The sequence below is a fragment of the Phodopus roborovskii genome, unplaced genomic scaffold (assembly GCF_943737965.1).
Source record: "Phodopus roborovskii unplaced genomic scaffold, PHOROB, whole genome shotgun sequence".
NCBI classification, from domain to species: Eukaryota; Metazoa; Chordata; class Mammalia; order Rodentia; family Cricetidae; genus Phodopus; species Phodopus roborovskii.
In genome coordinates this window covers 2610529-2665654 of record NW_026125264.1, presented here as the reverse complement: position 1 = coordinate 2665654, position 55126 = coordinate 2610529, and the positions used below count along the sequence as shown (strand labels likewise).

General features: G+C 49.5%; 2 protein-coding genes across 2 annotated transcripts; both read left to right on the top strand.

Moving 5' to 3' along the window:
- Positions 1–1552: 1552 nt before the first annotated feature.
- Positions 1553–25370, top strand: Xkr7 (XK related 7). Its single transcript, XM_051193175.1, has 3 exons — positions 1553–2737; positions 22815–23017; positions 24048–25370. The coding sequence occupies exons 1-3, from the start codon at positions 2163–2165 to the stop codon at positions 25001–25003; spliced, it is 1734 nt and encodes a 577-aa protein (XP_051049132.1). The 5' UTR covers positions 1553–2162; the 3' UTR covers positions 25004–25370.
- An 11658-nt stretch (positions 25371–37028) lies between these two features.
- Ccm2l (CCM2 like scaffold protein) lies at positions 37029–54642 on the top strand. Its single transcript, XM_051193187.1, has 10 exons — positions 37029–37088; positions 40168–40335; positions 43699–43782; positions 43883–44066; positions 44779–45233; positions 47668–47803; positions 49690–49753; positions 52190–52319; positions 53178–53316; positions 53810–54642. Exons 1-10 carry the CDS (start codon positions 37059–37061, stop codon positions 54109–54111), a joined length of 1692 nt encoding a protein of 563 aa, XP_051049144.1. The 5' UTR covers positions 37029–37058; the 3' UTR covers positions 54112–54642.
- The last annotated feature ends 484 nt before the right edge of the window (positions 54643–55126 follow it).

The window sequence follows — 55126 nt, the reverse complement described above, 5'->3', positions numbered from 1 at the left end:
AACAGACAAACATGAAAAGATAAGCTGCTGGCGTGTCAATGTGGAGAAGGAAAAGGCCAGGGTGCTGTGGCACTCATAACCAAAGTACCGGGGAGACATCTCTGAAGGACCAAGAACAGGCCACCACTGGATGTTGAACGGAGTTCCTGTGGGAAGCATTATCCCTACTAAAATTTCCCAATTATTATCCCCACTATAGTCCTAGCTGGAAAGCATGTGACATCCTCTACTTTGTTATTCTACAAAGCAAAGAAAAACCAAAAGCCATGGAATCCTGAAGGGACTGTGGGTCTCGAACCCAGATTTTCTGACATCAGATTATCAGAGCTTAACCCTGACTTCTGCTGCTGATTTGATTAAGCCATTTACGGGCTATATAGAGGCTTCCATTTAGCTGGGCCCAAAGGTGGGATCCTATCTTTGCCAGGCATATCCAAGCACCTGTGGTGGTGGTGACACAGACCACTAAGAACTGACGAGAGAGTGGCTGGAGCCAGACTCACTCTTCTGACCCCACTTAAGGTTCTGTATATTCAACTGGTTTCTAGGTCTGGGGTTGTAGGAGACAAACAGGCAGAGATGGCTTCCAGCCTCTTGCCAGTCTAAACGTGGGCTGCTGGCTTGGCATCCAGCCTTGAAAACTCCCTTAGCCTTTAACACTTCCCCTCTGCTTTTAGCTTTAGGCAACAGCTGGTACCCCAACCTCCCGAGCATCTCTGAGACCAAAACAGTCCCTGGACACGAAAGGGAAGCCAGGCTGCAGGGCAGCAGATGGCTGCTCCACCCAGCCCAGGGCAGCTGTCTCCTCTCTCCTCCCTGTCACTCTGAAGCAGGGTGGTCTTTCCACCTCACTTCCTCCCCTCCTCCCCCTTCTTCATGCCCTTGAGCTTTTCAAAGCCACATATGAATGCGTTTCTAGCACTTATTATGTAATTCTAAGCCACTGAATGAAATTCTTTGACTGTTTTCTCATCTATAAAATGGGTGAATGAACATATAAACCACATAAACTGTGAGACTGAAATGATTAGTGATTCCACATTGCTTAGAATAATGACAAAGAAACAGTTCCAGTGTTTGATAAAAAGATGTCCTAGGACATCTGACCCAAGCCAAGGCGGGTGGTGGCATGGGAGTACCCAGGCACATGAGGGACTCCCTCCCCCACCTCCTTTCATGGACCATGTTTATGTCTCTCTGGTCTCTCCAGTTCCAGGCTGCGGTAATCCTTGTTCCGCTTTGGCAGACAACTCTGTTGCTAAGTCCTGACCTAGCCACATAACTCCTCAACTGACATTCTGTAGTGGCTGTCCCATTGCCACCTCCTGGCACCTTCAGGGTCCTCTCCATCAGAAATCACTAGTTCTATCTTTCTGCCCCCCTCCCACCCTCACCCGGACATCCTAGAAAATGTGGACTCCAGTGGTGGCGGGGTAGCAACTTGCATTTGTTCTTTCTCCCGGAGGGGTTCCTTCCCCTCCCTCCCCTCTGCCTTCCCTAACCGGGCTAGTGGCCAGATGAACGCGGTTCCTGAAAGGAAGAGTGGGCAAGAGACTGCGACTCAGAACTGCAGTTTCTCTCTTGAAAAAAAGACAATGAAAAAAGAGACCTCTCAAGATCAAAGGAGGGGATGAAACAATAAGTGAACACCAGGGAACTAAGAAGTGACATTGGAATGGACTGCTGCTAAAGGTTAAAGCAAGTACCCAAACAGCTGCTCCCACATCTGCCTTTTTATTCGCAGACCCTGGCCTTTCATCCTCCAGAGGCATCGCAAGACCCTAATCACCGGAGGTACCGCAGAAGATCAATGGAAAAGGAGAAGATAGGGCGGGGACAATCAAAAAGAAATAGGGTCCAGGGGGAGACCAGAGGCAGAAAGCATGTGGTTGGGCCCCACGCCTCCAAGGAAGCCATGCTAGGGTGACCCGAGATGCTCTCCCCGCCTCGGGCCCCTCCTTTCCCAAGGGGCGGCCCACATCCAGGCCGCAGTCCGGGTGGGGCGGCGCCGGCAAGGATGAATAATTGAGGTAGAGGGGAGGAGGAAGAGGAGCGGCGGAGGAAGAGCGGGAGGCGGGAGTCGCCCGCGCAGGGTCCTCCCCACTCCGCACCCCACCCGCTCCGCCGCCCGGAAGTCGCTCCCCGCCTCCTGCTCCGCCAACATGGCCGCGAAGTCGGATGGAGCGGCGGCCGCGGCCGGCCCGGGGCCCGAGGGGCCGGCGGGAGCAGCCCGGGGCGGGGCGGGAGGGCGCGGGGAGGTGGTGGCGGAGATCGCGGGCCCGGGACTGGCGGCGGCGGGGGGCCCGGGGCCACGCTATGAGCTGCGGGACTGCTGCTGGGTGCTGTGCGCGCTGCTCGTGTTCTTCTCCGACGGCGCCACCGACCTGTGGCTGGCGGCCTCCTACTACCTGCAGGGTCAGAGCACCTACTTTGGCCTCACCTTGCTCTTCGTGCTGCTGCCCTCCCTGGTTGTGCAGTTGCTCAGCTTCCGCTGGTTCGTCTACGACTACTCGGAGCCCGCGGGGACCCCAGGACCCTCCGTCAGCACCAAGGACAGCGACATCGGCGGATCCGCCATCAGCACCAAGGACAGCGCTGTCGCCTTCAGGACCAAAGAAGGCAGCCCGGAGCTCGTACCCCGGCCCTCGGCCAGCTCCTACCGCCGTCGCTGCTGCCGCCTCTGCGTCTGGCTACTGCAGACCCTCGTTCACCTCCTGCAGCTCGGCCAGGTCTGGAGGTAGGAAAAGAGCAGGTGAAGGAAGCTTGAGTCCTGGGAATGGGATGCCGCCCCAGTTCTGCTCTGGCCTTTCTAGCCCGTCCTGGTCCTGCCCTGACCCTCACCCAGACCCACTCCATTGCAGCTCTGATTTCTTCTCAGTCAGCTCCTCACCTCTGCCAAGCTCTGTTGGACCCCAGATCCATAGCTTTGATCTGGCTAATGGGGCAAGAAGGGGCTAGAGATCTTTAGTGATGTGTGAGCAAAGAGAAGTTGGGGAGCATGAGGACAGTGTTATGCTTGAAACAGGGCTACTGGGATCCTTCCGGTCCTGACCCCTCCTCCATGTCCAGGTACTAAGCCTAGACTTGGGGAAGCATTCAGAAGTCTTTCCCAGCCCTCAGAGACACTCAGTTCAGAATTGCAGCTCACCACCAACATCCTAGGAGAGGCAGAGTATGAGGCAGCTAAATAACTATCCCATCTAAACTTCCTGGTTTTGTTGAGAAAGGGCGTGGTGAAACCAGTCCATCACTCTTTGGCTCCTACTTCCTAAGGAGCTCCACAGAGCCTTACTCCCCGCCCCCAGCAAAAGGGTTCAAGGAGATTTGGAATCTTGACTCTGACACTAGATAACTATTGGCTGCCCCTTAGTCCTCAGACCGGAAAACAACACTGGGGCTTCATTCAAACTGTTTGCTTCCAGGCTTCTTCCTTTGCCAGCAAGCAGGGTGCCTGCTGGGCTGCGTTAATTGGAGAGAGGGGAAATTCTAAACCACAGCTCCTCTCGAATCAGAATCACTCTAGTTCCTTGGTCTGTACCTGCAGTGACAAAAAGAATTTTCTTACTATGTGATCTTATCACACCTTCTCCTCCCCCAGGTCTGTTTCCTCACCTGTGAAGTGAGAGAAAATCTCTACACTTTCCATCTCACTGACTTACTCTCTACACTTCCTGTCTCACTGACTTACTCTCCACACTTCCCATCTCACTGACGTACTCTCTACACTTCCCGTCTCAATGACTTACTGTTTCAGATTTTAACCTGTTGGGATGACTAGGCGAGAGGAGGTCTGTGTGAGGATTCTGCAGATTGGAACGTCCTTGGGGGATGTAAGGGATTATCATAACAGATGTGTGGCGAGTCTGGGGTTAAGTTCCTTTACAGATATAGAGGATAGTTATTTACTCTGTTACTTTTTAATGTATTCTGCCTAACTCAGAAGATACAGTTGGACTGAGTATTGGAAACTGGACCCCTAGTGTTTGACCCAGCTGCTCACTTGCCATGTGTCACCCTTGCTATGTTGTTGATCCTCTCTCTGCCTTGGTTTCCCTATTTTCATCTGCAAAGATGTTGTGAATATTCTACTTTACTCACCCTGGAGTCAGGGGAGGGGGAAACACTATCCATGCTCTTATTATTATTAGCCTGACACACAAAAATATTTATGTCTACATCCAGGAACTAATCTGCATTTATCATTTTGTGCCCAAGTGGACAGATGGTGGGTTATTTTTAGATTCTGAAATGGTAACTTCCTATTCTGGGTAGCCAAAGCTCCATTCCCCTTTCCCTTCAGCCTAAAGTGGGCCAGCTGCCCCACAACTCATAGGCTACCCTCCTCCTCCCCATTCAGAACCCACTTACACGAAGTTACTAGGACTCTTCTTTCTTGAACAGAAACTGAGTTTCCCTCAAATATAGGGAAAATGACCGTAGATAGGCATCCTGGGGGAGTGGCTGGAAGTGGCTAAAAGTCCAATAACTCCATGGTCCTGAAAATAGAAGAACTCTCTCTCTCTCTCTCTCTCTCTCTCTCTCTCTCTCTCTCTCTTCATTATTTCCACTGTTCTACACTGAGAAAGTGAGAGTTGGGATGAGATGACTGGACAGAGTAACAATCAAATGAGCATGGGGGAACCCAACCTATTGAAGTGGTTTGTGTCCATAGTGAGGTATTTTTAAAAGTCAGAATCTCTCTGGGGGAGGGGGAAAGAAATTGGCTGTAGTAGTATCAGGCCTGTAAAAAATTTAGACAGGGTTTGCATGGTCCTGGTTTGTGAATTCTTTCTCTTGATTGCATTTTATTTTAAACATTCACTTAGGCACTCAAACCCTAATTTACAATGCCATTGCAATTATTTTATTAAGCACTCACTTTCTGCCAAGCCCACTGGTTGCCTCCGTTCTCTCCTATGTCTTTTCTAATGATCCTGTCATGTGGTTAGTATTGTAATTTTCACTTGGCGGATGAGGGAATGGAGGCTGCGAGAGGGGGGCACCCTTGCCCAAGGTCACACAGTGAGCAACTGGGAGCTTTGGAACTCAAGAGTCTGTGTCTTCGAAAACCAAATGTGGTTCATCCACCTTGCAATTCTGCCACCAAAGTGTCCCCTAAAGCTTGAAGAATTATGGGTCTGAGATTGCGAGATTGCATGATGACAGAACCTCCAGCTTCTGTTGTATAGAGATAAGAATGAAAAGGGGAGGAGGCAGTTGAACCGTATGGGTGATGAGGAAACTGTGTACTGTGGGAAGATGCTGAATTTGGGAGGGCGTGCTTTTAGAGGATTTACATTTTCATCTTGGTTTGAAAGTGACCTTGGGCCAGGTTCTTTCTACTCCTGAGCCTCAGTTTCCCTATGTGTGAAATGATATGATTAGATGTGGTGATCTTAAGATGTGGCATCTTTCTCATGACCCATAACGATGTGGTACAGTGCCATATGATCACCTCCTGCCCAGAACAGTTTAAGGTCATCAAGGTCAGTTTAGGGCCCTCCCCCAGTACCCTTTCTACATCTAGGTTACAACTCTGTGTCCTCTGCCTCCTAATACACCTGCCCTTTGGAGAGATTCTGAAATAAGTTGGTCACCTGCTGAGTACTTCGTTCCCTGCATAGAATAGAGATCACTTAAAGGAAGGAGTGAGGCTGGGGTCTACAGAGAGCTGGAAAGCAATTACTGACAGCTTGACTGTTCACTAACTTCAGACTCTCCGGTAAATTAGGAGAGATCTCAATAGAAATGGCTACTGGGGGCGAGAAGAGCACACCAGGCCACATTAACCAGGCTATGGTTCTGACTCTGAGTCTGTTGTCACTGAATACTCTGGACCCTTGTTCCCCAATCTTTGAACTCTGAAACTGCCAATGGCCTGGATAAACAGGAACATTCAGAGGAGCCATCCAGTTTGGCATGCCTAGAAATTAAGAGGTGTTGGCATAACATGTTACCCCATGAGCTGTTGCAGCAGATGTTCTGAGTGGTGACAAGGAGAGAGCTCAGTGGATAAAGGTGCTTGCTACTAAGCCTGCCTGACAACCTGAGTTCACTCTCCAGGACTCCCAAAACAGAAAGAGGAACTGACCCCTACAAGCTGTACTCTGGCACAGGCACACACACACACACACACACACACACACACACACACACACACACAGGGGCGGGTGTTAAAAATAGTATCAGCCAAAGGAAACATTGGAGTGGGGGGTGTCTTCGTTTTATAACCCCAGGCAAACACCACATGCGATAAGGTCCCTCCACACAGATGTCATTCGTTAAAACACAAAAGGAAGGAACTCATAGATACTACACACCTGCCATGTTGCAGCAAGGTTTGTGTGACATGTTCCAGGCATCTTGCATTAAAACCTTCCCTCAGTGCTTATTGATACATTCATTCATCCAACAAGGTAGCAAAGCCCAGAGAAATCAAGCAACTTGGCTGAGGTCACAGGAGTAAGTGCAGGAAGGGAAAGCGCCTGCCCCTTTGTCTCATTCCCAAACCCAGCTCCATCCCTAGCATGACACACTTGGTGTGTTGTCTGGGGCATCAGGGAGGAGGGGTGAGGGGGCATCACAGGGAAATGCCTTGAGGCAGTAGCAAACTGAGTCCCTGGGAGGAGAGATCCCTTGTTGGGGCATGAAACTGTCTATGGGATGGTTACCAGGCTGCTCTTATCTACCTCCCACCCCCAGCCCTCTGAGCTCTTAAGCCACTGAGGGCTATTAAGCCAATTAAAGTCCCAACTCTGCCTCCTCCGACCCTGTGGGCAGCAAAGCAGTAAGCCATGAATCCCACTCTCCCTAATCTTGGGCCCCGGCTTTACCCAGATAAGCATGGCTTCCTAAGCCAATTAGTGTGAGGAGACCTGGCATAGGATTCCTTCTGGCTGTCAAAGTCTGAGCCCTTTGAGGTGGGGAGGAGGGTAGGTGGCAGTGAGCGAGCCTCTGGGTCCCTCTACCAGCTCACTGAGTCCAGCTGTCCCATCTCTGCCTGTGTGTCCCATCCAGCCCTACACTCCCGAGAGTTTCTGCAGTGAGTCATGCTGCTGTAAATCAGGTTATGGGTTCCCCTCTGGGAAGCTGGATCATTGGTGTAACTCGAAGAGCAGGAACTCTGGATTCACGGCCTCCATTCAGATCCTGAACCATTACCTTGTCAAGCCACATGCCTCCATCCCTTCTAAAGTAGACCCTATAACTGTCTTTCTGCTTCTTGTGTTGTTTGTGTTTAAGGAGGTGACTTGTACCAAGGACTTAGCAAGGGCTGGTCTCATCATTTAAGTATTCAAAACCTGGTGGCAGATCAGGTGAGACATCTTGGCAGGGTCCTCCCAGTGCCATGAAGCCTGACAACCTGAGTTTAATCCCAGGGATTCACATGGTTGAAGTAGCCCCATATGTGAGCTGTGTGTCACACACATACCACTCCTATACAGGTGCACACAATTTAAATCAGATTTTAAAAAACCTGGTAGTACCATTGTTGTTCTGTGAGCCAGCGATTCAGGGAGGGGGCTGTGAGCCACAATGGCATGTCACTCGTGTATTTAACCTGAAGTCACTCATTCAGATATTTATGGAGCACTTGCTGTATACCTGGAACTGTTTAAATGCCAAGGATAAAGAAGTGATTAAGATGGCTTTGTGAACTACAGTGGGCCACATGATAGTCATGTTATTCCTGGAAAAGACGAGCTAGGGGCTGGGGAGACGGTTCAGCAGGGGAAATCCCTTGCTTGCCAGTCATGAGGAGCTGAATTCTGATGCCTGATACCCACATAAAAAGCCATGGGTGCCTGTAACCCAAGTTCTGGGGCTGTGGAGACAGGAGGATGGCTGAGACTTGTTGGCTAATAGTCTCACCGCACAGTCAGTGAAAGACTAAGCCTCAAGGGAATTAGGCAGAGAAGGAAATAACAGGACACCCTTCTGTGGCCTCTGTGTGCACACCTGCACGTGAACACAGGTACACGCACCACACACACACATACACAGCTGAAACAGTGTAAGGAACCAGTGAGTGGCAGGGGCGATGATCTGGGGAGGGAAGCCTGACTAAAGAGCTGGCATGGGGATGGACGGCTGGGCTAGTCAGGGAGAGGTATGGGAGGTCTCAGGAAGGGCAAGGGTGTTGCCGGCAATGGGAAACACCAGCCAGAAGTGCTGAGAGGAGTGTCAGTGAGGGGAGTGTGAAGTGAGGCTAGTCATGCAGAGCCTTTAGTCCCTAAAAAGGGAGCCAAGAGAGTCTGACCAGAGAAGGCATGGACTCCTTTTTTCAATGTCCACTCTGGCTGGGCAAGTCTGGGTCCATAGGAGTCTCCATAAGACCTAGGGGAGCAAGGATGGGGCTGGACCAGAGCTGCAGCAGCGGGGGTAGGTCTCCACATCAGGCTGGGTCCACAGGATCGCTCTCGTTCTCTGGCCCTTCCTCCGTCTCCTCATTCATGTGGGCAATGTCACAACCCATTCTCCAGAGCCAGCAATATCCTTGCATCAGCCACTTTTGTGTGACTTTGGGCAAAGGCCATAACTGACCTGGGTCTTGGAAACAATAATACCATCATTCGGCTTGGGGTGTCCTAAAGCTAAATAACACACGTATCATGTTTAGCACCTCTTGCCTAGAACAGAGAAGCACTCAACTATAATTAGCCCTTGCTGTTTTCATAATTATTTGTAACAGTGGCTGCAAGGTAGGGTCTGTAGTCTTTCCAAACTGTGTCACGGTCCTCTCAACGTCATTTCAACCCTGGTACCCATTCTCTTTGTGTTGGTTATGAGTCTAGCATTTTGAATCATCACACCCACATCTGAAACATATTTACAGTTGCTTGGACTTGGCTGCGGCCCCTTCACAAATGTTCCTCCCTGTGCTGAATTGCCAGCGTTGTTCCAGTGTGGCCTCCCCACCCACCTCTAGGGAGACCCTAGCCAGTGAGCTCCCCACCCCACCCTTCCTTCCCCCCGCCATCAGGGCAGCAACAGTCCGCTAGAGCCTCTCCTAACAGACACAGAGGCGGCAGTTAGGCCCTGTCCTCTGTTTGATCTATAAAGACCACACAGGCAAGAAACCCTGGGGAGCCAGGCAAGGGAGGACTGCAAGGAAATGGCTTTGAACCCAGCAGCTGGGGCAAAGGTCCCTAGGGAGAGGAGGAGGCAGTTTGAGATCTACTCTGGCCTTTCCATTCACCACCCTGTCTTTGTGAAGGTGTCCAAATTCTTGCCCTGGGAAATGCAATCAGCTTCCTCCACCATGTCCCTCCCACTTCACCCCACCCCACTCTACCCCACCCAACTCTACCCACAGCCAGAGGCAGTTGGGGATCTTGGTTCTGATATCCAGGAGCTCCAGGGTGTCCCAGCTCCCCTCTCTCCACATCCTGCATCAGAGGTCTTGGCTTCATCCTCTGTCTTCAGGCCATCGAAGCAAATCGCTGGTCCCTAGTGCCCAGCGGCTGCTTTCTCCATCAGATTCTTTCTCAGTCTCCACCAGGGAATTTCTACACACCTTTGCAGTGGCTGCTTTATGTCAACTTGATACAAGCTAGGGGCATCAGAGAGGAAGGAGCCTCAAATGAGAAAAGCCCTCCATGAGATCCAGCTGTAAGGCATTTTCTTAATAATGATCACTGGGGGAGGGCCCAGCTCATTGTGGGCGGGGCCATCCCTGGGCTGGTGGCCCTGGGTTCTATAAGAAAGCAGCTGAGCAAGCCATGGGAAGGAAGCCAGTAAGCATACTTCTCTATGGCCTCTGCATCAGCTCCTGCCTCCAGGTTCCTGTCCTGCTTGAGTTCCTATCCTGACTTCCTTTGGAGAATTTCCACAGCAATGTGGAAATGTAAGCTGAAGAAACCCTTTCATCCCCAACTTGCTTTTTGGTCCTGGTGTTTCATCTCAGCAATATAAACCCTGAGTAAGTCACCCTTCAAGGTCACATTCCATGTTGTCTCTTTCTCAAAGCTTTCCCCAAATTGAGCACCACCCCCAGCCCCTCACACCATCTTCAACTTCCTCAGCTAGCCTAAGTCATCTTCATAACCTAAAGTGGAACTGGTTGGCAGTTTTGTTTATGGAAGAGTTATGCACTCCAGCCTCACCCAAAATTGTTTCCTTGGGAAGAGGTACGATTAAGGGAGATTTCCACTTGCTGATTAGAATTTGGGTTTGCTTATGTTTTGAGACAGGGTCTTCAGTGTCCCAGGCCACCCTCAACAGCCACTAAATGGCCTTGAACTTCTAATCTTTTCAAGACCTAGTTTTGTAGGGCATGCACCACCATGCCCTGATTTATGTGTTGCTGGGGATCAAACCCAGGGCTTAGTCCATGCTAGGTAAGCAGTCCATGACCTGTGCTACACCTCCAGCCCACAATTAGACATTTCTTGTGTTGTTTGAAGGTTTTACATCTGGTTTTCAGTTCACTGGGACAAATCTATACATTCACGTTTGTTGTAAAAATCAGCTATTTTGATGGATGTGGTGGCATCTGCCTCTGTAGTTCCAACCCTTGGGAGCTCCAAGAGCTCAAAACCAGACTGGTTTAGGTAGAGAGTCAGCTAGGGATACATAGTGAGACCCTGTCTCAAAACATAAGGAATATTACTAAAAATTAGTTATTGTTTATTAAGACATCTGTGATGGACAGGATGAAGCACAAGGGCCCACAGAAAGAAAACCCTATCCCACCATAGTTTTCAATGAGCCACTTGATACCTCTGAACCTTGGTTTTCTTCTCATCTGTGGCAAAGGGATAATTGTCCCTGTGTGAATGGCCACTGTGCAGGCATAGTGACAGAATACATAATACACATTTTATACATTATTAAGCATTATTTAGCACACTACAGTGCTCAGTGTTAACTAGCATTATTGACCCATTTTACAGATGTGAAACTGAGTTACAGAGAGGACTAGCCTCCCAGTTGGTAGCAAAGCCAGGGCTGAAAACCATGTGGTCAAGCCTCCCAAATCCCTGTGTGTGGGTTCTAAGCCATAGTTTCTTCTGCTAGCTAAACAAATGCTTTTTTAAAAGAAGTATATGTATACTTTTAAATAGTATATGTACACGTGTGGGTGTGGGTGTGCACACATCTGAAGCTAGCAGAGGTCATTTGATCCTGGCTTAAGTTGTAGGCAGTTATGAGCTGCCTGATATGGGTGTTGGGAACTGGACTCAGGACCTCTGCAAAGCAGCAAGGGCTTTTAACTGTTGAGCCGTCTTTCCAGTGTTTATTAAATATATGTACACATATATTTAAATTTTTGTGTGCATGTGTGTGAGTGTGTTTGTGCCTTCATATGTGAGTGCAAGAGTGGATATGCTACAGGCATGTGGAGAGGTCAAAGGGTAACCTTGGGTGTTCAGTCCCAGTCTGACACTTTGAGACAGGGCTTCTTGTTGCTTTGCAATTGTATAATCCAGGCTAGCCTTCCCACTGCTTTAAGGAGGTTCTCTTGTTTCTATTTCCCATATCACCATAGGAGTGCTGGGATTACAGATTACAGGGGCACACACTACTGCACCACCATCACCCCCTCCACACACACACACACTTTACAGGGGTTCTGGGGATTCAAATTCTAGTCTCCACACTAGCACAAGTGCTTTACCCACTGACACACACAGCCCCTGCCTAGTTATGTGTGTTCTTATAGACAGGTCAATTGGGTATTATTTTGGGAATGGGAAGAAAGAATCAGAAAAGCATCTAAAATGTAAAATAAAGTACCTGCTTTCTAGGTTCTTTCTCTGCTGTCCCCTGGGCTCATCACTCACTCCTGACAGCCCATCTGGCTGGTTTTCCCAAAGATCACAAGCCAGTGGAGGCCTGTCCATGTCCTTGTTACCTTTGCTGGCCTTGCACCCAGCCAGCTGCTGGATGAAGAGCCTTCTGGAACAGGCTTTGGCTTCATGGCTGTGGTATCAGAGCTAAGGCAGTGTAAAAGCCTGCAGCTTGAACACAGCGGCAAGGTTTGCTAGGACTCCAGTCTCAGCTTCTGCTGCCAGTGGGCTGAGGGTAAGACTTAACATAGCAAGCCTGAGTCCAGTTCCCCAGAGGAAAAAGGCATAGCTGACTTAGGAGATGCCAAGAGGGTGCTTAGTGTTGTTGATGTGAACTGAACAGAACCTCTGAGGTCAGAGTCCTGGGCAAGTCATTTCCTCTTCTCTTGAGTTCATATGGGGACTTGAGAATTTTGGCCTAGTGCTCAGGAAAGAAAACAAAGGAGCAGCGCACTGTGGGCCCTGGGCAGGCCAAGATCCCCTCACCTTGTAGCTGTGTGATCCTGTGCAGAATTGCTTCAACAACCAGAACTTGTCTATAAAACGGAAGACATGATGGTTCAGCCTCGGGGTTTTCCAGAGATGTCAGTGCTTGTCACAGGGTGCAGACTCTGAAAACCTGCTTGGTGCTGCCCTGTGGCCTGAGTTACACCCCATCCTATAGCTTAGCAACAAAAGGGGAGGGGTTGGCCAGGTGGTGGTAGCACACTTGCCTTTAGTCCCAGCACTTGGGAGGTAGAGGCAGGCGGATCTTTGTGAGTTCGAGGCCAGCCTGATCTACAGGATGAGTGCCAGGAAAGGTTCCAAAGCTACATGGAGAAACCCTGTCTCAAGGGGGGGGGGGAGGCTGGAGAGGAGCTGTTGGGGTCCTAATTCTTAATAACCCTCACCTACTGAGCCCCACCAAGGAAGGATCCTTGTTCTGCAGCCCCAAGGTAGTGTGCACACAGACAATCCAAAGCTAAACAGAGGTGGGGTCTTTTGGGTAAAAGCAAGAAGACCTCACAGCTCTTGCAAGGGCAGGAACGCCCACCAGCAAAGGGTGTGGAGGAGGCGGCTAACTGGCAGAGAGGCTGTAAGCAGAGACTTTACTTCAGTGTAAAGGACAAGCTAGATGACTGTAAAGCCCCTTATGATTTAGATTCACAGCCCTGACTTGAGGGTCTTACAATACCAAGTCCCACGCTGCTGGACTGCCATGCTGCAGGCTGCAAATTGCTGACATTTGGGAGACCCAGCCTGGGATGTGTTCATTCCCCATGAGGTTACTTCATCTATTTTCTATTGCTTTCACTTTAATTCACCTGTTTTTGTTCATTGTTTCTTTTGTTTTCAGTGCTGGGATCAAATCCAGCACCTCACACATGCTAGGCAATGCTGTGCCCCTGAGCTATATCCCAATGTCATCTACTTTTTAATGCAGCATTTTAGTTTTCAGTACGCAAGATTTTAAGCATATACCAAAGCAAAGTGTCTAGGCTGGTGAACCTCACGTTGAATCATTAATGTCACTGACTCCTGGTCCATCTGGCTTTTTGTAGAGGTCAGTGCTGTCTGCTGACTCCGTGGGGTCAGCAGGGTTCTGTGTCTTCATTGTCTAATGTGCCAGCCACCAGCCACCAACAGCTACTAAGCCTTTAGAATGGGAGCAGGGGGATGGATGGAACACATTTTTAAATAAATTAAACTTCCCGAAATTTATTTTTACTGTATGTGCACAAGTGTTTTGCCTGTAGATATGTGTGTGTGTGTGTGCTGTGTGCAGGCATGCATGCATATGTGCTTATGTGTGTGTGTGTGTGTGTGTGTAGGTCAGAAGACGTTCTCCAGGGTTTGAGACAGGGAGTCTCTCACTGGCCTGGGACTTCACCAAGAAGGCTAGACTAGCTGACCAGTGAACTTCTGGGGATCAGCCTGCCAGTTTGCCATCACTGGGATTGCAGGTGTGTAGTGCCATGCCTGGATTTTTAAACTTTCATTTTTATGTATAAAAGTGTTTTGCCTACATGTATGCCATCCATGTGCCTGGTGCCTGCAGAGGTCAGAAGAGGGCATTGGATCCCCTAGAATTGGAGATGGTTGTGAACTACCATGTGGGTGCTGGGGACCAAAGCCAGGTCCTCTGGAAGAGCAGCCAGTATTCTTAACAACTCAGCTTGCAATGCATGCAAACCCACAAAGCCTTTCTTTTAAAAGTTATGTGATATTTCTTTAATTAGTCGCCACAATTTGCAACCTGGGGCTTTCCTTTTTGCATCCTAAATTGCTAGCTGAGCTTGAAAAATGCATAAGGAAAAACAATGAATTCCATACTCTGTTGCTGAATTCCATTTTCTCCCAGGGCATGGAAGGTTAGAGCTGAGGCCTGACTGCCTCCTTAGATGGGGCAATGCTACTGTAGCTCCCCAGAGCCCCCAAAATGAAATCAGATTGGTCCTTGGAGCATCTACTTCTAAAATCTCTGTCAGACCACAAACAACCATATGCAGTTCTTCCTGGTACCTTCAAATGTCACCAGGAGATTGGAATCAAGGCCCTCCCCACTGTTTCCTGACATCCTCCCTCCACCCAGGGACTGAGGGAAAGAGAAAGAGCAAACAAAGGAGCTTCAGAGGACAGGGCACTGAGTTATTCTTTCCTGCACATCACCAACCCATAATAGAGATGGCAAAGTTGAGGTTCAGAGAAGGTAGGGATGTGAGAATCCAGAACCTGATCCCAAATACATTGCTCCAGATCAGCTGTCTGTTTTTCTACTAAGCAAGAATATGGACTCTGGTTGGGAGCTGAGGAGAGAAGACAGAGTGGGAGAAAGTCACAGGTTTTTAGCCAGGCCCTAAAATCAGTGGCAGCAAGTGTTTGGTCTGAGGCCAGCAAAGAAGAGGGGATGTGACTCTCCAGGGGGCTGTGAGGGAGGAGGGAGACAGCCTGGCTCCCCGCATCACATGAGATGGAAGCCAAACGTGTAAAATCACATTCTTTACTGACATTTAGGATTCTTTTGGCTGCCAACCCCAGGAAGGGCCCATTTTCACATCCTTGCAGGAGTGCTCAGGATTAGGGGGTAAAGCAATGGGAAGGGGTGTGGAAACCACCCTTCCGGGCTGCAGTGCAGAAGCCACAGGTGGTAACTGCATTCCTGGGCTGGTGAAATGAAGGGTACCACCCTGTCCTGAGACACAGATCCAGCTGTTGGACTTGGGCCAAGTCTCTCCTCCAAATGTCTGGTAACAGTCGTCTTACCACCCACTCTTGTCCCCTTGTAGGGAGTTTGCCACAGTTAGGCGTTACCTCTCAAACCACTGTCCCATCTAAAACCTTCCTGGGTCATGTGATGAAGACCAAATCAAACACAGCTGTGCACCATCTCTTCCTCCCTCCCTCTCACTAACCTCAGGATCTTCGCTCCAGTTGTTTCCTCTACCAGATTCCCTCCCCTTCCTTTTCCACCTGAGTTGGCCAGTTTCTAGTTTCTTATCGGCTAGCTCTGTCTTAAGTATTAACCCATTTGTATGAGAAACATATACAGAATGACATCTCCCATCACACCTGCATAGCTCATGTGCCTGCTTCAGACTGACCAGCAATTGAGACTTCCAGAAAATCTTTCCTGACTGCCAAACCTCTTCCAGTCCCACTGGTTTCCACTGTGCTGAGCTGTCCCTGGGGACACGGAGCCTAAGGAATGTATTTTTCTCCAGACCTATCACATGGGTTGGATTTTCTCTTGCCCACCTTCGTGTCTGCCATAGTTCCTGGCACATAGTAGGGACTCAGAAGTATTTCGGAAATGAGTGTCAAGTGGAGCTGAGAAGATAGCTTAATGACAGAGTACATGATTAGCATGTACAGGACCCTGGGATCAATCCCCAGTTCCCTGCCCACCTCTCTCCCTCTCTTCTTCCCTCCCTCCCTCTCTCCCTCCCTCTTGCCCCCTCTCTCTGTCTACCTCTCTATGTCTCTCTCCTCTCTCCTCTCTCTCTCTCTCTCTCTCTCTCTCTCTCTCTCTCTCACACACACACACACACACACACACACACCACATCAACTGAGCCTCTCTTTTGGTGAGATTCAGTTTTCCTCATCAGAAGATGGGCTCCTATCCACAAATGTCACAGGTTTGCATGAAGATTTTAGCAAGGTACAAAACAGAGTGTATTGAATGAATGGCAGTTACTTTCTTCAGGGGCAGAGACACCCCCCCCCAAGGGAAACTCACCTAGCCAGGTCTTCTCTGGCTCTCTGTTCTCAGGGACAGCTTTCAGAGGGACAGCCAGTCTGTAAGCTGTCTCAGCCTTGCCAGAAATCACCAACTCTCCTTCAGTTAGTAATTGTGACTTTTTTGCTTTGTTTAGTGACAGTCTCACTATGACACACAGACCAATTGGAAGGTAGTGAGTAGCACAGCTGGTCTTGAACTCAGAAATCCTTCTGCCTCAGCTTCCTTGTTTTGTATTTTGAGATAGGGTCTTACTTACCATACAATCTGGCCTCAGACCAGAAATCCTCCTGCTTCAGCTTCCCAAGCACAGAATTACAGATGAGTACCATCCTTCCTGGCTAGGAAATACCAGGCTCCTTTCTGACCAGGCCACTGAGTGAACAACAACTTCTGGATGCCTTGCTTAAGTGTCTTATGCCGTATTATCACTTTCTGGTTTCCCAGCTTCACTGGGAATTAATATCACTATCGATAAGCCCTACACATTGTCCTCTGTCGTCCTACAAAGAGGTGAAGGGCTTGGAGAGGGGAGTTCTGCTGTCTCCCAAGCCCCACCCTCAGCCTGCAGGTGTCACAGGGCGGGGCCCATCTTGGAGACAGAGGTCTTTAGCAGGCTGCTTCATGGATGGAACAGGCAGAATGGGGGAGCCTCTGGAAGCTGCTGTGGTTTTGGCCCAGATCCCTGAGCGGAAGTGGGGAGGGGCGAGAACACACGCTCGGAAACTCGGAGACCGACAGATGGAAGAGCTGAGGATGTGAGAGACACAGACAGACAGAAAGGAACCCAGAGTCAGGAAGAAGAGAAGCAAGCAGGGGAGGATGGCTGGAAAACGGGCAGTCATGCCGAGCTACGAGCTGAGCAGCAGGCCAGCAGATGGACCAGTCCGTGAAGGACTGGGAGCCCCAGGCAGGCAGACCCACAAAGAGAGAAGCAAAGCTTGTGTCCACAGGGCAGACAGGCTGGCCCCAGAGCCCAGGGCAGACAGTAAGATGGACGAAGTCTCTGGGCAACAGAATAATGTGAAGTTCATTGGACAGACAGGTGGACTGGCTCGGGATCCCTGCAAGAGACTCACAGATTGATCTACAATGGTAAAACAATTGATAGAGAAAACTGCTATTCAAGGGACAGGCAATGAATGACCTGGAATCTGAGAGCCAGGCTTGCCTGTCTGAATGGAGACTAAAACCAATGACAGGACCATCACCTCATGCTAGAGGCTTTGGGTGACTCAGCAATAAGAGAGATGGGGTAAGCCATGCGCTTAGGCCACACGCTACTCAGGAACATCGACCCTGCCCATTCCCCCCTCCTTCTGTCCATTAAATCAAATCCCTTGGGCTCTGGAAGATGCTGGGTCACAGGGTCACTTGGTTGGGGAAGAAGAATGAGTTCTGTTCCTTTATTGACCCTGCTGCCCGTTCACGGAGGTCGTAGGGTCCCGAGGGAGCTGTGGTTCTGGAGCAGGCGGGTTCAAACACTGTTAGCTTCTCTACTCCTCAGGCCAAGCATCTTTGCCGCCAGCCCCACCAGTTCATGCTTACTGGTTCTTCAGATTCCTCTTCTAGAGCATGTTTCACTTCCTCTCAGCAGGAGACAGTGAGGTGGAAGCTGGCAAGATGACTCAGAAAGCAAAGGCACCATCAGGCCTGACCACTTGATTTGGGTCTCGTGGGAAATAGAGAGAGCTGACTTCCGCAGGGTGTCCCCCAACCTTCGCACATGGCACGCCCATACCTATACACACACACACACACACACACACACACACACACACACTATGTATTTGATAATTTTTGTTTGTTTTAGAGACAGGAAGTCAGAAATGACACAACAGGGATCGCATCTATAATCTCGTGAACTTGAGGCCATCCTTGAATGTTTAGCAAATTCAAGGGCAGACAGAATATATAGCAAGACCCTATCTCAAAAAAACCTGATGAAGACTGGGAACCAGAAAGTTTAGTTTTAATAGCTGTCTCCATACCCCTGTAAATTGGCAACACAACCTCTAGTAGTTAAGTTGTGTTAAGAGCTCCCCCTGGGCTTCAGGCCACTGAGATCTGAGAATCATAGAGGAATGTAGCCTAGCCAGGCTAGAAGGACACCGAGGAAGACTTCCCAGAGGAAGAACAACAGAATGGGTGGGGAATGTGGTTCTTGGAAGTGTTCTGACTTTGTGCACACAAGACTCATTCATCAGTTCATTCGGCATGTACCCATGCCTCATGGAGCACCAGTGGCCCAATAGAAAGAAAACGCCTAGGGGCTGAGGATGGAGCGGAGTTGGCAGAGTACTTGCACAGCATGCACAAAGCTGATCCCAGAGCTTCATAAACAGGATGTGCCGTCTCACACCTGTAGTCCCGCCACTCAGGAGATGGAGGCTGGGGGATCAGAAGTAAGGCAGGCATGTGAGGGACTAGAATGATCCCTGGAAATGAGAAGAACCGATGTGGGGTGAGTGTTCCCCTCAAAGAATGTGTCAATGGAACGGATGAGAAGCCAGCCAGGGAAGGATCTGGGGAAGGGTGCTCCAGCTGACAGCAAGTAAGGAAGTCCTGAGGCTGGAACTTCAGATGCAGCTGGGGTGTGGGGAACAAGCAGACAGTGGTTTGAGATACAGTGAGAGAAACAGGCAGGCCAGATGGTTGGGAGCCTGTGAGCTGAGGAAAGATGCTCGAGCTTTGTTGCAAGTGTGCTAGGCCTATGTGAGGTTTCCAGGAAGGGGGTGACCTGATCCAACAAGCTTTAAGAATTCCCTGCTGGTTGCTATGTGTGGAATGGACTGTAGGGGGCAGGAGTGGCTGGACAGAGACCCATAGAGAAGGCTGACTTGGTGATTCTGGCAAGAGATGATGGGAGGTGCCCGTACAAGGTGGTGGCACCCATTGGAGAGCAGAAGGGCACAGACTGGAAAGATGGATTGGAGTGACACTTGATGCATTTTGGAGAAAAGCAAGTCTAGATTATTCCTTGTCTTGAGATGGAGTGTCCTGTGTGGGTGTTACTGGTCTCATCCGTGGTGACATCTGCTTCTTTCAGTATCCTTTCAAACAGAGAAAGCAGCAGAGTGCAGTGAGGAGGATCCAAGGGCAGTTGCTTGGTGGCCAGAAGGAGTCAGAGACCTCCACCCAATATATGCTCTCTCCACCACCACTATGTGCTCATCCCTCTACAGCGTGGAAATCACTGTTAATTCTATCACTTGATGCTTACGACAAGGAAAAATAATAAGGTTCAGGAAAGCAGAGACTATCCAAGGCCATAAAGCAGGGTCCAGGGCAGGTACACCCAGTGTACCTCTGTCTTGCCTTTGGGACCTCCATTCTGGTGACTGTGGTGCAGGCAGGGTGACAGGAGCTATCCCTGTTTCAGAGAAGGGAAACTGAGGCCAGGGAAATGAGGTTGCATGCCCTGGACGGTGTTGTTTTAAGACCTCGGTGGCTCAACATCTATCAAGCATATTAAAACACAGCCACATCAAACATCAAATGTAAATTATATATAACCAGATAAAAGCCAAATTGCAAATGACTAGCTGACATCATGTTCTGTTTTGCAGACATTTAATTAAACATTTATTAATTTTGATTCTGCAGTTTTTCCCTGGGTTTTGAAGCCAAATTTCCCCCACAAGCCTCAAACACTCTCCTAAGCCGACGGACATCTCCCAAGCCCCTGGCAGCAAGTAGTTAGTCGTAGTAGAACAGCTAACTACTGCATTGGTACCATTGCCAAAAGGACCAGGGTGAGGCTGGGCTAAAAAAGGCTAGGCCTTTTTTTCCTAGGGTGCAGGGTGGTTACTGTGCTACCCTCCGACCCCCAAGCACCACGGACAGGTGGCAGAAACCTCCTTTCCAGCCCTCCCCATCCTAGTCCTGGACAACGTGAACCCTTTGTCTGCGGTTAGCTGGAACCTGGCAGATGAAAGAGTAGGAGTGGGCAGGGAAGTGGCAGGAGGTCTGCCAGGTGGTGATGGATGCTGGCAGGGCTGGCACCTCCCTCATCCTAACCTGGGCGGAAACAGATGGTCTCCTAGCCTCAGAGAAACTTCCAGGGTATTGCTCTTCCCAACTCCCCAGGCCCCTTCACATTGGACCAGCTGGCCTCTCCTTCCTGTTGGAAGTCAGAGCCGCAGGAATGAGGAAGGAAATGGGCTGTGGGGCAGGACTGAAATGGAGGTCTGTGTTCTGGGACCCTCAGAAGCCCTGGGGTCCTCATCTCTGACTGCTTCTGGGTCTGTTCTCTTCCCCTCTGGTACGTATTCCCTTAGCCCAGTCCTGTCGCTCCAGCCTGGACCAGCCCCAGCTGCTCTTTGGCTTCCCTCCAAGCCAGTCCTCAGAGTAGGCTTTCGAGGCTCTGAGCTGATCCTATCACCTTCAATTCTGGAATTCAGATTAGAAATTAAACCTATATTCTCCGGTCTGATTCCTTTTTTTCAGGGATGGAACCCAGGGTCTTGTACATACTAAGCAAGTACTCCTCAGCTAAGCAATGCCCCTAGCTCTACAGCCTAGAACTGAATGCAGGATTTAACGAACTTTCACAATATGATGAATTATGAAAATTCTGGTCTTCCTGTGTCTCTTCTCATTGGAAGCCTCCAGCCTAAGTCCAGCCCAGCCCAGCAAACCTCAGCTTATTCCTCTGGAGGGGTGTGGGCTCCCATTTCCTCTGCACTTAGTGTCTATCCTTTCTCCTGAATGCCCCCTCTATCACCATCCTCGTGTGTGTGTGTGTGTGTGTGTGTGTGTGTGTGTGTGTGTGTAAGATTTACTTATTTGTGTTTTGTGTGTATAGGTATTTTGTCTGTATGTATGTCTGCACCCTGTGAGTGCTGTGCCCACAGAAGAGAGCATTTGATCTCCTGGAACTGGAATTACAGATGGTTGTGAGTTGCCATATGGGCACTGGAAATTGAACCTGTGTCCTCTGGAAACCCAGCCAGTGCTCATAACCAATGAGCCATCTCTCCAGCTTTCCCCCACCACTAGTGATTTTTATTGTATTTTACTGTTTGATCGGTTGATTGATTTGCTATTTTTTGTTTTTAGACAAATCTCTTTCTGTAGCCCAAGCAGGCCTTGAACTTGTGGTCCTCCTGCCTCAACCTCCCAAGCATTGGGATTAGAGACAGTACCACTATGCCCAGTGCCAACATCCGCTTGAAAACAGGAATTAAAACCAGGCATTGTGATTTCTATAGGAAGAGAGATAGGAGGTGAAGAAAAAAGAGTAGGGAATTCAAGACCAGCTCGAGCTAAATAAGGGGTTTGAGGTCAGCCTAGGTTACATGAGAACCTACCTCAAAAACAGAACAATCAAAACCTGGCATGGTGGCATGGACCTGTAACACCAGCGCTTAGAGGGTGGGGGCAATGGAATTTGGAGTTCGAAGTCATCCTTAGCTGCAAGCTTGGACTACATGAGATACCGTAGGGCAAGAGAGAGAAAGAGAGAGGGGAAGAGGGGGGATATTTCTTGTGGGCTGCCCCGCTTCCCTGCCAAAGTTTCCCATCTGCCTCTCATGGAAGGGTGAGCTGTGTAGGGGCACAAAGCCTTGTATAGAGCTAGGTTGAAGCACACCTGCTATATGACTGAATGATGCTGCCTTCAGGAATCCTGGGTGAGAGTTGGGGGAGGGAGCAGGAGACTCAGAAAACTGGGTGATTCGGGGAGATGACTTAACACCACTCAGCAGAAGAAACATAGTCCAATCCAAGCAGCCTCCTGGCTACCAGGTGTCATATTGGGGTTATGCCAGCAGCATTAATTGGGACCAAGAGGACCCCAAATTGGATTTTCTTGGCTACATTTGGGGAGAGAGTCCACGACATAGAACACTAGCCCAGAGCCATCAAGCCCCCCCCCATTATCATAAAGAGACCTTATAGCACTGAAGTTTCTTTCACAAGCTGTCAGCAACTGTGTATATAGTTGGTCCCCTGGTTCTAATGTCCTAGAAATGCCAGCACTTTCCCATACCTAGTGTCTCAGTTGGAGGTTCAAGCAATAGGTCACTGGATCTGTGTTGGAAACTCTCCACTCATTTTCTTGGAAGCCACTTTTAGAGAACCCCTCTGTGGTTTGGACCAAGAGCTAACCTGTCATATTCAAAGATTTTCCAGTCTGGAGAAAGTCAGGTTCTGTGGTCACTGGGGTAGAGGGGATGGAGTGGGGTGGGGGAGTATACTTAATTCCTCATACCATGTGAGCACTTCTCAACATCCATCCTCTCTGCTACGTGGGTAGCAATGAGCACAGACTCAACAGGAAATTAGAAGTAGAATCAGGAACTGAAGTGGGTGCTTAGATCCTTCTCTATCTACTCCAAGGTGATCAGAGCCATTGAAGTCATTCAATCATTTTTGAACACAGTGATTGAGCACCTACTATGTAGTAAGAACTGAATGCTGCATTTAGTAGGTGACACAGTCACTGGCATGGAGTTCACAGCTGGGAAAGATGTACCTAGCTGGGAAGTTCATCCCACTGTAGGTGGCAAGGGCTGGAACTGTTGGCTAGCTGTGTGATCTTGAGCAAATGCAATGGTCACTGGCTCCCAGTTCCTTCCTCTAAACTGGAGATGAGGACAGGACTAGGCTAGAAGCCAATGGATGCACTCGATGCTCTGCAACCACATCCTGGAGAGGCGCGCCCATTTTACCGCCAGAGAGTAGTAGGACCTGGAGGTAGGGAACTCTCCCAGGCACGCTGGCGGGGAGGCTGAGATGGGCGGAAACAACACGAGCCGGAGCTGGGAGGAGCCTGGATCTGAGCACCAACTCCCCCGCAGGTATCTGCGAGCTCTGTACTTGGGGCTACAGAGCCGCTGGCGCGGGGAACGGCTGCGGCGCCACTTCTACTGGAGAATGCTGTTTGAGAGTGCAGATGTGAGCATGCTGCGTCTGCTGGAGACCTTCCTGCGCAGCGCTCCGCAGCTAGTGCTGCAGCTCAGCCTGCTGGTCCACCGCGGCCTGGAGCCAGACCTGCTGACTGGTGAGCCCCGCCAGCCACATGCTGGCCCCTGGGGATACCCTGAGTCCTGGCCCAATGGCAGACCTGCCTGAACAGGGTTTAGGGAACCTCACTATCCTCTAGGCCTCTCTAGACCTTCTCCCCTCTAACTTGTCTCTTCCACTCTGACATTACCCCTCAAACACCCTGGGCTCTTTTTCCCTTCCCTATTGCCAGGACAGACCATATCTTGCTTCTGCCCTTTACTTCCCCCAACATCCTCTGGGGATCCATTATGGCTGTACAGGCCTGCCCAATCACCATCAGTTTTCAAAGACTCTGTCTACCTATCCCTTCACTGGATGCCCTGGTCTCCTCCCTTGCACCAAGTCCTGTTTGTCCCAACATTGCCCTTTCTAAAACACCCCAGTCCAGTGCAGTCAGTGTCACAAAAAAGCAAACTTCACCTGTCTCGGAAGCATTTCATATCTTAACACACACACCCTGCCAAGCCCACCCTCAGTGTCCCAAGATTCCATCACTAGTCCTCAGGCCCACTGGGAATGCCTTTTGCCCTCTCTCCAGCCCCGAATTCAGGGACTCACATGGGATCCACCTCCCTAGCTCTGCTTAGTTAGCTCTAGTTGTCCCTGCACACCCAGCCTCATATCTTCTAATGGGTCTCCTGACTCCTCCCTGACTTAATGATCCCTTCTTGACCTCCTCTTCTACTCCCAGAGTCCCGGACCCTAATTTCCTACCCTCCACCAAGACCCCTGAACCCTGTCTACCCCATACTAGAATCCTAGACCTAATGCCCATGGAGATCAACATCACCCCAAATCTATTTCCCTTTATGTTCCCATACCCACAAAAGTATCCCACCTCATTCCCCAGCCTCCCTATATCCTTGTCCTTGAAGACCCCCCAGCCAGACCATCCTCACATCTGATCCACAGACCCTTCCCTCATACCTCCTCAGAATCCAGGACCTGACCCAGAACCTCCTCTCCAGACCCAACCTGGACCCACCCCTAACCCAGCCCACCCCATCCCTACCCTGTCTCCACAGCCCTCTCCATCTCTGCCTCCCTTGTGTCCCTGGCCTGGACACTGGCATCCTACCAGAAGGTGCTGAGAGACTCAAGAGATGACAAGCGGCCCCTGTCCTACAAGGGTGCTGTAGCCCAAGTGTTGTGGCACCTGTTCACCATTGCAGCCCGAACCCTGGCTTTTGCCCTCTTTGCCAGTGTCTACAAGCTCTACTTTGGCATTTTCATCGTTGCCCACTGGTGCATTATGACCTTCTGGGTTATCCAGGGTGAGACAGACTTCTGCATGTCCAAGTGGGAAGAGATCATCTACAATATGGTGGTGGGTATCATCTATATCTTCTGCTGGTTCAACGTCAAGGAGGGCCGCAGCCGCCGTCGTGTGACCCTCTACTATTGCATCGTGCTGCTGGAGAATGCAGCACTCACTGGCTTCTGGTACTCCAGCCGGAACTTCTCCACCGACTTCTACTCACTCATCCTGGTCTGTGTGGTGGCCTCCAGCTTTGCACTGGGCATATTCTTTATGTGTGTCTATTACTGTCTCCTGCACCCCAATGGGCCCATGCTGGGGCCCCAGGCACCTGGCTGCATCTTCCCTGAAGCCCCAGGGCCCTGTGTCCCTCCAACTGATGCCATCACAAGTCCACCAAGATCTCTGCCAAGGACTACAGGCACAGAGCGGGATGGGGCCTCGGTGGGAGGTGAGCGAGCTGGGACCCCCACACCACCTGTCTTCCAGGTGCGTCCTGGTTTGCCTCCCACACCAGTGGCTCGCCCCTTGCGGACAGAGGGGCCTGTCATTCGGATTGACTTGCCTCGAAAAAAGTACCCAGCATGGGATGCTCATTTTATTGACCGCCGGCTCCGGAAGACCATTCTGGCTTTGGAGTATTCTTCACCTGCCACACCCAGGTTGCAGTACCGGAGCATGGGCACCTCCCAGGAGCTGATGGAGTACGAGACCACAGTGTAGGCACAGTCTGCCTCCCAAAAGGGACAGGGTTGGCTGACCCCACATTGACCACAGTGTTAAGTCTGGATTTCAAGGCCACCAGGCTAAGTGGAAGTAGATCTTTGGATCCAAGAATGGCCCCACTATGGGGTTCTCTTAGGGGAGAGGGCAGCCCTGTGGAGGCCCTAGGCCTCATTTTTAGCCCTATGGCCCGTTCCCTAAGTTTCCCTGGACCAGGGCACAGGGCGTCAACTGGTGCTACCCCCTCATGAACTGCCCCACTCTCATGGGGGATGCCATATTGTGCTTGGCACAAGGGTCTTCACCCTTCTCCTGCCTAGAATCATCTCATATCACTCCTGGGCTACCAGGGGAAAGGCACTGCCTGGGGCCCAGGGCACCCCCTAGGGAGTGTTGGGAAGGGCTGCCTTGTGATAGGAGATAGAAGGTTGGAAAAGGCTGTAGGGGGTGTACGATGAATTGGGGGGATCTCTGGACAGATTTGGCACAGTTCCTGTAGGAAGGGGAACTAGACGAGGAGAATTAGAGCAGGGAGTCAGGGAGGGGACTTGGGGATCTGACAGTGTAGACATTGGCAGGATAAAGAACCCTGAGAAGCGAGGGCTGACAGCAGTATGTAGAGATTCTATGTGTGGGGTGGGGTGGGTGCCTTTGCTCAGGAGGTTGGGAGCTCTGTTACGGATGAGGTCTAGAGCCCTCAGGTGAGAGGTCACGAGGTGCTGTTTGTTCTAGATGTGCATCAGAGATGTTCCTTGAAGATGAAGGTCTTAAGCACAGCAGATAAAACATCTGGGATGATAATCTATGTGGCTCAACTATAGATGAGGCTCTAGCACACTGAGAGAAGGCCTATTAGAGAGACGTCTTAGTCCTAGAATACCTCTTGATAACATGTCCTGGGGAGCTGCTGATCTTTTATAAGGATCAAGGACATTGGAACCCTGCTGTTCTGGTGTGGATGATTCTAGCTTCTACCATAGGCAGCGGGGGAGGGGATGTGGAAACATGCACCACAAGGGATATTCTAGAATGGGTCTTCTAGTTCTAGGTTGCCAGGGTTTATGGGAGTTCTAGATCCCCTTCTATGCCCCCAGCCCTAACATCTCTAAAAGGAAATTGTTCTCAGAACTCTTGAGACATATCTGCTGCCAACTGATTCTCAGCTGGAAGAAAAAAAAAAAAAAAAAAAAAAAGCTCTGGGGATGTGACATAAATCTTGGATTCCTACCATCCTCCAGCTGAGGTTCTCTGGGGTGGCATCTGGGAAACTGACTTGTTTTGTCTCAAATCTGACAAGACCCCAGGCCTATGACCAATTCTCATGGTGCAGACATCCTGGTTTGCACAAGGGACCATCATCCTGGATGTGCCCCTGGCCTGGGATAGCCCATCTTGACTGGGGCACATTATGGGCAGGATTACGGGACTAGAGAGCTAGGCAGCTCTGTGAAATAGAAGGTAGTGCTCTAGGCAAGGCCTAGAGTCTCTTGCCACTTCCCTGTGCTAGCTGAAGTGAGCTCACCGAAAGGGGACAGCCAGGGACTTTGGGGACAAGTACAAATTGGACTGGAAAGTGTGGAGGCCATAGAATCCTCGACTATGCAAATAACAAGATTGTTTATACCTTCCTGGCTCAGCCTCTCTTGGAGTTACAGAGAGGAAACTGAGGCCCAGCATAGCAGCTACTCTCACAAGGCCCTGGACTCCTGACTGTCCCATCAGTGATGATATGGCAATGACGGATTTGCTGAGGATGCTGGGAGGCAGCTACACTCGGGCTGAGGCTGAGAGGGCACAGTGCATGTATGCACATATGAGCACACATCATACCCAGGATACGAGTCACCATGCCTGGCACCATGGGTATCTGTATTTGTTCTGCCAATGCAAAATGCTTTTTTCTTCCCTCTGCTTCCCTGACCTTCAAGAGGGCCTCCAGAGTGACAGATAGCTCGATCCTGACCACGGCCTGCTCTGAGGGAGTCATCCATTCTCTTTTCCCTCTACCCAGAGCTAGCTTTAGAGGCTAGTTCCATAGCCAGCTATATACCTGTCACAATCTCTGTACCATAGAGCATTGAGGATGGGTCCCAAACCCAAGCAGCCTGATTCTGCAGGGCTCATGGTGCCAGGAATTGTCACTCCATTGTTTCCCCTGTGTGGCACCCTTACAAGAGCTCCATCCCACACATCAGTATGGTGACACTGGGCTACCTTTGGCAAGTTATTTTAACCTCCACCCCCCCCCCAAGGCCCTAGAATGGACCATTCTCCAGCAGCCTAGAAGGAAAGGTTTCAGATCCCTTAGCTGGTTGCTGCAGGAGGCCAAGGCAGTCGAGGAAACAGGATGGACAGAGCTGGGCATGGCCTGAGGTTGCAGGGAAGCCATGGCCACATTTTTCACCCTGATCTCACAGAGCTTTCCCCAGGACGCCTGTCTGCAAGGAGATTTGAGCACCAGGGAAGGTCATGGCCAGAGGACCCTCGTCCTTCTCACCATCTGGACAGAGCCCATCCCCCCCCCAGTATTAGCACCCTCCCCCAGCTTAGGACCCCATCCTTCCTGGCTGTCTCTCACTATTGTCCCATGACTTTGCTTCATAAGGACAAAAGACTCAGAATGGGGAAGGACCCCCGTCTTCTTGGAGCTGTTTTTTTGTTCCTTTCTTTGACACAATCTACCTCAGCTGGTCTCTTTCCTCTGCCACAACTGGACCCCTGGGGTCCTCCACTCCTGTTCCCCAGACCATTATCTGAGTCTGGATTCTTAGTTCTTCCCAGGATTCCTGTAAGATTTTTCCAGTGAGAGAGGACTTTAGTTCCACAGCCTTGAAGGAAGAGTTCTCAAAGTCACCTACCCTTCTTATCCATTATAAAGAAAAAACAAAGAGGACCATATGTTTGCCCAAAGTCACACAGCAAGTAAATGGAACACTGGCTTTCCTGGGCATCAATAGAAATTAGATGCCTTAACTTCTTCAGGAGTAGCAGACAAAGGAACATCTTGGGAACAGAAATGTCAGACCTTCCCTTCCTAACATTCTGCCTCCTATTCTGTTGGCTATGCTCCTCAAACCTCCCCAGGCACCATGTACCCCTTACTGTACCTCCATTCATCAATGTACCATGTGCCTTGTAACGGTCACCCCAGCCGATAGCGCAGGCCTCCACCCTGTCCTGCAGGGACTGTCTAAAACTGTGGGCTTGGTCCCTTCCTCTCATCTTCCCCAAATCTGCCTTATTCTCAGCTGGGTCCCAGCTGCACCTGTGTGTCACCCCGAGGGCTGGAGAAACAGAGGCCTAGGAGGGCAAGGCTGAAAATGTGCAGGTTTCCAGATGAGAACATGGGGGGGGGGAGGGGTGGCTTGGAACCATCATCCCCAACACTTGCCTGAAGACTTAAGGTTCTGCAAGCCCCTCTTTTGCTGGTTGCCTGGGGCTGGAGTCTACAAAGGCTGGATAGTAAGGAAAGGTTCACCGAGGCAGGGTGCATGGGTATAAACTCCGATACCATCAGAAAGGAAAGTGGGGTGAGTGCAGGTCCGAGAAAGCAGAACTGTGGGGACAGGCAGAAGGAAGGTTCTTTGGTGCCGATGAGCAAAGAGGTTTAGGCATTGAAAAACAAGCTGCTGGCCACCAGTTTGAGACTTCTACTGCACCAGCCCCTTTGGGGATGCTGGGAGTCCCTGGGACTTGGCTTGGTGTAACTCTAAATCTCACCCTGGTTTGTCTGGAAGACTGCAGGTCCCTGGTTGTCCCCAGCATCTGGTAAGGGGTCTCTTATGTACCTCAAGAGGTTGCTTAGGCCCTGGAGTCCTTTACAGTTTGGGGGCTCCTGACTCAGAGGGACTGTCTCCAAGCAGAGGGAGAGTTTAGACACAGGCTGCTAACTGAGTGTCAGGAACCCTGATCTCATCTCATGCTGACCTACAACTCTTTGGCATCCCCCTCCCTCTTAGGCTGAACCTGGATGAGGCTGAAGGAGGGAAGCTGAAATCTATAGACTTCAAAGGAAGGGGTGTTGCAATGGAAGGGACAGAGTGAGTGCCAGTTCCCAGAAGAAGCATGGGGGAGGGGTCCCTTTTCTAGACAAGGACACTTTTGAGGCCCGGGCTGAGGGAAATGGAACATATGTGCCATGCTGGGACTAGGAGCCTGAGTTCTTGGTTGCTACTAGGAGTTGCAAGGAGAGGAAGAACTGAATCAGGAAGCTGCAGGGGGCCGGGCAAGGAGGGCCCACTCCAACCAGGTCTGATTCCCATGCTTAGCCCCTTCCACTGTAACCTCACCCCGAGGCCACCCTTTCCTCAGCACCTCTGGCCTTTATTCTATGCACAACTCTGTAAGAGTCCCCAGGCCAGGCTGCACGGTGGGAGCTCAGGATACCTGCAATAATCTCATAGTGGAGGGGGTCTTGGGACAAAGGGAGTGAGGATAGCCACAAAAGGGAAGAGGAAATTCCTTTCCCTCCCTTCTCCCAAGAATCAGAATCCAGTCGGACCTAATAGGACTCACTCTCCTTGCCTCCTCCTGTCTGGTTTTGAAACCAGGCATAAGTAGTCCAAACCATCCCCAGAGCCCTCAGGATTCCCCAAGGATTTTGTGGCTTGAGAAGTTGTTTTGGTTTTCCTCCCAAGAAGGCTTATATAAATAAAGCATTCATTTTGCTACCTTAGATTAAAGCTGAGTGGGTAGCCGATGCACCCTGGTGAGGACTCCTGTCAGCTTCCAGGACTCAAGTGTGAAGGACTTCTGCATTCCGTATTGGATGGCTTAAGACAGAACCCTCAAGCACACTCACAGATGGCAGACCCTGCCTCTGCAGACCCTTGGGTGGGGCCTGGGATCCACATTGGCATCGGTGGTTTAATTATCCAGTTACTTCCTAGTTTACAGATGGGGCAGACCCAGAGATGGGAGGCAACCTGCCCAAGCTCACACAGCAAGATAGTGGCAAGGATTAGAGCCAAGGTCCTTTGGAGGGCGGTCCCACCAGAATACCTTCACCTCTGATATCCCAACATGTCCACAGGAACCACTAGCCATGCCTAAGGGCCCGATTTCCCTGTCAGCACACTCCAGGTGACTTCCCCGTGTTCTTGCTCCCCTCTGTGGTCAGCCCCAACTTCTGCCAGCTTCTTAGCCTATTCCCAGGCCCACTTCCTGGTATGTACTACATCTGTGCCATTCCCAGCCCCCCTCCCCCAGCCCAGCTAGCCCTTTCAAGCTTTCCCTGGGCAGGGGAGGGAGCCCAAGCTGGGGCTTCTGTACTGAGACTTTTGTACACCACAAACTTTTTGTATATTTTTAATTTTGCTGCAACATGATATATTAAAAGTCATTTCAGTACATTCTGCCTGTGTCCTGTTTGGCTATTCTGGGCCAGGGGTAGTGGATGAGGAAGAAGACCACCATGCCACAATCTCACTGGACCCTTTAAAGACACTTGAGTGGGAAAGAGGGGGGATTATCCAGACCTCCCGGTTGATTGGCTAGAACATCAATCAATCAATCAACCAGAATCTCAGACTGAACCTGGGGATTATCTCCAAGAGCATTTTACAGAAAAAGGGGTTGGTGAGAGAAGGCCATAGAATGAATTCTTACAAAAGCAAGACTCACCCCTGGAGTTCCTAGCTCGACTGAGATATGCATTGAGTGTTTATGGTGTATGTGCCAGGAAAAATTCTAAGGAGAGTGAACAAGAACCGCAAACAGGCCCTACCCTCAGGAGCTCACCTTCTTGAAGGCCTTGGGTCTAAGAGATGCCTTCCCACCAGGGTTTCTACTCTCTAATGCTGGGGATTGGGTACAAGGCAATGCTTAGGGGACACCCTACCACTGATTTGTACCCAGACCTGGGTTTGACTCTAGCACTTCATGTACTTCAAAGAGTATGAGAACCAGTTTTAGCAGGGGTTCATGCCACTTGATCTTAGCCAAAAGGCTGAGAAGCAATAGAGGGCATTCATTTCAAATATAGGCTTCTGCATTTCCAAACGTCTCAGCCAGAAATGGTGGCACACTGTGGAACTCCAGTGCATTGGAGGAACAGGAGAACCAGAAGTTCCAGACAGCACGGGCTACATTAGATCCCATCTCCACAAAAAAAGAGGCTCCTGGGAGATTGTGGTATGAGGGTGTCTGAAGACATCTCTCTGGGGACCACTGCCTTATGTCCTCCTACAAGTGTGATGGTGACCTTTTCTTGGTGCAGAACCTCTCGTGGCCCTCTGGCCATGAAAATAAATGTCAACCTTCTTGGCTGATGCTGACCTATTGGAAGCTAGACCATTAACACTGTTTGAGGGACGTGTTAATGATGCCCAGCACTATAACAAACAAACAAACAAAACTCTGAAAATACAACTTCAAAGGAGGAAGGACTTAGTATGGCTTGTCATCTCTAATGTCTCTTAGCTCCATTTATCTCAGGGCCAGTGTGTGCTGAGGAGAGCATCATGGCAGGAAGTCGAGGCAGACAAGAGGCAGAGAGAAACAAAGCCAGTTTCCTCCTCTTCGGCTTCTGCTCTGGCTGAGCTCCCAGCCGTCGGACAGTGCCATCTTTATTCAGGGCAGCCAACCCCCTCAGCTGCTACACCACATGCCAATTGTCTCCAGAATGGAGTTAACAGACAATCTGGAAGTATGCTTGACTAATGTCTCTTACCCCAAACTGACAACAAGATTAACCATTCACAGGACCATGAGAAGCACTTGCTGCCAAGCCTGATGACCCGAGTTTGATCCCCAGGCCCCACAGGGTGGAAGGGGAGAACAGACTTCTGCAAACTGTCCTCTGACCTTATGTGGGTGCTGTGAGATCCAGGTATCCACAGAGGCCAGAGAGCACCAGATCCCTTGGAATCGGAGTTTTAGGCAGTTGTGAGTCACCTCAGGAGGGTGTGGGGAACCTAACCTGGGTTCTCTGCAGGAGCAGTAAGCCCTCTTAGCTAACATTTTAACTGACAGTCACCTCCCATTTCTGCAGAAATCTGTTTTTTGACAAGCCTTCCAAAAGATACTGATGCTGGCCCCAGTGTGCAAATCACTGACTGCAGAGTGCTAGGGATTGGTGGTGTTCAGTTGCACATGACTTAGTTCTGGTAACCAGAACTCTTCTATAGCCACATTCCCTTTTTATATTAAGGAACTTCTTATCTTATGTGGGCACTCAGAATAAAAGACTCCATTTCCCAACCTCCTTTGCAACTTTGTGTGGCCATAAAACTGTGAAAAAATTCTAGTCTTTGCTTCATATATGAATGTTAGAGTCTCGGGAAAATGGAAGGTAAGCAGTTTATCTTCCAACCTTGCAAAGTCAGGTATCAGCCTAGAATAGGAGGCTGGTTGACTGAGGCTGAGGCAATCTTTATGCATCCTAAGACATGACTCTTCCTCTGTCATTAGGGTAACCAGGATGTACAATCTTATGTACTATCTAGGTCCTATGTTTCCCTCCATCACATTTGCCTTTTGTTCCACAAAAACCACATGTGGGCTCATCTCTACAATTCACCTGGATTGTTTTTTAAAGCTTATCTTATGCAGGACCTTGCAGACGTGCTTGGCTATGAGTTTTCTACTCTAAACCTCTGGCTTGAGGGTAGATGCTTCAGAGTGTAACTAGACCAGCAGGCAGGAGTCAGGAGGCTGGTATTTTCTGTTCATTTGTGGTTAGACCTAAGCTAGCTGAGGGTACCTTTAAGAGTGAGCCATCAGGTGTGATTTCCCTAAGATGTAAACAATAGAACTTAGTGCTACTTGAGGGCATCTCTCTAAAGGAAAGGACAGCACTCCACTCTCAGCTTAAGGTACTGGCTGAATTAGATGGAGAGATACCTTGCAAGGGAGAGTGGAACAATGGAGTGATGGCAGCAAGGCAGGATGTGCTGAGTCCCAACACACAGCACTGTTGTAGGTGTCTACACTCTGCCTTGGATGTTATTAGACTAATTATCATGTTGAGGCCACTGTTAGGTGGCTCTCAGTAGTAGCCAAATGGATCCTGGCTGATGTTCCTGGACCAATGGCTCCTAGAGAAGGTTTTCGGTTTTTTGTTTGTTTATGATGTGAGTATTTTCCTGAATGTACACCATGTGTACGCCTGGTGTCAAGAGGCCTGAAGAAGGAGTCATAGAATCTCTTGGTATTGGAGTGAGCCTCCCACGTGAAGCTGGGAAGTGAGCATGGGTCCATCGAGTGTTCTTAATGGCTGAACTATCTCTCCATCCCCTAGAGGATATATTGAAAAGTCACCTGCAAGGTTTTCTCCCAGAGTAAAAGACACACAAAGGAGAACCCTTGGTGTCATCTGACTGATGGACTTCACATCTGTTACTCTGCAGCCATCTTGCCAGATACATTGCTTGCAGGGCTCTCATGACATAATCCACAGAGAGGAGACCATGGCGGGAAACCATTTTCCACAGTTCTGGGGGCAGCAGGAGATGAAGATATTCTGGGATGGTTTCCCCTGAGGTCCCTTTCCTGGGCTTGCAGATCTGGCTTCTCACTGCATCCTCAGGTGAACTTGTCTCTGTAAAATGTCCCAAGTGACTTTTTATATATGTCAAATCTCTTCCTTTTCTTATATAGGCTCTTATTAACAATGGGATCTCAATTTAATTGTTTCTTTTAATTAAAAAAAAAAATCTAGCCGGCACATGGTAGCACATACCATTAATCCCGAACTCAGGAGGCAGATGCAGACAGATCTCAGAGTTTGAGGCCAGCCTGATCTTACAAAGCAAATTCTAGGACAGTGTCTTAGTTAGGGTTTTAATTGCTGTGAAAAGATTTCATTGAGGGTAACTAACTTTTCAGAGGTTTAGTCATCATGGTGTGAGGTGTGAAATGGTGGTGTGCAGGCAGACATGATGCAGGAGAAGGAGCTAAGAATCCAACGTCTTGACTTGCAGGCAACAGGAAGTGGTTTGTCTCACTGAGTGTAGCTTGAGCATAGAAGACCTCAAAGTCCAATCCCACAGTGACACTTCCTCTAACAAGATCACACTTACTTCAACAAAGCCACGTCTCCCAATAATGTCATTCCCTACAAGCTTATGGGGGCCATTTACATTCAAACTACCATAGACAGCCCAGGGCTATACAGAGAAACCCTGTGGGGGGCTGGTATTTGTTTTTATAGTACTTGAGTGGAGATACTTAATTGTTTCTACAGTGTTTTGGGTGGGATCAGGGCCCCAAGGCAAATGCTCTAACTTTGAACTGCATTTCTGCCTACTTAATTATTGTTTCAAGGGACACATTTCATGGCTGAGGCTGGAATTCAGCTGGTAGAGTGCTTGCCTAGCATGCACAAGGCCCTGGAGTCCCTTCCCAGCACCAAGTGGAATCCTTGCACTAGGGAAATAGAAACAGGAGGATCAGAATTGCAAGGTCATTTTTGTGTGCATAGTGAGTTTAAGGCCAGCCTGGACTATATGAAATACTATTTTAAAATAAGTTAAAGCTATATATCCAAATCCTGTCACATCTTAAAGTACCAGGGTTTGAGGCTTCAATATGTAAATCTAGTGGCACAAACAGCTTACCTCAGGAAACAAAGTGGAAAAATGTAAGGCCCTTGAAAGCATCGGTGAGCTGCTCAGCTAACCAATCCTGCAAGCACTCACTATTGGACTTCTGTGGAGCCACCTGTGGTCCAAATTGGCTGTTTCTAACAGCTCAGAGCCATGTGTTTGCTCAAGCTGCTCCCTCCGCCTGGAGTAAGCTAGCCTGCATTCACCCTTCAAGGCTGAGTAGGAATGCCTTCTCACACCAGCTGCTTGCCATGTAGCTGCTCTTCTAGGTTGGATGCCACTGTCCCATTTCCCCTCTCTGCCTATGACTCCCGTTGATGATAACCTTTTCTTCCTCCCGGCCCAGAGGTGATTTTTATAATCCTCTCCATGGCAATCCTGGCGGCTGATTTAACGGGGGCTGAAGCCTGACTGCCATGCTGACAGTAGGTAGGGATTTTGCTGGTTCCACTTATCTCATTTCTTGATTCACTGGCTGATTTCAGTAATGTGTGCTGCCATTACGTTTCTGTATCATTTGTCCCTGGAACAACTTTCTAAGGACAGCACCATTATTATTACCCTGCTTTTAACACACTATGACTCCCGAGGCTCTGAGACAGGATGGAAATTGCTCAAGGTCATTCGTGATTGAACCTAGGTCGTCTGTCTCTGTCTGATTTACTGACACTAAGCACTTAATCTATTCATGGCTCTGGGGTGGGTGCTGTCTTTCCAGTCATCTCTAAAACAGTCCTTGCCCTCGTTGAGATTCCAAGCAGTGACTTGGTCCTTTTAGTGAGTCTTGAAATGATATAAGGTCCAGTTTTATAGTGGGGGAGGCTGAAGCTCAGTAAAAGGGAAAGGCTTGCAAAAGCCAGTTACTGAAGCACCAAAGCACAGGGGACAATCCGTCTATCACAGATTCCAGACGGAGGGACTCAAGGGGTCAAGTAGCAATTCTGATGCTTAGAGTAGAGTCAGGGGTGGGCTTGCACATCCTGGCCTTTTCTCATGGGCCCAACAGGCTGAGTGAAGGTCTCATGTCTTGGTGCTCAGACATGACACACAGGATGTAGGGGCTTTAGAGGGAGAGGCTGTAAGTCTGGCACCAAACTGCCTGGACCATTTCCTTGCTGACGTGTGAGGAGAAACAGGAATGAATGGCTAGGGTTGGGGGGGTCTTCTGTAGCTCCCACACCCAGAAACAATGAGAGCCCTGACCCCATTTGCCTGCCCTTTCAAAAACCCCATGCAAAGAGCTCCAAGCCCTGGCACCTGCTCTTTACCATTCGTGGAACTCATGACCTCCTTGCCACACCATGACTGGCAAGGTAGGGCTTTGGGATCACCTTTCCTTTGGTGAGGCTTAAAATATTTATATATCAGGGACATTAGCAAAGCAGTTCCAGAGCTCTAGCATCCAGAACCGGGGCACTGTGGCAGGTGTGCATGGCCCCCAAAATGTTCCCAGGTGTGCTCAGTAATGCACCCAGGAGGTAAGCACCCCAGCAGTATAGGACTTCAGGTGCAGCTAAGCCAGAAAGCCCAGAGTCTCACACTCGCTGTATCACACACACACACACACACACACACACACACACACACACACACAGTTTGCTGAGCACATCACCTGGGTGACCTTCAGTCAGGATCTACACATGAGACTGGGTCTTTACATTTTTATGTAACAAAAAATCATGCTTCCAAGATACAGTGAAGAGTAAGAGAGATGAAATATGCCACGGACATGGTTAAGCATCCCAGGAGCCATAAATAAGGGAATAGAATTTGGCTATTTATTTTTTCATTCCCAGTGCTAAGGGCAGAATCCAGGGTCTGCCGGCTGCTAGGTAAGTGTTCCACCATTGAGCAACACCTTCAGCTCTAATAGTTAACATTTGCTGAGTACTTAATATATTCCAGGAGTCCCCCTAAGTATATTTAATCCCAACCAAGCTACCATGGGGTCAAGATGAATGTGGGAACTACGGCACAAGTGGCTGAGTAAGTAGCAGGCAGCCAGGCCCAGAGGCACCCATATACCACCTTTCTGAGAAGTAATGGTCATCGTTATTAATTTAATCTTAAATTGCTTGGACACAGCTTGAAGCACTGCCCCCCACCCCCACCCCCGCGCCCGTCAGTCACTTTTCAGGGAGAGGCCCAGTTTTCTCCTGGTTTATACAGGAAAGCAGGCAGCAGGCTTTGAGAGAGGCTTTTATTGTCTTACCTTGCCAAAGTCATCCAACAAAGTTGGTGGCAGACCATAGGGAATGATCCAAATGTGATCAACTCGGGGGAACCCTCCTCAGTCTGCTCCAACTGCCGAGCCCCTTGGTCACCATCTTTTGTCATAGGGTCCTGAGACAGTATTCTCCGTCTACCCCAACCCCCACGGTCAGATGGGAGGGGCAGGAACTCTGGTGTTGGTGGAGTTTCCGACCAGGCAGGAAAAAGAACAAAGGAAATGGAGGGGGGTCTGGTGGGGGCGGCCAGGAGGGTGGCAGGGGCAGAGCAGCCGGTTCACCATGGAATATGAAGCCAAGAAAGGGAAGAAGGTAGGTGGGAGCTTGCGAGGGGCAGGGTTGAGAAATGTTCCTGAAGCTGGGGTACAGGTGGCAAATGGCGCAAGTGAGGTCTTCCTTCTTCACAAGGATCTGCCTTCTGTCCCTGGCAGTCGGACATCTGGGCTCTGCTCTAAGCTTCACTCATGGTGGCCTCTGCCATATTGTCCCGAGAGGCAGACAGGGTCTTCCCTGGAAACCTGCTTCTGGGCATTCTGTAGTAGCTTTCTACAGCTTCTCAGAGAGAGGGACAGACAGACACCCAGCAGACACATTCCCTCCTCACCCAGACAGAAAGGCCCAGCCAAGGTGATTATAGGCTGGCAGATTGTCCCACCTGCTCCCTGACTGTCTCCCAAACTACACCTGCTCTCCCCACCTTTGTGCAAGAACTTGCTCTTCAGCCAAACCATTCCAAGTCCCCTCCCCATCTTCCTCCTTTCTGAATTTGAGTGGCTTTCCTATTTGTTACTATTCTAACTCCCAGTCCATCCCCATCCTCCCAGAGTTCTCTTCCCCCAAGAAACCTGGTTCAGAATGCCAGTATGGTGGCATAATCCTGTAATCCCAGATATCTGGAGACTGAGACAGGAGGAGTATAGGTTTAAGGTCAATCTGGGTAACTTAGTAAGAACCTGTCTCACAATTGTGGAAGTGGGCTGGGGGTGCCCTTCCATGGCCAAATGCAGGCCTAGCATGCATGAAGATCCAGGTTTGATACCCCAAACTGCAAATTATAGTAGGAATTTTAAGTGCAAGGAGAGCTGGGAGCACAGTTCAAAGGTATTTGCGTGAGATAAAACCCCCAGTACTGACACACAAAAGTGTGTGCCGTATGAATCACTGGGGCCAACCCATGCACGTGTCTTCTCTTGGGTCTATGTATTGGTTTATGAGACAGGGTCTAGCCAGGTAACCCAGGTTGATCTTGAACTCACTATGTAGCCCAGGCTGCTCCCAAACTCACAGCAACTCTCCTGCTTCAGCCTCCTGAGTGCTAGAACTCACCCAGTAAGGCCCATTCTTTTGATAGATACTTATTGAACACCTGTTATGTGCTAGGGGTGACAGTAATGAGCAATGCCAAATAAAGTACCCACTTCTTCCAGGGAGCTCACAGTCTAACGAGGGGAGCAATGATTATATTTTTTTAAAGGCAACAAATGCAATTAATGTAAATGTTGCACAAAGCTGCTGGAAGATAGAGCATTAGGGCACGGAGCCTTAGATTGCTGAGACAGGAGCAGGGAAATCAAGTAGGAAGAGTGTTTGGGGCTAAGGAACAGCATGTCCCTTCCCTGGTAGGAATTAGAAAAGAGCAGCTGAACAGCTGAGTGATGGGAGCAAGGAGTACTGTGTAGTAAGATGGGGATGGAGAGAGGGCCGGGGCTGGACAGGTGGACGGAAAGACAGATGGACGAACAGACAGACACAAACACACAGCACTCACGAGTACAGGAAAACATCCCAGCTCTAGCCAGCACTGAAGGCTCTCAGGGCATGTCTTTTATAATCCAGCCTTGATAGATGGACTGCTCTCGGTGCGGTGCCTTCAGACTCCTCTCCCTCCACTTTTGAAGTTTCTCGGGTCTTGTTCATCTGTGTCCTCTGCTTAGAGAGCTTCTCCCAGATATCTGGCTCTCATTTTCAGAGCTTTCCTATGCCTCCGCAGACTCCATGATGGTCCCTCGGAGACTTGAGTGGCTGTATGTCAGAATCACTGAGACCACAGGGTCTCAGCTCCAGGCTGTGATGCACAGGTCAAAGACTGTACCTGTAACCAGCTCCCAGCTTATGAAACCACACTTGAGAACCACTACTCTAGATCCTTGAGACGCAACATGAGAACTGGGGAGGTGATTCAGTTGGTAAAGCGCTTGCTGAACTCACTTAAAAGTAAAAAAAAAAAGCTGGTGTAGTGGCATATCCTTGTAATCCCACTGTTGAAGAGACCAAGAGAGCAGATGGCTACAGCTCCCGCTTGGTGGACAGCTCCCAGCAACAGCACAAACAGATGTGCAGACACACACACACACACACACACACACACACACACACACAGAGAGGGGGGGGGTATCGAAACCCCCTATGACTTACTAGAAATTCAGTCTGCAGTCTCAGGTCCCACTCCAGACCTACTGAATCAGAATTCTCAAGCACAGTCAAGCCTGATATGTATGAGTTTAGGTCACTTGTCATGACTCTGGGGACAAGACTGGGATCTAGTGTTTCCCGAATCCCAGCACCCGACACCCAGAACAGGGTGCAAGCAGGCAAGCATGAATGAATGTTTGTTGAATGAACATGTAGACTTGAGTGCACACTCCTAGGCAGCAGCTTCTCCTGTTTGTACTTGTGGCAAAGCTAAGTAAGCAGCATACAACACATGCTACCAGAATTTTGTGGTTTGCTTGGCTGGGGCATATGTAGTCCCAGCACCCAGAGCTTTAGGAACTGCCAAGACAGTTCTAGAAAGCCACCAGGGAGGGGAGTCCCCAGGGTTTCAGATTCAGTAAGTCTAGGATGGAACCCAAGAAGCAGCTTTTCTTTCGGGTTTTACTGTTATGGACCCAGGAATACCCATCTAGAACAGCAGTTCCAGAGCAAAGCTTACATGTTCTCTGAGCTCTAGGCGCTGCTAGGCTGGGGTGCATCCTGGAGTCTGCACCCATAGCCTTGATCCAGCCTGGGCCTTTTTATAACGGTGCCTCTGGACTATACTTACCCTTACTTATTGCTTATTTCTAATTCACAAACAGGCAATAGCTTAACAAACGCCTAAGCATCCTCCACTTAGCCCCCAGCCTTGGTCACTCTTTGAATTTGGCTGGCAGGAATGTCATCCTCCCCACAGGGAGGTTTGGGAACTGGGATACATACCTGGACTGTCACTAGCTGGTGGTCTAGCTCTCATTCTGGGGTTTCACTATCCCAGCTAGAAAAGGGGAGCCACGGCCAGCTGCTCCTCCTGCAGTTTTAGGAGGATTAACTTCGGTTGTGCGGGTGGAAGTGAGCTCGTGAGCACTCAGTCAAGCCAATGCCATTGCTACTGGGACTCTCCTGTCTCCCCCAGGGCTTTGTGTCCCCCATCAGAAGGCTGGTGTTTCCGAAGGCTGCACGACAGGCTGCCTTCAGGAGCAGTGTCAGCCGCAGGCCCCTGCATTCTATGCCCCTTTATCCTCCTGATTACCTCATCGATCCCCACATCCTGCTGTGTGACTACCTGGAGAAAGAGGTCAAGGTGAGCTTGAGAAGGTGGGAGTGGCGGGAGGGGGTAACTTGGAGGCACACCAACCCCTGACCCACCCTGTGTCACATGAAGGAAGCTGTGACTTTTGGGGAACAGCCTCCTATCTCATAGACACAGGCTGCATACCCTCAGTAGGTGACACTTACCCACTGAGCCTCCAGCATTTCTGTCCCAATGTGGATGGGAAGCTATGCTGTGTTCCCAAAAAGCTCAGCCTACTCATGAGATTTTTATCTGCAGTCTCTGCTATTCAGTGTCCAAGTTAAAGGCAAGGGAGAAGCTGGGCATGGGGCTCAGCGGTAGAGCATTCACCTGGCATTCTGGAAGCCCTCGGCTGCCTGCCCAGTGCAGGAGGCAGGGCTGAGGTGGGGGTATTGGGAGGAGCCACAGTGGAGGACTCCTCAAAAGCGGCTTCTATTTTAGAACCACCATGAAAGAGCACTGGGGAGGGAAACAGGTCCTCATTAGTCAAATATCGTTGTGAGGTAGGATTAGGACATTTAACAAACAGGCTACCTGATCAAATTTAAATTGCAGATGAGCAGTGATTGTTTCTTTAGCATAAATATGCTCCAAATGTTAGATGGAACTAAAAGTACCAAAAAAAAATCCTAAAAACAAAATTGTTGTTTAACTGACATCTTGTATTTTATCTGGCAACCCTATAAATAGAGAAAAGCCAGAAAATGAATATGTTTAAAAACCAAGGGCTGAAAATTTACAGAATAAAAAGAAAAAATATGAACGGTAAAACTGACCCAGAAGACTGCAATTTAAAGTAACAAAAAGTTAATTCTTATACTGAATAATAACAAATAAAATGATACTGTTGCTATAACTAAGAATGGATGGGGAACTCACATATTGACTGAGAGCATCATCTCTTTCTTCTTATTTATCCCTCTCTCCTACAGTACATCCTGATTACACCCCCTTCCTTTAGTCCTCCCAGTTTCCCCCCACCACCTCTCCTCTCCCTCAGATCCACTCCCCCTCTGTTTCACACCAGAAAAGAGCAGGCCTCCCAGGGATATCAAACAAACAGAGCATAACAAGATGCATTAAGGCTAGACACAAACCCTCATATCAAGTCTGGATGAGGCAACACAGAAGGAGGAAAAGGGTTCCACAAGCAGGCAAAAGAGTCAGAGGGACCCCACTCCTATTGTTAAGAGTCCCACAAAAATCCCAATCTAAACAATGCAGCATGCGCTGCTTCTGTCTCTGCGAGCACCCATGAACCCTGATTAGTTGATTCTGTGGGCTGTGTTTTCATGGTGTTCTTGGCCCCTCTGGCTCCTACAACCCTTCCTCTCCCTCTCCCATGGGGTTCCCCAAGCTCTGCCTAAAGTTTGGTTGTGGATCTCTGCATCTGCTCCCAACAGCTCCAGAAGAAGCCTGTCTGATGACGATTGTGCTAGGCACTGCTGTACGATTATAGCAGAATAGCATTAGGAATTAATTGACTTTTTGTTGTTGTTATTTTGTTTGGTTCTATCCTAAGATTCTGAGTCAACCAACTCAAGGTTCCTGGCCATCTAGGCAGGGTTGGGTATGGGCTCCCTCTTGAGATGTGGGTTTCAAGTTATAGAAGTCATTGTTGACAACTCCCACAATGAAGTTTTATATTACTTTTATTGTTTGTTTGATTGGGACAGGGCTTCACTGTGTAGCCCCAGCTGTTCTGGAACTCACTCTGGAGACCAGGCTGGCCTTGAACTCAAAGAGATCCACCTGCCTCTGCCTCTACCTCCTGGCAAGAGAGCATCATTAAAAAAAGAAAGAAATGATAGATTAATTCAATACATCTTTCCATTTAATCTGCAATGATGTTGTTAAAAGGATTAATAATGCATGGGGTGGGCAGAGCCACTGGGCAAGAAAATTCCCACGGTTCCTTCAAGATTTAATAGTAGAGCCTGGGGCAGGTGTAGAGGGGGGGATGGTTCAATGGGTAAAGTGCTTGCTGGCTAATTTGGAGACCAGGGTGCCAATCCCCAAACCCCTGTAAAGTCAGGTGCACATAAATGCACCTGTGGTCCTAAAAGCCCACACAGTCGAGATGTGAGGTGGAGACCAAGAATCCCTGGAAGCTCAGGAGCCAGCTCATCTGGCATGTGAAGTATAGACCAGACCACACACACACACACACACACACACACACACACACACACACACACACACACACTCCACCTCCAATAATTTGGAAGGCAAGAGCGAATCCCTTGACTTCCACACAGGTGCTGTGGCATATGTCTGTACTCACTCACAGGAACATGCACACACATAAACACAAAAAATGGTGGAGTCTGGCTTGGCATGCAGAGACACTCCAAACCTGGTCTTCAGCATGGCAGTGGAGCGGCAGGCACTGTATTAGTGACTTTTGCTTCCTGCAGAACCTCACAGAGTGAGATGACCATGTGTTCATGCATGTCGGCTGGCTGTGGGAAGGTGGACTGTGGCACATGTAATCAATCAAGCCTTCTCTCTACACCACAGAGTCTAATGTCGCCCAGGGAGGTCATGAACTTGCCGTGTACCCAAGGTTGACCTTCCAAATGCTGGATTATAAGCATGGGCTACTACAGCCTGGCCAGCCTTACCCTTTCTAGCTGGGATCCTGGGCCAGACTTTTAGTTAGCTATACTGTGTTCAGCCTTTTAATCCTAGAAGCAAGGGTAAGTGGATAGGAAAAAAAAAAAAATATATATATATATATATATATGTGTGTGTGTGTGTGTGTGTGTGTGTGTGTGTGTGTGTGTGTGTGTATACATATCTATAAACTCAGAACTAGTCCTGGCTACCAGGTTATATTAGTCAAGGCTCTTTAGAGGAAAAAGAGAGAGATTAGAGTGGTTTACAGGCTGTGGTCTATCCAGTTCAACAATGACAGTCTTGGAACAGAAAAGTTAAGAATCTGATAGTTGTTCAGTTTATGAGGCTTAAGTCTCAGCTGGTCTTCAGTCTTTATAGAAATCCTGAAGAATTAGGATCTAAGACTATAGAAGGAATGCCTCCAGAGCAGCATAGATGAATTTGCCAATGAGAGTGAGGGAAAGCAGGCAAAAATTGAACTCCATTCTTCCATGTCCTTTTATGTGAGCTGCCACCAGAAGGTGTGGCCCAGATTTAAGCTTAATCTCTGACTGCAAATAATACAATCAGGAGAATCCTTCACAGGAGTACCCAGATGTTTGGGTTTGAATTGATTCCAAATGTAGGCCAGTTGACAACCAAAATTAGCCATCACACTTGTTATTATTAATTTGAGTATTTCAACCTGTCCTGCATTAACGAGGAAGCTAGACTCTCCCAAGGCTTCACGGTAACCTCCCATTTCCCATCCAGTTCCTGGGCCACCTCACCTGGGTGACTTCCTCACTGAACCCCTCCAGCCGAGATGAGCTCCTGCAGCTGCTGGACACCGCCAGGGTGAGACACTGGGGAGAACGGATGAGGGTGGGATCTCCTTCCCTTTGCCTTCCCTTACCCCCCATCCCTGGGGACTCAGATGATCCGACCCACCCTGTAGCAGTTGAAGGAGTTGCCTCTGAAGACCACACCGGAGCAGGACAGCATCCTGAGCCTGTCCGCACGCTGCCTGCTGCTCACCTGGCGGGACAACGAAGAACTCATCCTGCGCATCCCCACGCACGAGATCGCCGCTGCCTCCTACCTTCAGGACGACGCGCTGCATCTGCTAGTGCTTAAAACTGGTGCGGTGTGGAGGAGGGCGGTGGGAGGCCAACCTGCCATGCTGGGACCATTGAGTGAAGGACACCGGGGATGGGTCCAAGGCTGGGAGTAAGATGACAGAAAACCTGAGCACACTGTTCTGAGACTAAGGTCGAGCAGAAGACGCTATAGGCAAGACCAGAGAGCCAGGCATTGAAGATGATGGACGGGCAGCCTGATCAGATTGAGGAGATTGGGTAAAGAGAAGTTGGAGTCCTGAGTTCAACGCAGGGCTATGTTAGTAGAGTTCAACATTAAAGGGGGATGATAGAAGACAAAACCCTTCGGGCTCTGGCAGTAGGGGGCACGCTCGGTTTCAGTCAGCAATCTCGGGGTGGGACTGAAGACAGCAGGGAAAGTCGTACTAGAAAGAAGGGATACTTATACCAAGGTCATCGTCCAAATGAAGGGTACGGAGTAAAGGGACAACTTGGACCACCTTCAACTCAGAAAGGCGGTTACTACAGTGTGAAGAGGAGGGTGGAAACTATGCGGCCGCCACCCAGGAGGTCTGGGGCGGAGCCAAGGCCGAAGGCAGAGTCATAGACCCAGGGCCGGACCCAAAAGTCACCGTCAGCCCCTGGGCTCCGGTGCTGGGCGAGCAGGGACCCCAGAACTGTGCGGTGGCCCCCCGGGTGGCCTCCGAAGGCTGCAATCTCCTGCTGCTGATCCCCCATCTCCGGCCTCCCCTAGGTCTGGGCGTGGACCCGGTGCCAGCGGGCGTGGACGCCAGCCCGGGAGGTTCGGGGCGCGATCCCGGCCCTCCGGGCGCCGCACCCGAAAAGCGGCGGGTGGGCACGGCGGAGCGACGCCACACCATCTGCAGCCTGGACTGGCGCATGGCGTGGGGCGGGGGCGCCGGCGCCGAGGCCCGGGCGGCGGGCGGTGGTGGCAGCCTGGAGCGGCAGCGCGCGGGAGCGCGGACGTCGGGCAGCTGGGAGCGGCGACAGACGTTCAGCGGCAGCTGGGAGCGGCGGCACGCGGGCGGCGGCGCGGGGAAGCCAGGCGGCAGCTGGGAGCGGCGGCAGGCGGGTAGTGGCGTCGGCGGCAGCTGGGAGCGACGCCACACCGGCCCCAACCCTCTGGATCCCCAGAACCCCAGCCCCGACGCCTACTGCAATCTGGTCATCCTAGCTGTGGCCAACAGGGTGAGCATGAGGCAGCGCTGGCGCCACCACCCTGACAGTGACAGTCGCACTAGTAACACCACAAATTAAGCACCGACCCAAGACAGGCACGGGACAACATTAACACTTAATCTCCACAGCAGCCCTTAGGGCAAATATGACACCTATTCCTTCCCATTCCTTAGGGAAGAACAAAGGCTCAAAGTTTAGGTTCTGTGAAAAGCAGGTGGCTTCAAGATTCGAAGCCTGGGAAGGAAGTTCAAAGCCTTCTTTGCCTGTCTTGCCAGTCACATCTGTCCCCATTCACCCTTGCTGTCACTCGCTTTAATATAAGTGTGTGTGTGTGTGTGTGTGTGTGTGTGTGTGTGTGTGTGTGTGTGGTTGTGTTTTTCAAGACAGGATTTCTCTGTGTAGCCCTGGCTGTCCTGGAACTTGCTCTGTCGACCAGGCTGACCTCTAACTCACCAAGATCTGCCTGCCTCTGCCTCCTGGCTAGTAGATGGTGCTTATTAAGTGCCAGCTGTGTGCTCCATGCTGTGGGCTAGGTGTTGTGTGTATGGAGGTGAGGAAGCCAGTTGGTGTCCTCCCTTAAGGAGTATCCAGTCTAGCAGGCACTTTTAAGGTCCAAGCCTTCCAAACATTTCCTCTACGCCAGGGCCCTGGGCTCTGTCCCTGAACAGTGAGTGTGCCTGCCTGCAGGAAGAGGTGGCCAGTCACTGGAAACAGCACTGTGGCTCAGGTCCCCATGCTGAGCTACTTTCTCACTTGGCATCTAGCCCTCCTTCTCTGGTTTTCCCTATCCCATGCTTCTTCTTAGAAGTTGGTGCCTCCTTCTCTCTCCAGCCTCTTAAATGGGGTTGTCCAGTGTTATCCTCAATCATCTCTCCTTTATCCATACTTGTTTCTAGGTGATTTTGACTCTGCTGTCTTCTAAGCCCTGGAGAACACCCTGAATTTCATCTCTAACCAACTCTCCAGGGTCTGCTTGTCATTACAGCATGAATTTGTCCCAAATTGAGCTCTTAGTCCCCTCTCAAACCTGAAAGCACTTTCATCTTGTTTCACTGAATGGCAGCTCCAGCCTTGGTGGCTCAGGCTGAAACCTTGCCATGGTCCTTGATCTGTCTGTCTCTCTTTTTCTGTTCCCTTCTCTCTCTCTCTCTCTCTCTCTCTCTCTCTCTCTCTCTCTCTCTCTCTCTCTCTCTCCCACTGTCCTTATTTTTAAATATATGCAAACCCTAAACCCTATGCCTTGCACTGTCCATACTCAACTCTATCTTCTCTGGCTGGGATGAGGTTGTCATGCTCCACCCCATTGGCCCAGCCCTTTCTTACATTCTGTATACTACTTCCTCACGCAACACAACTTCATTCTGGAAACTTGACTAAGGGACACAGACACATATATAGAAAAACTAGGACCAGATGAGTTGTGCTGGCTCTGATAGGAAAAGTGGGTGGCCTGTATGATAGGGAAAGGAGGAAGAGACCCTGTTTCAACAGGAAAGCTTAGTTTGTACCATTTAAAATGAAACAAGAAGAAACAGTCAGTAGAACCAAGGGCCTGCAAATTGCATCCCAGACAGAGACAACACTGTGCCTTACCTATCCTGGTCTGGTGGTAGAATGAATAAGTAAATGAGTTGCTTTTCTTGGGGTCTGAGCTCTGCACTTCTGTCTGAGGCACAGTGGTCCCAAGCACAGCACTCAGAGCTAAAACTCCCTGTGCCAGCATTAACTAAAAAATAGGGGTCTTCTCTGACCTGTCTGCTCTAGGGTCATGGTAAGCCCTGGTGTAAATATCAGTACCTGCTATAACCACGGGTACCCATTCTGAATTACATTTTAATTTTTACCTTAGTTTTATTTAGAGTCAGAATGTTCATATGCATGACTTTTTCCAATCAGTCATTGCATAATAATTGGCAATTAATCTCTGATTCTTTCTTGAAGAGGTGAATTCCCCCTCAAATGTACAATCTTCAGAGCTAGCCCCTCTTCCTTCTACCAGAGACTACTATTATTACATTGTTTCCACTATTGCATTGGGTACTAAGCAGCCTATAGCTGTATATTATGTCTAGTAATAGCAACAAAACCGAGCCTAAGATTTTGATTATCTGAAGTGTCCCATCTCCATCCTGGGCTTCAGCTGCTCTACCTGTACAGCAAGTTAGATGAGCCCTCGTGTTAGATAAATTTCATGATAGGTCGTGAATTCCCTGCAAAGCTGGAATGTACCTTCATGGCAGAGGAGTCAGAGTCAACTCTGGATTCTATAAGAAAGGTCATAAGAACAAGAGAGAGACCATGTAATTTTCAGAGAAAATGTCTTTGAAATCAGCCTAAGGATGTCTGTAGGTGTGTCTCAGCGCTGGCTCACACTGCCTCTGGGGAAGCAGGGGTGCCCTGGTAGTGGGTAAGAGCTAAGCTCTCTCTCCTACCCCTGGACCAGGATGCTGCTGAGGAGTCCTGTGCACTCATCTGTCAAGTCTTCCAGATCATCTACGGGGACCAGAGCATCGAGTGTGTAGACCGGGCTGGCTACCACTACAGATCCACACCAAAGCGGCCGTGGCTATCCAGCTGCAGTGAGTACCAAACTTCCATGAGGCACCAGGAAAGGCTGGATGTCCTAGAGTCAGGGCTGATAAAGGTCTCTGAGGGTTCTAAGCTCCAGGGATCCACTTAATAGAATGTCAATCTTCATGATGACCTCTTAAGAGATGATTAAGCTGTCAAGTTTGGGATGAGTTTGACCTGAGTGCCTGAAATGTCTTTCTTGTTTTGGGTGTCCCTGCTTTGCAGAAAATTCAGCTCCTGTATTGTCTACTAACTGAGCCATCTCTCATAATGAGACTCTTAGACTGACATTTCTGGGTCAGTCCATGAATGCAATCAAGGGCTGGAATTAAAGTGAGTCTAACAGGGGCATTTATTGAGTGCCAATTATGCACAAAGCACAATAGTAAGGTGCCAAGCCTTCTTGAATCTTCATTGCAACTTACTTGTCCTGTTTACATAGCACAGGACTGGGCACACCCCAGAAAATAGACAGATAGTCTTCAGATAAATGAAAAATGCTCAGAGACTGGGCTGGTGAGAAGACTCAGTGGGGAAAGGTGCCTGCTGCCAAACTTGACAACCTGAGTTCATTCCTTAGGACCCACAGGGTGGAAGCGGAAACTGAGTCCCAAAAGTTGTCCTCTGACATCCACATGGGTACCATGGCAAATGCGAATTCAAGCCCAAGCACAACATAAAAGTAATTTTGTGTAATTAAAAAAATTACAGAGCTAGACATGATGGCATATGCCAATTGTCCTCAGCCCTTGGGAAGCTGAGGCAGGAAGATCAGATTTAAGGTCAGCCCAAGCTACAATGGAGAAACCTTGCCTTAAAAAAGAAAAAGATCTAGGCATGGTGGTGGTATACATCTTTAATCTTGGGAGGCAGAGGCAAGCAGATCTCTGTGCATTCAAGACCAGCCAGGTCTATGTAGCAAGTTCTAGGCTAGGTAGAGCTACATAGTGAGACCCTGTCTCATAAGGAAAAGAAAAAGGGCAAGGAGCCTTTCTGAGGCCCTGTGGATCCAGCTTTACAATAAAAAAACACTGGGTCTCAGAGTAGTCAGTAAATTATCACAGGTCACACAGTTGGTAAGTCAGAGTCAGAATCCAAATCTAGGCTATCTAGACCCAAAGCCTTTATCTGCAACAGCCTCTCTGTGTGCTACCCTTAAGGCCACTGAGTGAATTCCCTCCTCCACAGCCTGCTACAGGGTGCTACAGGGTACACAGCTCCAGCAACTGAGGCACTGGCTTTCTGAAGACCCTTCTACTCACAGGAGCTGTGCCTGCTGGGAAACTGGGGTGAAGAAATGAGAGCACTCATCTGGTAGTCAACAGATTCATTCATTCAACAGATATTTACTGGGTCTCAGGCCCAGTTGTACTCTGCAAGATTAATTGATGGTGGGCTAACTGAGGCACGGCCCTGCCTTCCTGTAACTTGCATGGGACAGTCACACAAATAAATGTCAAACCACAGGCACTATTGCAAGAACCTGTAATGAGGAACTGGCCTCTGAGAAGTCAGGGTGACCGAGTGACCCCCGAGTGAGCTGGGATGAGAAAGCCATGCCTGACAGATGAAGAGCAGGCTGAGGAGAAGACACATTGTCCACAAACAATGCTGATTTCTTTTTATGCTTCCAACGCTCTTCCCCTTTGCAGAATTTTCCCAACTCACCTAAACACACGCTTACCAACACTTCCCCATTGGCTGTCATTTGCCATTCCCCATAACCCATCAAACAGGCAGATGCTATGAGCCTGGGCACTGAGGAAGGTGAGGATCCAAGGTTGGCTGGACTGGAGCTAGATCCCACGGAATCACTAAGGTTGGGGCTTCAGGGAGTCTAAGATAGTGGTCCCTGTATGTCACTTCTGACAGTTTTTCTGTATGTTGGTCTCAGGTGAGAGCTGCCGCACAGATGGGACATTTGCCTACGACGCTGACTTGAGCTGCTGCAGCTCCTTGTGGGTATTGACATTCTTTCCTCCTCACCCCTACCCACACAGGGCCACTCCTCTAGAGTGCATGGGGGAAAGGGACCTGACCCTGATTTGTGGTGAGGGTGGGAGGTAAGCAGAGCTCCAGTACAGACCCTGAGAAACCTAGAGATGCCTGAACTCAGACCTTGATCCACAGAGATCTTCAGGTCTCCTAGGTTTCGTGGCCTGCAGAGTCCAAAGTTATAGCTAATGCTGGAAAACAATTCTGGTTTACTATAGTGTTGGCTTTGTGTAATGGAAACCCATGAGGAGGGCAGGTTTGCAAAGACAGCATTTGTTTTCTTGTCTTTTTACATAACATATAACAAGAGTTCGAGCTAACTGGTCCTCTGGGCCCTGAGCCTCTCTTCCGGTCACAGCTTCCTCTTCACCATCCTCAGAGTGACCTCATGGTTTAAGCTGTAGCTGCAGCCATGCAACAGCTCTTGAGCATCACCATGCATGCTTATGCATGCTTAGCATACAAAAGACCCTGGGTTCCATCCCTAGCAATGCATGCATCTGTGCATGCCACAGGTCCCATCTAGCTTACAATTCACTAGTCAGAACTTGGCCGCTTGATCAGAACTAGCTGTAAGCAAGACTGGAAAATGTAGAGTAAGATAGCATTCTGGGTCCTGGGGTCATAGCTCAGCTGGTGGAACACTTCCCTGGTCCAATACATAGCCTGGTTCAATTCCTATCACTATATAAAATGATGCACTGGGAAGGTGGAAGCAAGAGAATCCAAAGTTCAAGGTCGCCCCTGGCTACATAGTGAGTTTCAGACCAACCTGGGATGCATGAAAACCACCTAAAAAAATTAAAGAATTTTATTAAGAATGTTGCCCATCAGAGTTTTCTCAGGATTGAGGAGTTTCCTAAGATATAGGATTTTCAGTTTAAATCCAATGAAGTTCTGAGCAGATCTATAGTGATAGCTCCTGTTGGCAAGTAGTATGCCCTATCTACACTATTGTTAATACTGGCACTACATTTGCCTTCCTAAGCCTATGTACACATAGGCTAGTACATAACCAATCTGAATTGGCTGAGGAGAGCAAATCACACTAATGACACATTTGTAGGAGTAAAATGTGTAGCTATGTGGCTAGTTGTCTAATACAAAGGGTCTATGACCTGAAGTGCTTTACAAGTATTAGTTCCTGTCATTTTCACTATGACACCAATCTACAGCATCCCATTTTACAGATGGAGAAGCTGAGGACTAGGGAAACAAATGTTAGCATTTCAAGGGTCAAACAGACAGCAAATTGCATAGACTTGGGCTATGAGCACAAGTAAGCTGGGATGTGAACTCAAGAGTCTACACCCTTGCCATCTCTGATCCTAGTACTTAGGAGTTGGAAGCCACAGGGTCATAAGTTCAAAGCCCGCTTCAGCTACACAGTTGATTTTGAGGCTAGCCTGGCAACATGAGACCATGACTCAAGAAACAAGCAAAAATAGTACAAACTCTTGACCAGGAAGCTATGCTGTCCTGTAGATAATAATAGAAAGTAATTCTGAGACAAGTTAAAAATCAAAAACAAAAAAACAAAACAAAGAAAAACAAGTGATGCAGGAGCGCGAATTAAACATCTTATTTTATAAGCAGTTAATGAAGAGAACTCCCTACATGAGGGTAGGAGTGCACCTGATTGGGAGAGTGTTTGTCCAGCACATCAGAAGCCCTGGTCCCAAGCCCCGCTGCATGAACTTGGCTTGGTGGCTCATGCCTGTAATCCTAGAACTTGGGCAGCAGAAGCAGGAGGATCAAAAGTTCAAGGCTAAATTTCAGCTACATGGAGAGTTTGAGGCCAATCTAGGACAGGTGAGACCCTGTCAAAACCACAACAGAACCCTCCATGATCCAGGCAGCCTGGTTTACAGAAAGAACTCAAGAAGGAGACAGAAAGGGCCACACAATGTTGCAGAGGAGGCAGCCAGCATTGATGATACACACACTAAAGAGAAGCTTCCTGGGCTATGAGAGAGTCAGAAGAGGACTCCACCTTATTTAGGAACCAGGAGGGCTTCCCAGACTGACTGATGATAGTTGAGCTTGGGATAAAAGGGACAGGATATTCAACACAGAGAATGAACGCAGCTATGCAGGAACAGCAGATGTGGAAAACAAAGTGGGGAGGAGCAAGGATTCCAGGCACAGTGAACAGCATGAGCAAAGGCCCAGGATGGGGTAAAAAAAAAAAAAAAAAAAAAAAAAAAAAAAAGGCAGTATGACCAGAGATCTGAAAAAAGGAGAGAGCTTGGAAGATTGCTGGGCCCCATGAAGGGCCTTGGAGGGCAAGATGAGGTCTAGGATGGGGCCTTGTGCACTGGTATATAGGCCCAACCAACTTTAGCCAGTCCTAGGGAAAGGAATGGAGGTTAGTGAGGGCTGTCCTCTTGTCTCTACAGCAATGGCTCCCAGGACACATTTGAAGCATGTTATAGTGGTGCGTCCACGCCATCTTTCCATGGTTCCCACTGCAGCAGTATCGACCACAGCAGCTGGGCCTTCGAGCAGCTACAGGATTACATGGTCACAGTGAGTTGGGGTGGCAGTGCTCCTCAGCAAGCATGGTGCATTGCAGTACTCTGCAGCAAGCATGGTGCATGGCAGGAATTGTATGTGAGCACTCAGAGGCCAGGGAGGGAGATGCGACTAGGTGAGGCCAGCTTAGGAAAGGCTTGACTGGCATCAGCCATCACTGAAAGTTCCAAGCACCTTTCGGGCATTTGGTCTTTGATCTTTTCAAAACTCTGGGAGTGCGTGTTCGTGTGTGTGTGTGTGTGTGTGTGTGTGTGTGTGTGTGTGTGTGTGTGTAATCCCTACTCACCACAAGTACAGAGAACGAAAGCAAGGGTCAGAGAGGTAGTCACCAAAGGAATGGACCTCAGGAAGCTTAGACCCACATCTCATTTCTAGATGCAAAGGACCAGATATTCCCCCCAGGGAGCGTGGGTGGTTTTGGAGGTAGACTAGGCCAGGCAGGCTGCCAGAGAGAACCCAAGCATTTTTAGTTGAGTTTTGTTGCACTCTGGGACTGGCTTCCAAGTGTGTAGATGGATTTTTCTTTGGGCTATCAGTTCCCAAAAAACAGCACAGAGACTTTATTAATTATGAAGGCTTGACCTATAGCTTAGGCTTGCTTCTAACTAGCACTTACAACTTAAAGTAATCCACTTCTATTGGTTTACTGTCTGCCTCGTGACTTTCTTACCTCATCTCCATAGTGCCCACACTTTTATCTCCTCGAGTCTCTGCCTTCCTCTTCCCAGCATCCTTTGCCCGGAAATCCCGCCTAGCTATTGGATGGTCAGCTTTTTCTTAAACCAATCAGAGCGACACATCTTCACAGAGTACAAAAAGACTATTCCACAACATGTCTCTTTACTTCCACAGCTGCGAAGTAAGCTGGGTCCCCCTGAGATCCAGCAGTTCGCAATGCTGCTACGAGACTATCGCCTGGGGCTGCCTATCCAGGACTATTGTGCAGGCCTACAGAAACTCTACGGGGACCGACGGAAGTTCCTTCTCATTGGTAAGCTCGGGCTCCCCTTGGCTCCAGGCACCCCTAGTTGGGCACCACCTGGGAGTACGTTGTACTTCCAGCCCCTAAGGCCAGAACTTGAGACCCTGGAACAGAGAAGGAGAGCAAGAGTACGGAAAGGGGAAAGAAATTGCCAGGAAACAGCTGAGATGAACAAAGCCCTAGGGTAGCAAAGCTGGGTCAGGTTAACACACACACACACACACACACAGCCTAGAGACAAAACAGAACTTGTCTAGAGTCAGACAGCTAGTGAAGAGGGTAATAAGCACCATAGGAATAGTACTGGCAGCACCCTAAAAATATACTAAGCTAACAAACACGTGGGGAGCCTTGTGTCATCTGCTGTTTAGTGAGGTTTAAAAAAAATCTTGGGTAAGCCACACTGGCAGAGACAGGATTTGAACTCAGACTTCCAGAGAAGGGCATGCCTATGCATGCAGGCTGGCAGGATGAAGGAATCGCCTTGCTCTGTGTCCTGTAGGGATGCGGCCCTTTATTCCGGACCAGGACATTGGCTACTTCGAGAGCTTCCTGGAGAGCATGGGCATCCGTGAGGGTGGCATCCTCACGGATAGCTTCGGCCGCATCAAGCGCAGCATGAGCTCCACATCTGCCTCAGCAGTGCGCAGCTACGACGGGGCAGTCCAGCGACCCGAGGCGCAGACCTTCCACCAGTTGCTGGCCGACATTACACATGACATTGAGGCTCTGGCCCCCGATGATGACGTCTACGAGGATGTCTCCCCAAGCGGCGGCGACCAGGGTGAAGATAACTACCTGTAGCCCCGCTGCCCACCTTGGGTCTCGCATATTTGCTCGTGGGACACCATCCTCCTGGTGCCTAGACACCCTGGATTTCCATCGGTGCCTTCTGAGCTTCTGTTCCTGCAGATGGGTTTCAGGACTTCACTTCCTGCAATACCGAGAAAGTCCTGCAGATGGCTTTACTCTAGGGAGACCCAGACCCTAGAGTTCTCTGCAGGACGAAGAATCGCGCCACCTACTGGCCGACAGAAAAGATTTCCAGTTCAAGCCCCAGCTTTCTGCTCAATCCACCCATCCTCAACCCTGAACCATTTCCAGAGCCTAAAGACCTCTCTTTAGTTTTACAGGCTGAGAAACTGAGAGGGTGTTGTTGCTGTTGTCGTCATCATTGTTTTAAAGAATGGATATGAGGGATATCGCTACCCATTTCCACATCTGTACAATAATTTCATCTTCACTCCTCACAGGTGGTCAGAGATCAATGGGGGTTAAGACCTTAGCCTAGCATGCTGTAGATGCTCAATAAATGTTGTTTCCTTCCACTTGGAATGCTTCTGACTCAGTTTACCTATTATTCCTGGGATCAGTGGGTGGAATGAGATGTCATGAAGACTGAAGGAAGCTACAGCTTGAGAAGAAGAAATAGGATGGGCCTTCACAGGGGTCTTATGTCCTGGCCCTATGCCCAAGCCCCAAACACACACTAAGGCCTTTGCAGACACTTTCCCTGGCTCTGTGCAAATCTAAGAATTGTGTAGGCAGGTTCTGCTGTAAGCTATGGGGGGTGAAGACAAGGCCAGCCTTTGGCACAGCCTAAGTGAGGATGGTGAGCCTCAAGTGGAGGCCAGATACTTCTAAAAGAGATAAAATGTGTCTACAGAATCTTGCTATGCCTTCTATGGCCAAATTCAGATCATGTGATGGCTGGGACTTAGTGTTCTAGATTCCCCTATGGTTTGTAGCAAGGGGCCATCTCTTCATCACTGGTTCACACAGCCTCTCCAGCTGTTCTTCATCCCTCCCCTGTCCACAT

What these genes read in the sequence shown, in the direction of transcription:
- Xkr7 (XM_051193175.1), top strand. Translation starts at nt 2,163, where the DNA reads ATGGCCGCGAAGTCGGATGGAGCGGCGGCCGCGGCCGGCCCGGGGCCC. An exon ending in CAGCTCGGCCAGGTCTGGAG is followed by an intron (nt 2,738 to 22,814) that starts GTAGGAAAAGAG and finishes ACTCCCCCGCAG; the next exon opens with GTATCTGCGAGCTCTGTACT. An exon ending in GGAGCCAGACCTGCTGACTG is followed by an intron (nt 23,018 to 24,047) that starts GTGAGCCCCGCC and finishes CTGTCTCCACAG; the next exon opens with CCCTCTCCATCTCTGCCTCC.
- Ccm2l (XM_051193187.1), top strand. Translation starts at nt 37,059, where the DNA reads ATGGAATATGAAGCCAAGAAAGGGAAGAAG. An exon ending in AGCTGCTGGACACCGCCAGG is followed by an intron (nt 43,783 to 43,882) that starts GTGAGACACTGG and finishes CCCACCCTGTAG; the next exon opens with CAGTTGAAGGAGTTGCCTCT. An exon ending in ACGGAAGTTCCTTCTCATTG is followed by an intron (nt 53,317 to 53,809) that starts GTAAGCTCGGGC and finishes TGTGTCCTGTAG; the next exon opens with GGATGCGGCCCTTTATTCCG.